Source organism: Chenopodium album, chromosome 3 (assembly GCF_948465745.1).
Source record: "Chenopodium album chromosome 3, dcCheAlbu1.1, whole genome shotgun sequence".
NCBI classification, from domain to species: domain Eukaryota; kingdom Viridiplantae; phylum Streptophyta; class Magnoliopsida; order Caryophyllales; family Amaranthaceae; genus Chenopodium; species Chenopodium album.
Window position 1 is genome coordinate 63,280,217 of NC_137836.1, and position 72,089 is coordinate 63,352,305.

The window sequence follows — 72,089 nt, forward strand, 5'->3', positions numbered from 1 at the left end:
GTGTCACGGTACCCAAAAAAAAAAAACAAGCAGATTCCCGTGACACAACAGGTTTTTCCGTGTCACGGCAGACACCCACCGTGACACGGTTCCTGTTTTGTGTCACGGGGGCTACTCAGAGCGTATTTTTACCTCCAGTAGTACCAGAGAGCCCTTCCTGATTGGCTTTCCGGTCAGCTTTTGCCTCGTCAAGACCACGAAATGTTTCTCCAAGGCACGTCGGCATAGGAGATCTTCCGGATTCAACATGCTCAAGCACGGACGCTAGACAAGCATGTCCTACCCTACCGTTTGCAAATAGTAGCTTGCTAAACATGCAAAAAATATTTTCCCTTCTACGATATACATGATAAGACTCAGAGATAGGGCGATTAAAATATAAATTAGCAAGTTTTTCTAAGTCTACTTCATTACCACAAACAATCCTTTTTAAATCTGGATCTGTTAGATTCAGATGGCGTTCAAAATCTTGGTAATAATATTCACGTAGGGTAGGCATGGCAATAAGATTTCTAGCAGGAAATCCAAAGATTGCACCAAATTCCTCCGGCAGAGGACATATTTCATCATAATCAAATTTAAAACAGTGTGTTTCTGGACTCCAATAATCTAATGCTGCCCTAAGAAAATCATGTTCAATAGCTACGTGTCGCAGGGCTAACAAACCCCTGACATGAAATAATTCTAACTCTCTTTTTTCAGCATTGGCCAAAGAATAAGACCAGTCGCACAATGTATTGTCAAAATTCTGAGACATGATTATTGAAATATGAAATTCTAAATTATTTTGTGTTTCGTAATTATGCATATCATGGATAATCTGGTCTTATTTTATAGCAAAAGCGCTCGAAACTGCCGAGAATTTATCTTTTCATACGCGTAAAACACACCGCTGAATAATACGCGTCCCGTGACACGGGAAGTTCCACCGTGTCACGGCAAGCCCTGCCGTGACACGGTACACAGTGTCGTGTCACGGCACTTCACGCGTTCTCTTTTTTTTCATCTTTTCCCGTATCTATCCGGATTTTTTATAATTTTTTATCTTCACCGTCTATTTTTCAGTTTTTCTGAGAGTTTTATTTCTAATAAAATTCTCACTTTTTTTTTTATCTATATTCTTGTTATTATTATTATCTTTATTTTATTTATTTATTTATTTTAAGATTTTATTATCACTTTATTTATTTTTTTGTCTTTTTATTTTGGGGAAGGTAATTTCACTTATTTTATTTCTTTATCATTTTATTTTTGGGAAGGTAATTTCATTTATTTTAGGCAAAATTGGCCTCAACACTTTGAACTTTGGCTTGGGTGCACTCAGCACCTTGAACTAAGAAAAATAGCCAAAACACCCTGAAGTATTGGCATGGGTGCATTTAGCACCATACAAGAAATTTTCCGGCCAAAAGTGGCCGGATTCCGGCGACTTTTTCTTTTTTTAATAAAAATATGTTATTATTATTATTATTATTATTATTATTATTATTATTATTATTATTATTATCATCATCATCATCATCATCATCATCATCATCATCATCATCATCATCATCATTATTATTATTTAATATTTTTATTGTTATTATTATTATTATTACAAAAATACCTCGATTTGCGTGTTGTTATTTATTTTTTTACGAAAATTGTTCGGGTAAGGTTTCGGGGGTCATTTTTACCCTTTATGGATCCAAATTAAGCTCGGAATTTACAAAAAAGTAATGGAAATACCTCGTTTTGCGTGTTGAGGAATATCTTGATTTGCGTATTGTTATTTTTTGTGACGGAAATTGTCCGGGTAAGGTTTCGGGGGTCATTTTTATCCTTAATGGATCCAAATTAAGCTCTGAATTCGCAAAAAATAATGGAAATACCTCGTTTTACGTGTAAAAAAATATCTCGATTTGCGTGTCTTAGCTACTTAGATATTTCTCGACACGCAAAACGAGGTATTTTCTTTTTTTTTGCAAAATCTGAGCTAAATTTGGACCCATTAAGGGTAAAAATGACCCCGAAACTTTACCTGCACAATTTCCGTCAAAAAAATAACAACACGCAAATTGAGGTATTTTCGTAAAAAATAATAATAATAATAATAATAATAATAATAATAATAATAATAATAATAATAATAATAATAATAATAATAATAATAATAATAATAAGAAAAAACATTTTTTATAAAAAAAACATTTTTTATTAAAAAAAACATTTTTTATTAAAAAAAAAAAGTCGCCGGAATCCGGCCACTTTTGGCCGGAAAATTTCTTGTATGGTGCTAAGTGCACCCATGCTAATACTTCATGTTGTTTTGGCTATTTTTCTTAGTTCAGGGTGCTGAGTGCACCCAAGCCAATGTTCAGAGTGTTGAGGCCAATTTTGCATTTATTTTATTTCTTTATCATTTTATTTTTATTTCTTTTGGGGAAGGTCGGTACCCTCCATTACTCCACTTATGTTTTTTTTTTCGTCGTGTCGTTAATAAATACACAATCACACACAAGGAGTCTCAAACACACACTAACACATAATAATAAATATATAAACCGTAAATAATGTACAAAGAGTCGTAATACATAAATATGTCAAGTGTCATAATAGTATGTACAAACAAAAACCCTCGGTCAAAAGTCCCTAGAGCCAGAATCAGTCTCATCTCCACCCTGTGCATGTGGTCCATCCTGTGCATATGGGAATGGCGAACGAAGAGTCCCTCGACCATCCGAGTACGGGGAGTAGCGCCCCTACTAGTCCCCGTAGCCCCAGCAGTAGCCAAGCTCAAGGCAGGACCCGTCCAACCGGAAAACGGAGTAGACTGGCCCAGAGACACTGGAATCGTCGGTGAAGGCATCGTCCCGTACATCGGAACCGAGAACAAGCCCGACAGCGGTGGAGGAATCCCGGATAACGGAGCTGAAAATGTACCAGGATCCAAAGGAGTCAGAACAGACCCAAACTCAGGCTGTGGAGGCTGTGAAAACGACTGTCGCTGCCCCTGACTCTGGCCCGGAAAGCGCTGGGAAGATTGACCATACTGCCACTGAGCCTCCTGAAATGGCTGAGTAGTCTGAGGCTCTCGCTGAAAATGAGAACGTCAGGAGCCTTAGGAGATCGTCTACCACGACCAAGCTCCTCCTCGTCCGAGCCTCTGGGCCGCAAACGCGAGCGGGACCTCCGTCGCTCCTGAAAGATACAAAATCAAAAGGTGTCAACAATGCAAAATAAAACAAATGGTAGAAATGAAAAAAATAAGTGATACCTCAAGAACGTCGCTAGAGCTCCGACAACTCGCACCACGCCGAAGCTTGATGATGCAATACTTCAGGGCGTCAACCAGCTGCATGAATCCCATCATCTCCGGGCGGTTAGGCTGAGGATAAAACAAAGAAAAGTCAGTAACAAGTGGCGTTAAAAAGATGAATAATGCATCAAAGAAAACTCACCGGCTCAAAGACCTCGGGCAGAGACTCCTCCGCCTGTCTGTAACCCTCTGGCGCGTCAGCAATGTGATCCTCGGTGAAACCAATCGGCCCTGGATAGCGGACAGACTGAGGAGGAATCTCGATCCTCCCCACAGGGCGGATGGTCGTCTGAAAATATGATCGAATAATCAAGTTATTCGACTATTTAAAACAGAGACTAGTAAAGAAGATTCTCAAAAGAAATCATACCTCAGAAAGGCAGGGTGGAGGAGCTAGAGAGGGAATCAAGTCCCGCGCATAGTCACTCTCCATGTGAACCAGCTCCTGCCATGGAAGAGTATAGCGCTCTCCCCTGTTGATCAGCTCTCTGATCAAGCGGGAGTCCATCATCGACTCTGGTGGGGATGAGGGCACCACAAAGCGATCGCCGCTATGCTGACGGACGACTCGCTCCCCCAAATACCAGACAAAGCGTCCGGTACCAACCAAAATGGTACGGTACGTTGAAAGACGCAGGGCCTCAGGTAGATCAGTCATCCCGGCCCAAGGACGATACTGGACATCGATGGGAACCTGGAAACCATAGAAAAAAAGTTAGGCGTGAAACAACGGAAACAACATCAGAAGGAAAGAACGCAACAAAACTAATCCTTACGCCAACGGAAGAGGTGCCTCGGCGTAGTAGCCCACGAAGTGCCGGAACGGACTCCACCCGCGACTCTCCTCGGTCACGCCAGCTGGCCCCAACAGGTAAATCATGGACCGCTCCGCGACGCCGGCGAGGAGCCAAGCCTGGGAAGTACTCGTAGAACCATAGCTGCGATAAAAGTAATCTTTAGCACATGAGTCGAACAAGCTAAAGTGAAACAAAAAGGGAAAAGATCATCACCTCTACGACTCTCCACAGGCCATAAACGGTGATAGGGGACTCGTCATCCAGCTGCCGGCAGCCATGACGTAGAGATAAAAGAAGATCCGCGTACCCAAGACTGGCCTAGCTATAGGATCCTATCTCGGGGATCCTGGCCAAAGAGGGGAGGTAGCAAAGGAGCACGCGTGAACTCCTGTCGGGAGAGAGGGTCATAGAAATCAGGATCAAGATGAAGATCCGCACCCGCTGCTCAGCCGTCGTATCCTCCATCTCGAAGCCGCGAGCTAGAACTGAAGCCAGCTCCGATCGTCCACTCCTAGGACGACCTCGAGATACTGGTCGGGTCCTGATGTGCTGAACAATCGGACCCAACAAATCAGCTACCTCAGCCGATCCCCAAGATAGATCGGACATCTCACCTACAACCCAGTCGGTGAAGCGCAGCCCGCTGATCATGCTGAAGTCTAGAGGGGTCACCGTCATCTCCCCCCAAGCAAAATGAAAGGTGTTGGTAGTATCCCAGAAATACTCCAACAATGCGCGAACGACTGTTGCGCCGCAACCCCGGGGGCTGCGAAACCTTACAACCGCCGCGTAGAAATCGACCAAGCCAGCCGATTCCCATAAGGCGCTCGTAGCAGGATCCCTCGTAATGACCTGGTGAAGTCGAGGGATCAAATCGCCGGCTCCGGAACCATGTTGGCGAAGCGTGCCATCGACTATGCCGGAGAGTGCGCGATGAGAGACGTGGTTTTCAAGGTAGAAAACCAACTGGTCCGGAGTCCACGGAGGTGGAACCCACCTACCCCTACTCGTAGAAGTCCGAGGCTCGGATTCTAAGACGTCGTCGTCCATGCCCTCAGGGACAGTGGGAGTGTCCTCCCGGAAAGCCCGACGCCGGCCGCGGGTAGAAAGATCGCAATTTCGTCGTCTAGGCATGCTATTATCAAAATCTAAATGTTTAGCATCATTTCCTAAACATTTAATTCAAGTTGCAAAAATAAAAATACTTAGCATCATTTCCTATGTTATTTAATTATATGCTAAATTTTTACCTCAAGGCTAAAAATTGGCAAAATTATGGTATTTAGTTTCTCCATGACAAACTAATACTACAGTTCTCCTAGCCGCATGATACTATGTTCTCCATGACAATATAGTACATATGCAAAATATGGATCAACAAATCATTTCACAAGATTCACCACCATTTCAAGAGCAAAACATGAACATTATTTCACAAAGTAGCACCCAAAAATGATGATTTGCTCAATTCTCCATCAAATCATGCAATTTTTGTCTCAAATCTCTCACAAACACACATGTATACATATACAAGTAAAATCATGGCAAGAATTTCAACATAAAACTTCAAAATGAAAAACCCCCAAATTGATTTTTTAGGGTTTGTCATGAAATTATTTATGTGAAGCAAATTCAAAGCAAAAATCAAAGGAAACTTACATGGATGCTTGTAGAGGGTCGAAAATGAGGAAAATAGCAAGAAATTACAACAAATTCGTGAAAATTCGAGCTTCAAAAGCACGAAAAAACTTCCGGCCACCAGCAGGACCGCCGCAACACGGTCAACAAAATCCGTGACACGGCGAGGCTGTCCCGTGTCACGGCGAGCTTCACAGGCGACGGAGCTCTGGCGGTTCAGACGGCAGCTCCGGCGGAGACAGCAACAGCAGAAGCGAACAACAGCAGCAACAAATTGCAGCAAAAATAAAAAAAAAGGAAAAAAAAAAGATCTGCAAAACCGCCGTGTCACGGTTGTCGATTACCGTGTCACGGTGAGCTTCGACGGCCGGCGGTTTACCTTAGACGTGGCACGACAATTTTTGTAAGCAAGAAGTGAAAATGGAGAAATATAGAGGAGATGAGAAATGGCGAAGATGTGAAGCAAAAATGTGATTTTAAAGCAAAAAGTAACCGTGCAACGGACCCCGTTAACCGTGCCACGGTTACCGTTATTTTGTAACGGCACAATTTGACGTGGCGCGTTGACCAATTCAAACAGCAAAATAAAAAAAAAAGAGGAAAAAAGTTCCCGTGACACGGGATTCTGTCCCGTCTGACGGGAGTCATTCCCGTGTCACGGGAAGTATTTGACGTGGCGCGGCAATTCTGCACTTGGTCAGGGAATATTCCTGGCCTTTTTGACTAGTTTGACTGATTTTTCGAGATTATTGAGCGGTTATTTTTCGCTAGAATTACGTGGAAAATTCCAACTGATATTTAAGGGGGACTAAAATTGCGGAAAATTCCAACTGATATTTAAGGGGGACTAAAATTACCATTTTACCCCTGGCAAGCGTCAAAGTCTATTTTTCGGCATTTTAAGCATTTAATATGGTCAGATAATCGGCTTAAAATTGTGAATCATCTGCGGCCCACGTTCGGGGATAATCGAACCATCATACACTTACCAATTTCAGCAATCGTCGGCTTTCCTCAAGCTTGGAAAGCATTATCGGTGGATTTTTCTTCAAGTATAGAAAACCGCCAAGTCGGCTTTCCTCAAGCATGGAAAGCATTATCGGTGGATTTTTCTCCAAGTATAGGAAACCGCCAAGTCGGCTTTCCTCAAGCTTGGAAAGCGTTATCGGTGGATTTTTCTTCAAGTATAGAAAACCGCCAAATTCTTTTGTCGGCTTTCCTCAAGCATGGAAGGCATTATCGGTGGAATTCTTCAAGCATAGAATGACACCAAATTCGTTTGTCGACTTTCCTCAGGCATGGAAAGTATTATCCGGTAGCTTTCTTTAGGCTTAGAAAACTACCAAACTCTTCAGTCGGCTTTCCTCAAGCATGGAAAGCGTTTCAACAAATGTCACTCGGTGGATTCCTTCAAGCTTAGGAAGTTGCCAAATTCATTTGTCACTGATACACTGGTGCCAGATGCGTATTCTATCCCTTTACTCTTTTATCTGTGGAATTAAAATTTTTCTGCAGGTATCGGCGTATGCAGAGTGATTTAGGATCGCAGAACGTCTTAAATCATTCTCCGTCCCTATCGGCTACTTTGACTATCGTTTTCGAAACTGACATTTCTACAAACTCAGTCAAAGTGGGGGCTTCTGTAGACACCTAAAAATGTCTCCCCAAAACCAAACCCGATGATAAATAACCTTTCACCGCTACTATTGGTCGGATTTAGTATTTAATCCCGAGAGTGCTTAAAAAATCGTATTTTATTAAATTCATACTTTTGAGCGGTCCATGGATTAGTCTTGATGTTTGGTAAAAGCATAGTTTTAATTTCAGCCCAAACTTATTAATTAATTTTTAGCCCAAACCTTTTTTATTTTGTTGTTTTATTATTTATTTTTGGCCCAAACCTTTTATTTTTTTTATTTAATTATTTTCTTATTTTAGCCCGAATAATAAAAAGTCAGAAAAAGCCCGAAATTATCAATCGGCACTTTAAAAGCCGAAAGAAATTAGGGTTAAAAATGAATTTAGACGGAAAATGGACTGAAAAATTCCCGCGCCACGGCAGACTGCCACCGTGTCACGGGAATGCTTCCCGTCTGACGGTAGGACTTCCCGTGACACGGGAGGTCTACCGTGACACGGGACGTTCCGTGTCCTTTCCGCGTAAACCCTTAACGCGTTTTTCATCCCGTTTTCTGAAAATTTCTCGAGTCACTCCAAAACTGTACCGTGTCACGGGAAAGTGTACCGTCTGACGGTACAGTCTGACCGTGTCACGGTACAGTCTGACCGTGTCACGGGATACTTTTTTAGGGTTTTTATCATTTTAGGGTTCCGTGTGCTCCCTCAGCACATTTTCCCTATAAATACCCCCTCATTTCTGATGTACGGGGCACCGAGAATTTTTATTATTATTATTTTCTCTCTTCTATGCTATTAGCCTAAACACTAGCCTACCTGTAGGGAATAATTTCAAGCCTTTAAAATCCCACAAGCTTGAACCCCGCTGTGATCATACACTAAAGTACGGTGGCGTCCAAAAGGGAAGAAGATAGAGCAAAAGAGTCGCCAACAAGTTTTTAAGGAACTTGTAAACCATCACGAGGTGAAGGTTACACCCCTTAACGATCCAAGAGATCGTCAACTCCATAAGGTCATGAACCAAATAAGGGTTCGGGGATGATGGTACAAATCCAACCTAAAAGAGATTGAACCTGCCCTAATAATAGGCCTCTACTTTATTCTGCTCGTATTCATGTGTGCTTTTTGACTAACATGCAATCAATAGGATTACCCTAAACCTGTTTAATCTATGTTGGTTGAATTTAATGCACAAATAAACTATTATTGGCGATCACTTGAATTATAATCATAATTAACCCTAACAAGATTATTAATTATCTTATTAAGCATGATTACAAGTACCAAATTCCCTTTAACATGCATAAAAAGGCGTGATCAAACAATAAAGAATAAATATAATATGTATCAAGCAACATAATAATAAACATGAATAATAATCATAAATAATCATTATCAAAATAATAATAATAATATTCATAATCATCATAAATTATAACAATTATAATCATAATCATATTCATGTTAATATTAAAGCATAATAATAATAGCAAGATCCTAGGCATGATACTAACAAGATTAATAACAAACCCTAGCATGTCACTAAGCAATAAAAATCAAATCTTTAGCCCTAACATGATACTAACAATCATAAATATTAGGAAGAGTATAGGAAGCATCGTACTTTTAATCATACTTAATATTAAAGTTACTCTAGACATGATACTAGGAATTTATTGTTGTCACCCTAAACATCAAATTAAGGAAAGCATCCTAACATGATACTAGGACTCAAAACAATCTAAGCATGATTTCTACATCATAATATCAATTAAACCATTAAAGTACTTACTTGGATGCCTCGTACCTTTTTCTAATAACAAAATACACACGTTAGTAACTTCAAGGAAAATAATAAACAAACAATTAAATTAAATAATTGAAAGAGAGATTTGGGACCAAACCCTCAGAAATTAAAACCTTTCACGTCTAGGGCGAAGGAAACTTCGAATATGGCTAGGTGTTTCTAGATCTAATGAATGCGGAATTTTGTATTTGAGAAAAGGCTAGTTTAGAAAAAGAGAGAGAAAAAGAATAATCAAGAAAATCTTGATGAGAGTTGGTTAAAACTTAAGAATAAAGAGAATTGGTGAATCTTGGTGATTGAAACCGGAGTTTTTGATATGATATTTATAGAGAAAATCATCCAAAAAAAGATAATTTATCAAAACAGAGTCTGAAGACCACAAAACCACCTTGGCGCCAGACCTGGCTCATTGGCGCCAGGACCAGTGGCTAGCGCCAGGCGCCAATGCTGGCTTCTGGCGCCTATCCCAATTCCAGGCGCCAAGGCCTGGGGTTGGACGCCAAATCGGCTTTTAACGCGTTTTCGAAAATCTGATAATTTTACCGTACTGGAAGATAAAATAATATAATTTCAATCTAAAATGCTATTTGATCTAATTAAAACTCTGAAGAGTCCTAATTGAATTAAGAATGAAAAGACCTTCTAGAATGTTCTAGAAGACTAAAACCATTCCTAATTACATTAGGAATGATAAATTATATTAGGCCCTCCCCTAGATCATAGGGCCGTACTTAAAACTCAAACCAGGCCCAGTTTAGTAAATTGGCCATAAATTCCTCAATATTCATCAGAATTGGGCTTATAATATATCGTTGGAAAAGTCTTTGCAAGCCCCATCCAACTACACCATTATTGGACCCATATCATGGACCAACCAAACTGGATTGGCTGTTTTCTTAAAATAAAGTTTTCAAAAACAGGGAGAAGAGAAAAGAAATTAAACTTTCCGCAACACTAGACCTTTCCACACTTTCGTTTCATTCGATTATGATTCGACGTGAAAGGTACTCATCACCGGGTTTGGTTTTGGGGAGACACAAATGGGTGTCTACACTACCCTTTTAACTTCAAAATTCCTTCTTCAAGCACTCAAAGGAGTCCATATTTTACTCGAGGTTCTGTCCTTAAGCCAAGGTGTGAAAGGTAGAACTGTTTGAGGGTTTGGCCCCAAAATCAACTTTATTTAATTTAATTTAATTTAAATATTGTTTATTTTATTTTCTTGAAGTTACTAACTCGTTTATTATTTTGTAGTTGCAAACAAACAGATTCAAAGTATGGATCATGCTCTTTTATTATTATTATTTTTCTAACGATTTTATGTTGTTGGAATTGTGATTAAATTGCTTCCAATATTAATGTTTATTCTATTATTTTTATGATCACCATGTTGCATGTTCAAAGGGAATATGTAATTGAAAATCACGCCTAATAAGATAATTTGGACAACCGGTTTAGGATCCTTTTAATCTTGTTATTTAATCAAGTGATCACAAATATTTTAGAATTATGTGTTGCATTAATATTCAACCAATTTAGCTTAATAATAGTTTGGAGCAAATTGAATATTTTGTTTGTATGCCTTTGAGATCGCAGGAATCACTTTTCACTATAAGAATCGAGTAGAGGCCAATACGGGCGAATGTGACTCCATGACTCACTTCGTACCATCATCCCCGATCCTCCTTTCGTGGTTCCGAACCATATGGAGTTAGTAATCTCATGGATTATGAATGGGGTGTAACCTTCACGGGTCAATCCTTGTTGCCTATCGTTGTCCCTTATCGTGGTTGCCTTTTTATGATCCGTGAACGGTTTACAAGTTCCTTAAAAACTTGTTGGCGGCTCCCTACTTTATTTGTCCCTAATTGTAATGTCAATTCCCACTTCCTATGAGTGCCAAGCATATTCACACATGCTTTTAATGTAGGCACACTTCAAACGATGCCTACAGCAGTGAAGCCTTCATTTTCTTTCTGTTTGAGAATGGAGAGTTCACATTCAGAAGTTTTAGTTTGAATGTTACATTTGTAACAATTCATGAAACTCTCGGTGACATCTTGCCAAGTCGCAGTATGCTTGACATCTAAAGAATAAAACCATTGTTGGCAAGCATGTTCTAAGGAGAGAGGGAACACCGTAGGGAAGAGTGTTACGTCCAATCCCTTAAGAGCCATGGTTGCAGAGAATGCCTTCAAATGGAATTTTGGATTGTCAGTAGGCTTGAACTTTGGAATATCAGCAGTGGAGAACTTTTCAGGGAGTCTATCCTTCACATCCAAAGGAGTAGGAGGCCGTTCCACATAAGTGAAATCCTCAGAGATCTTACTCATTTGTTCCTTCAGTTTGTCAAGGGTGGAAACAGTGACCTTGTTTTGTTCCATGGTAGTGACCCTAGTGGTAAGGGTTTGCATCATGGAAGACAGTGCCTCAATAGATTTGTTGATGTTCTCAATGTCTTCTTTAGTGGCCATTGAAAGGTGATGAGTAACGGAGATGACAAAGTTCTCTTTGAACGCCTATTAGATCTGAGAGATTGTTGCGGTAATGGCTCGAACCGTATTGATCTATCCCTGTTCCTTGACCAAGTACTGTGAAATAAAATAATTCACTTAATTGTTTGACTCATTGCTCAAGATAGGAAAGGAAGGAAAAAAATAGACATTTGAAAACAGGTGAGAAAACTCCACTCATTTTTTATTTTGACGAAAAAAAGGGTGCATGAACCTAATATACAATCATAAACGACCTGGTGCATGACTCGAGTCGGAACATAAAGAAAGTGTGTGGACTATACTTGACTCGTGAGTGACTAAGTGATGTCATAAGACTCGGGGTATGATCGTATGGCTAGACATGTGGACAATAACCAAAATGACTGACGCGAGGACCAAATCAACACGGAAGACTTGACTGACGCGGTTTTTTTTTTTTCCGTGCCATGGTGGACATTCCCGTGCCACAGTACGGCACACCGTCAGACGGTGCACTGTACCGTGACACGACAATTTTTTTTTTTTTTTTTGGAAAATCCACCGTGTCACGGTGGAAATTGCCGTGACACGGTGAACTTTCCCGTGCCACGGTAAACATTCCCGTGCCACGGTACGACACACCGTCAGACGGTGCACTGTACCGTGACACAACTTTTTTTTTTTTTTTTTTTTTTGCTAAAATCCACCGTGTCACGGTGGAAATTGCCGTGACACGGTGAACTTTCCCGTGCCACGGTAAAAATTCCCGTGCCATGGTACGGCACACCGTCAGACGGTGCACTGTACCGTGACACGACAATTTTTTTTTTTTTTTTTTGCTAAAATCCACCGAGTCACGGTGGAAATTGCCGTGACACGGTGAACTTTCCCGTGCCACGGTAAACATTCCCGTGCCACGGTACGGCACACCGTCAGACGGTGCACTGTACCGTGACACGACAATTTTTTTTTTTTTTTTGGAAAATCCACCGTGTCACGGTGGAAATTGCCGTGACACGGTGAACTTTCCCGTGCCACGGTAAACATTCCCGTGCCACGGTACGGCACACCGTCAGACGGTGCACTGTACTGTGACACGACAATTTTTTTTGTTTTTTTTTGTTTTTTTTTTTGCTAATTACTAAGTGAGTACGGTCCATTGGCAATCGTTAGTCATAAAATAATCCACCATAGACAAAGAAAGATCGTTAAGGTTAGGATCAAAACGACCAAACATAAAACATGTAGGCACAATGATGCAAAGAATAGTCCGCAACCTAAGGTCAAGTTCTATGTTCAACTATTGGTCAAGCTTTGGGTGTCAAAAGGGTACCATGGTTAAGAGTTTGGACGCGTTAGCAAGGCAGCCTCCCTTGAGGGTGTATGCCAACGGGCGGCTCCGCGAGTTCGTGATGAAATCAAACTCGACTCCATGGTTTGGGTGGATTTAATAACTCGGATGAACCCTTATTGCCATGAGCGTTTTTGGGTCGATAGAGCTTAAATCCCCCGGGGCTAAGACGCATGTAGAACACATACGTTTTTTCAGAAAAATCGAAGGAAGTCGACTGTGAGGAAAGAAAATAAGCCACCGGACTGATTTTAGGACTGCCGTGACATGACAAAAATTCCCGTGTCACGGTACTATGCACCGTCAAACGGTGCACTGTACCGTGACACGGCAGATTCTGCCGTGGCACGGCAGTCAGAAGATCTGAATGGTGCCCTGTTTTCCTTCGCGCGCAACCAAGTTATCCAATTTTTCCTACGGGACAGACCTGAATGCGACGTTAAAACGTCTATGCAGATGCAAAAATGCCAAATTAATCACATGAATATTTTTTTCAAGAATCTTTCAAGTCTCATCCACTCATCTTAATTAAATACCGATCACTCAAATCGATAAATAATTAAGAATCCTCCCCAGTGGAGTCGCCAAATTGTAGGCGTCGCTCGAAGTGCGCCTACGTAAAAAGCATGTGGTGAATATGCTTGGCACTCATAGGAAGTAGGAATTGACATAATACGATTAGGGACAAGGAAAGTAGGGAGCCGCCAACAAGTTTTTAAGGAACTTGTAAACCGTTCACGGATCATAAAAAGGCAACCACAAATAAGGGAAAACGAAGGCAACAACGATTGACCCGTGAAGGTTACACCCCCATCATAATCCATGAGATTACTAACTCCATATGGTTCGGAACCACGAAAGGAGGATCGGGGATGATGGTACGAAGTGAGTCATGGAGTCACATTCGCCCGTATTGGCCTCTACTCGATTCTTATAGTGAAAAGCATTCCTGTGATCTCAAAGGCATACAAACAATAATTCAATTCGCTCCAAACTATTATTTAACTAAATTGGTTTAATATTAATGCACACATAATTCTAAAATATTGTGATCACTTCAATTAATAATAAGATTAAAAGGATCCTAAACCGGTTGTCCAAATTATCTTATTAGTCGTGATTTTCAATTACACATTTCCTTTAACATGCAATATGGTGATCATAAATAGAATAACATTAATATTAAAACCAAATTAATCACAATTCCAACAACATAAAATCGTTAGAAAAATAATAGAAATAAAAGGAGCATGATCCTTACCTTGATTCTGTTTGTTTGCAACTACAAAATAATAAACGAGTTAGTAACTTCAAGGAAATAAATAAAACGATGATTAAATTAAATTAAATTAAGTAAAGTTGATTTTGGGGCCAAACCCTCAAACAGTTCTACCTTTCACGCCTTGGCTTAAGGACAGAACCTCGAGTAAAATATGGACTCCTTTGAGTGCTTGAAGAAGGAATTTTGAAGTGAAAAGGGTAGGCTAGTGTTTAGGCTAAAGCATAGAAGAGAGAAAATAAAATAATCGAATTACTCGGTGCCCCGTACATCAGAAATGAGGGGGTATTTATAGGGAAAATGTGCTGAGGGAGCACACGGAACCCTAAAATGATAAAAACCCTAAAAAAGTATCCTGTGACACGGTACACTTTTGGAGTGACGCGGAAAATTTTCAGAAAACGGGATGAAAAACGCGTTAAGGGTTTACGCGGAAAGGACACAGAATGTCCCGTGTCACGGCAGATCTCTCGTGTCACGGGAAGTCCCACCGTCAGACGGGAAGGATTCCCGTGACACGGTGGCAGTCTGCCGTGGCGCGGGAACTTCCAGTCCATTTTTCCGTCTAAATTCATTTTAAACCCTAATTTCTTTCGGCTTTTTAAGTGCCGATTGATAATTTCGGGCTTTTTCTGGCTTTTATTATTCGGGCTAAAATAAGAAAATAATTAAATAAAAATAAATAAAGGGTTTGGGCCAAAAATAAATAATAAAACAAAAGGTTTGGACTTAAAATAAGTTGGGCTGAAATTAAAACTATGCTTTTACCAAACATCAAGACTAATCCATGGACCGTTCAAAAGTATGAATTTAATAAAATTCGATTTTTTAAGCACTCTTGGGATTAAATACTAAACCCGACCAATAGTGGCGGTGAAAGGTTATTTATCATCGGGTTTGGTTTTGGGGAGACATTTTTAGGTGTCTACAACATCGAAAATCCAGAAAGCAGACCTCTACAACCTCAAGACGGACAAGAAACCAAAGCAGCCTCCCTATTCCTCAAAGAAGGATATTTTGCAAACAGCAGACGAGAAACCAGCAACCGAGGGGACTGAATAAGACGCCAGCTTTGCTTAGCTAGAAAAGCAGAGTTGAAAGGAGCAACACTACGAATTCCCAAACCTCCCAATCCCTTTGGGAGATGAAGCAAAGCAGAAGATTTGATAGCCATCACTCGACTTGAAGAAGAAGATTTCCACCAAAACCTAGCTAACAAGTTATATATCTTGGAGCAAATAGTCTCAGGAACTTTAAAAACCGATAAAATGTGATTAAACGAAGCTACTAACACCGAGTTAATTACAATTAATTTTACAGCGGAAGAGAGATGCAAAGATGCAAAACCCTAAAGTCGTTTAACCACTTTATCTAAAAGAAAATTAAACTTTGAGCATTTACTTCGCCCCAGATCAACCGGGAGCCCCAAATAAGATACAAGTCGGGATTTAGCGCGCAATCTCAAACAATTAAAAGATAGTCCTGATAATCCTCTGGCGTATTAGGACTAAATTTAACAAACGATTTCTGCATAATAAGCATTTGACCAAAAATATCGTAGAAATCAGAAAGAACATGCATCACTTGATCACAAGCAGAGGGCGACACCTGAAAAAACATCAAGGATTCATCTGCGAAAAATAAATGAGAGATGGCCGGAGCTCCTATTGCAACTTTAACTCCCTAAAAGAGACCCTCTGATTCTTCCTTACGCAACATAGCAGAAAGAATGTCCATATAAAGGACAAACAGATAAGGCAAAAAAGGATCCCACTGACGTAATCCACAACGAGGCCTGAAACTCTCAGTCGGAGCGCCATCAACTAACACTAGTAGAAAATACGTAATGGCAAGCGGTTCAAACCCCCTAATGGGAAGCGGTTCAGAACCGCATGCCTTTAGGGGGCTTGCCAATTGGTCTTTTAAATGGAAAGCGGTTCAGAACCACTTGCCAATTGTAGTGAAAGGGCAGCGGTTTTGGCGCCAAACCGCTGCCCATTAGGGGTATTAAAAATTTAAAAAAAAATGGTTTTTTTCAATTAAATTGATACATAATCAAACCATGTGTAAAAATATTAATATTTTTATTAATTAATTGTTATAATATTACAATTTCTGATTTTCAATCACAAAAAAAATAAATTAACAAAAAAATTTATAATAATTACAATTTCTGATTTTCAACCACCAAACACCATCAGCCACCACCCCACACCACCAGCCACCACCACACACCACTAGCCACCACCACACACCACCAGCCACCAGCCACTACCCCACACCACCAGCACCACGACCCCCCAACCAAATTACGACCCCCACCCACCAAAAAAAACCCCTCACCGAAACCACAACCCCCAGCCACCCATCCACCACGACCCCCACCCACCAAAAAACTCCTCACCGAAACCACAACCCCCAGCCACCCACCTACCACGACCCCCACCCAAAACCAGATCCCTACCCACCAAAAAACCCCTCACCGAAACCACGCACAACCCCACCCACCAAACCAGATCCCCACCCAAACCACGACCCAAACCCAAACCACGACCCCCTCCAAAAATCAAATTAAAATAAAAAATAAAAATAAAATCGAAATAAAAATTAAAAAAACCATCGATCTAACCCACCACGACCATCTATCCCACCGATTTTGGCTTCAAATTATGGTTTTAAAGGTCAAATTCGACCATAAAAATTCTAGATCTAGAGTTTTCATGGTCAAATTTGACCTAAAAAACTTAAACACCCACACGCATGCACGAATTTGCTCGAAATTGTTCAAAATTTGGTTGAAATTATCCTCAAAATTTGCTCGAAATTACTCGGTTATGGTTCGAATTTGATGAGATAAGAAAGAACAAAGAAAAAGGGAAAATAAAATAAGAAAGGGGTGAATTAGAGGGAAGAGAAGAGGAGAGAGAGGAAAAACGGGAGTAGAAAGAGGAGAGAGAGAGAGAGCAGCCAAAATGAAAGAGAAGAGAGAGAGAGTTGATCAGTAAAGAAAGAGGAGAGAGAGAAATAAAAGAAGGGGGGCGCGCGGATTTAATGTTTTTTTAAATGGCAAGCGGTTTGGGGTTGAACCGCTTGCCAATATATCTAATGGCAAGCGGTTCAACCCCAAACCTCTTGTCATTATATATATTGGCAAGCGGTTCGCGCCAAAACCTCTTGCCATTTAATATTACAGGTTTTTTTAAAAAAAATAGGTGGATGACAAGCGGATATTTAAAACCGCTTGCCATTTGGGGCTTCCCATCACTTATTTTCTACTAGTGTAAGACTTGGTACGAGACTATCGAGACACACTGCATAATCAACTGAATCCAATACTGAGGGAAACCAAACACCTGAAGAACATGAGCCAAAAAATCCCAGGCCACCCTGTCATGAGCCTTGTTCATATCCAGCTTCAAAGCAGCATAAAAGCGTTTCCTAGCTTTAGAAGCATTCATAAACGATATCAACTCATGAATCATCAAAAAATTATCAGACATAAGTCGACCAGGAACAAAAGCATTTTGGAATTCCGAAATTAAGCTCAGAAGCACCCCTCGCAACCGATGAGACAAACATTTCGCAATGAATTTGTAAACAACATTACATATACCAATAGGGCGAAATTGCAAAATGAGTTTAGGATGATCAATTTTCGGGAGTAAAACAAAAAGGTACGGTTCCAGTCTTTAAGAAAATACCCATGACCAAAGAAAAACTTAAGAGCCTTTATGACCTGATCACCCACCCTATCCCAATGAGTTTTGAAAAAAGCCGAAGGAAACCCATCCGGACCTGGAGATTTCTCGTCTCCAATACTAAACATAGCATGTTTTATGTCCTCATCAGAATAAGGGACCAGCAACGTCTGACGTAGAGTCTCAGATAACAAAGGCAAGTGAAGAGAATCGCAAGGAAACTGAGAAACCGAGGATCGGATCTCAGAAGGAGACTTTGACTGCCCTAATAAAGATATTTGAAAAAATCCAAAGCTAAGGTACAAATACTCCCAACATCCGTTACCCAAGTTCCAGCATTATCCTGAAGGCCAATTATAGTGTTGCGTCGCTTTCTAGCTTGGACAGCAGAAAACAGTAAACGGGTATGTTAATCCCTAAACGCATCCCACTTCACTTTAGCTCTTTGTTTCAAGAATAGAAAAGTAGCTTGAGCCTCGACAGTTTTCTCCATCCTCAAGGAATTAAAATGACACTGACTGTAACAAGAATCCAAAACAGCCGCCGCTTGAGACACCTCAGCCACCAACACTTTCCAATCAATACCCCACAACTTCTTATGAGAAACACACCAAGCTAGTAAACGATGTCTCAGAAGACATAGTTTCTTAGACAAAGAGAGCATATGAGAACCCGAAATATATGTCATAAAAATATACTGGACTATGTCTGCCACCTCTGAAGCATGAAGACACCAATTCTCGATCCTGTAAGGCCTTTTACATATACCAATGTAGGCGTCTACGATAAGCATGTTGTGAATATGCTTGACACTCATAGGAAGTGGGAATTGACATTATACGATTAGGGACAAACAAAGTAGGGAGCCGCCAACAAGTTTGTAAGAAACTTGTAAACCGTTCACGGATCATAAAAGACAACCACGATTAAGGGACAACGAAGGCAACAACGATTGACCCGTGAAGGTTACACCCCATTCATAATCCATGAGATTACTAACTACATATGGTTCGGAACCACGAAAGGAGGATCGGGGATGATGGTACGAAGTGAGTCATGGATTACTAACTACATATGGTTCGGAAACATGTAATATGGTGATCATAAAATATAATAAAATAAACATTAATATTGGAAGCAATTCAACAATAAATTGTTAGTCAAATCAAATATAAAATGACCTAATCATGATACTAGCAATATTAAAATAAAATAAGTAATTAAATTAATTAATTACTCACATTCAGCGCGTTCCTTAAGATTGTTACATCATGAATAAATTGTTAGTAACTTCAATAAAAAAATATAAAGCAAATGAAAATTAAATTAAATAAATATAGATTTGATTTGGTCCAAACCCTCAGTTATTTATACCTTTCACGCCTTGGTTTAAGGACGGAACCTCGGGTTTAGTATAGACTCCTTGGAGTGCTTAAGGGAAAAATGGTGTAATTAGGAATATAGGTTTAAGGCTTAGAATATGAGAGAAAGAGAAGAGAATGATTTTTGATGTAAAAGAGAGAAAGAGAGAAGGATTTGATGCCCCAAACTGTAGAAATGAGAATCTTATTGATGTGTCTATTTTATATAGTATTTTACCCCGTCCCTTAGTCATAATTAGTAGTGTTTTTGGCTCTTTAGAGCCACTTTTATTACTAATTGGTGTTTTCTAGTGTTTTCGTAGATATGGTTGACTTTTGCAGGGATACTTTTGGAGTATTTTCCCGAGATATTTTGGAGCAATCACAAACATTGGAGAAGCACGACCAGATTTTATAGCCCAGGGCCGGTTAGAGCCATCGAACCGGTGATTAAGGGCTCGGTATAGGTGATACCGGGGCATTTGGACAGAGTATTCAAGACCGGAAGAGGAAACCCAGATTGGCCCGAAGAATTGGAGCCCAATCGTAGTCCAAATAGTGGCCCAAGAGAGCCGCCCGGCCAAAGAAGCTGGCGCCCGGAGGCGCGCCCGGCCGGGCGGGAGAAGCTAAGACTGGCGCCCGGTGACGCGCCCGGTCGGGCTCGAGATTAGTACTGACGAGCAAAAAGGCGCGCTCGATCGGGCGGTGCCTCGCCCGATCGGGCGCGTGTATTTATTAGGAGACGATTAACGTCGTTTTAGTTTGTTTTAATTTAGGATTTGTACGGAGTATAAATACTCCTCCGTAATACGATTTTGCTCTCTCTTCTTCTGTTCCTTTTTACTCTTTATTTACTCTCTTAATTGTTTCCTTAGATTCTCTCCCTATAAAACCTTTGTTCTTAATCCTTTCTTAATTCCAGATTTGTTTGGTAACTATTTCTCTTCTCTTAATCTTAGTTGTTTATTCTATTCCTTTAATTATGTCTTATTTTATTGCTTTGATTTGTTTAGTTTCTATTATGTGTGAGTAGTTTTATTTCTAGGGTTTATGGGGATCCTTAAATAATATGAAGGGGTAATTTATTGTTGTTAATTATCAATGCTAGATTAATCTCCTATTGATTGACTAGATTAGGCCTGATCTTTTATGCATGAGTTTGACAATATTGATTCGAGATTCGACAGATGAGAATTGATGTTTAGGTCTAGTTTCAATAGGCAGATTAATTTATAAATGGTTAAGTCAAGATTCGAGAGATGAGATTTAATATCGGTAGATTAATTCTGTGATTGTAATACGTAGCAAAAACCCTTTACAATCTAGTTAATTGATGCATTGATGATTGACTATTATTGATTTTTGATATTGCATGATAATTTCTTATTGAATTGTTTTAACGCTTTACAATTATGGCTTGTAAAAGTATAGAAATATTGAATTGATGAATCGAGCAGATGTTAATTTGATATTAAAGGCTATTTTCAATAGGAACTCAGATCTAGTAAATTGCGAGAGCCTGTTAGAACTATGTTGATTAATAAATTGCGAGAGCCTGTTAATCATGTTATTTATGCAATGTCAATGATTGATTATTATGTTTTACCCTGGAGTATTATTTATTGGTGAACCTATGCCCTAGATCCTTTTATATATTGTTTTCTCCCTATTCTCAAACTTCGTAGTTTAGTTTATTATTCAAATATTAATATTGGTTACTTCATAATCTAGATTATATTAGTTAATTAGGAATAAAAGGACTTGTTTCCCTGTGGAGTTCGACCTTACTTCCTTAGTTAGAGGACTTAGGTAATTACTTTTGATTAGGGGATACGACTTTACCCTGTCACTTATTTATAGGGAAAATGAGCAGAGGGGACACACAGAACCCTAAAAAGATAAAAACCCTAAAAATTAACACCGTGACACGGTAGAGAACACCGTGACACAGTGTCATGCACCGTCAGACAGGGGAAAATCCCGTGACGCGGGAAAAATTAGAGTGACGCGGGACATATTTGATCTACAGGAAGTGAAAACGCGTGAAGGGTTTACGCGGAAAAGACACGAGAAAATTCCGCGACACGGAACACGTACCGTGACACGGTAGTGTCCACGGTATAGTACATTGTGTCACAGTGTAGGAAAACGCGGAAATTACACGGAAAAAGCACCATGACACGGTAGAAATACCGTGTCACGGCATCAGGTACCGTGCCACGGTGGATTTTGACGCGAAAAAACTTCGAAAATAGCCCCGTGACACAATGTAAACTACCGTGTCACAGCACCAGGCACCGTGCCATGTCATCAGGCGCCGTAACACGGTGCTTTTATATTGTGCGCGGTAATTCCAGTTTTTTTACCCGTTTTTAAAATCATCATAACTTTTGATCCGTAACTTGGAATAAGGCATATAATATATAATTGGAAATCTTATCAAGTCTAATTTCTAACCCAATTGGAATCATGTCAAAATAGTTTGTAGATTTTAAGAATGGCCGTTTTAGTATAAGGGTGTCGGTTTTGGACCGAGTTTAGTGTTTGGCTCATATCTTCTTCATTTTAAATCGGTATTGGGCTTATGATATATGTTTGGAAAGATTATTTCAATGCCTATTCAACCAAATAATAATTGGATCAAAATTATTAGGACAAAAGTTCAGTTTCTCTCAGTTTTGCGATGTGGACACGAAAAGAGGAAAAAAAGTTATGATTTAGGGAAATGAGCTAGGAAATGAATTGGTTTATGAAATGTATTGAATAGAACATGGATTTAAGCACTCCAAAGATTAAATACTCAACTTGACCAATAATGGCAGTGAAAGATTGTTCATAATCGGGTTTGGTTTCGGGGAGACATTTTCAGGTGTCTTCAACCAGTAGGCAAAGTGTCACAAAGAACAATTGCAGCATGGTCAGAAAATAGAATAGGTTGGTGCTGAACCGAAGTTGCAGGTCTGTCATTGTAGGCGTCGTTTGAAGTGCGTCTATGTTAAATCATGTGTGAATATGCTTGTCACTCATAGGAAGTGGGAATTGACATTACGATTAGGGACAACGAAAGTAGGGAGTCGCCAACAAGTTTTTAAGGAACTTGTAAACCGTTCACGGATCATAAAAAGGCAACCACGATAAGGGACAACGATAGGCAACAACGATTGACCCGTGAGGCCGTGAAGGTTACACCCCATTCATAATTCATGAGATTACTAACTCCATATGGTTCAGAACCACGAAAGGAGGATCGGGGATGATGGTACGAAGTGAGTCATGGAGTCGCATTCGCCCGTATTGGCCTCTACTCGATTCTTATTGTGATAAGTGATTCCTGCGATCTCAAAGGCATACAAACAAAATATTCAATTTGCTCCGAACTATAATTATGCTAAATTGGTTGAATATTAATGCAACACATAATTCTAATATATTCGTGACCACTTGAATTAACAACAAGATTAAAAAGAAACCTAAACCGGTCGTCCAAATTATCTTATTAGGCGTGATTTTCAATTACATATTCCCTTTAAACATGCAATATGGTGATCAATAATAACAATAATAGAATTAACATTAATATTGGAAGCAATTTAACAATAATAGCGTTAGTCAAATCAAATAATAAAATGACCTAATCATGATATTAGCAATATTAAAATAAAATAAGAGTAATTAAATTAATTAATTACTCACATTCTGCGCGTTCCTTTAAATTGCTACATCATGAATAAACTGTTAGTAACTTCAATAAAAATATAAAGAAAATGAAAATTAAATTAAATAAAATAAAAGTAGAGTTAGTTTGGTCCAAACCCTCAGTTATTTGTACCTTTCACGCCTTGGTTTAAGGACGGAACCTCGGGTTAAGTATAGACTCCTTGAAGTGCTTAGGGGAAGAATAATATAATTAGGAATATAAGTTTAAGGCTTAGAATAAGAGAGAGAGAGAGAGAGAGAGAGAGAGAGAGAGAGAGAGAGAGAGAAGAGAAGAGAATATTTTTGGTGTAAAAGAGACAAGGATTTGATGCCCGAATTGCAGAAAGGGGGGTCCTATTTATAGGGAAAATGAGCAGAGGGAACACACGGAACCCTAAAAAGATAAAAACCCTAAAAAATAACACCGCGACACGGTGCCAGGCACCATCAGACGGGGCACACTCCCGTGACACGGTGGAAAATAGTGCGACGCGGGAAATAATTAAGGTACGGGAGAGAAAACGCGTGAAGGGTTTACGCGGAAAGGACACGGAGATGCCCCGTGTCACAGCACAGACACCGTGACACGACATTTTCTACCGTGGCACGGTGCAATATGTCGTGTCATGGTGTAAAAAAGTACGCGGAAATTACACGGAATATCCCCGTGTCACGGAATGGGCACCGTGACACGGGAAATTGCACAGTGACACGGTGCAAAATCCCGTGACACGGTGGATTAAATGTGCAGAATTACACAAAAAGGGCACCGTGTCACGGCAATAAGCCCCGTGACACGTCAGATTTTGCCGCGTCGCGGCGTTTTAGCTAGTGCGCGGTAATTTCAGTTTTTAACGCGTTTTTAAAATAATCATAACTTTTAATCCGTAACTTGGAATAAAGCATATAATATATCATTGGAAATATTATCAAGTCTACTTTCCAACCCAATTAAAATCAGGTCAAAATGATTTGTAGATTTTAAGATATGGACGTTTTAGTGGAAGGGTGTCGGTTTTAGGCCGAGTTTAGTGTTTTACTCATATCTTTATTGTTATAGCTTGGAATTGGGCTTGTGAAATATGGTTGGAAAGATTATTTCAAGGCCTATCCATCCTAATAATAATTGGACCAAAATTATATAGCCATAAAATCAGTTCAGCTCGGTTTTGCGATGTGGATATGAAAAGAGGAAAACAAGTTATGGTTTAGGGAAATGAGCTAGGAAATGGGTTGGTTTATGAAATGTATTGGATAGAACATGGATTTATGCACTCCAAAAATTAAATACTCAACCCGACCAATAATGTCGGTGAAAGGTGTTCATCACCGGGTTTGGTTTTGGAGAGACATTTTTAGGTGTCTACAGTCATGTAACCAAAGTGATGTAGCATATTCCTTATCTAGTATTTCAAAAGTAGGATCGGTCATTGTTCTTCCATTAGTCCAAGTGAAAGCGGGTCCGAAAACGGTATAACAATCAAACCCACATCCAATTTCCATTGGATTAAATCATAACGACCTTGAATATCTGGGTTACCCCCACCTTATCTGAAACAGAGTCCACCTGATTAAAATCTCCAATTAACAATACATTCGGATACGAAGCAACAATATCAGAAATGTCCCTCCAAACTGTTAACTGATCCGCAACTTGCGGCGCACCATACATAAATAGGACATGCTTTACTACTTGATTCTCCAGTATCCTACATAATATTACATGTGGAGAAATCAAAAGAGGTTCGACCAGAATAGGAGAAAACCAAAACATAAAGAGGCCTCCACTAAGGCCCACCGAATCCACACTTACAAACCCGAAACAAGACAAGGAAGCTAATTTATTTGCTACAAAATGAACAGAAACCATAGTTTCCGCTAAGAACACAATATCCACATAATTAGAGCGGACTAGAGAAGCAATGTAAGGAACTTTAGAGGAGTCCGCTTGACCCAAACCCCTACAGTTCCATGCCGTAACCTTCATCTTGCACCAGGTGACCCAATCTGGGTCACCAAACCCTCGGCAAACGTACCATAACTAAAATCCTTAACCAGAGAACCAACACCAGACCACTTGCGCTTTTTGAAAGGCGGACATGGAACACACCCTGCTGATACTGCCTCCTGGAAAGGACCCACTAAACTTGGCCCCATTTACTCAGCCGAACCAGAACCCCCCCTTTTAATTATTTCCAGCACACCACCCGGGCGCTTCACAGAGCATTTGTTGGGAACCCATTTCCGCATTTTTTCCCGACCTTGTGAATATAATAAGTGGACCTACTTCGACCCCTTGATCTCATGGTGGCAATAGGTGACTTTACCTCTCGATTTTTATTCTCATCCATCAAAATATCAAGGGTTGATGGTGATTGAGGCGGTGTGTAGTCCATAGGAACAACCTCGTCTTTTTTAACAGGGGAAACAATTGGAAAATCATCTTTGTAATTGTTTGTTAATTTTGGAGTCACAACGGGAGTGTGAGCATCATACGGTGGCGAGAATTCAAATGCTTGTAACGACGAGTCTCGGTCAACATGCTGACTGATAATAGGAACACCATTATGTCGGCCCAATCTAGTGGTTAGGGATGAACCACACTGATTAAACGGAACATGGGTTGGAGAATTGATCTGAGAAGAATTAGTACTAGAGTGTAAAACACAAGTTCTTGAGTTTTGGCCCAAAAGATTATGGCCCTTTGGATTAAAAGAGCATGACTTAGCATTTGGATGGTGATCACGTGGTGGGCCATCAGAATAATCCAAAGGACGCCGCCAAAACTCACTACCCCTCCCAACATTATCACATGAAGGCTAACCACATGTGACATCATTAGACCACCTACCAAAATTTTGGCAGTGGTTATCATTATCTATAGCATGAGATATACATGGGGCATGTCCATCATCTTTTGCATGAACTTTTGAGTATGGACCCTCATTATCATGGGAGCTGCACCAGAGTTCTGTAGTCCAAACTTGAGGTGAAGGAAGTATACCATGAATAGCACCCAGTGGCGGATCTATGTGTGTGCACGATGAGTCACGTGACTCAGCAGTGAGGACAAAAATTATTAAGTTTAATTAAAAAAACAAAAAGTGAAAAACGCGTGAAAAGCGATGAATTTTCACCGACTTACTACTGACTTTAGAGTTTAGACTACTGACTTTCCTTAAAAAAAGACTACTTACTTTCCTCTTTCCTGACTTTTTTTTTTATTTTTTATTTTTTATTTTGAAAAATTCCTGACTTTCCTTCTTTCTCTCTTTTTCCTTCTTCTTTCTCTCTCCTCCTTTTTTATTCTTTCTCTTTCCTTCTCTTTCTGCTCCAAAAGTTCAATTACTTCTCTAATGGCTTTTCTTGGCTCTTCTTGATCGCCCATTTGAAGTCAAAATAGTAAGAATTTGATGTTGCTATTTTTGGATTTTCTCACTTCAAATAATCAAATTAACCCCAACTTCAAACTAATGGAAAAAATTCAATCTTTTTCTCTACCAAGCTCTGGAGAAATCAATTCGTTATTTTTCAGGTTTCATTATATTTGTTCTTTCAAAATTCCATGAATTTCACTTTTAATTTGTTAAATTAGATTGTGGAAATTACAATTGGTTGTCGATTTTTTTTTTTTTTTTGAGTTTTGTTGTTTTGAAACTCAATTAGTTGGTTTTTTTTTTTTTTTTTTTTTGTTTTTTTTAATGTTTATATTTTTTAATTGTCTTTATATTCTGGAGTTTTCTTGATTGGTCGTAATTTGATCTTTTTTGGGTCTTGAATCTTGATTGATGAAAATAATTAGGGTTTGTATCGAATTTTTGTTTTCACGTGAATTGGTAGCAGATTTGAGATGCTATGTTGTTGAAATTGAGATTTTTTATTGAATTTTGGGTACAATTATGGAGTTAGAATAGGGTTTATAATTTTTCCCAATTGGTGTTTGTTTGAGAAATGATGGTTGATCAAACAAAATATTTGATGAATTTGGACTTAATTTAGGGCCTAGGTCTCCCCGTCACCCATGTTAGGCCCGGAAACAAGGCCGTCATCAGGCGCGATGGGTGGGACGTGGGAATCACCTTATTATGTTAGGGAGGCTCTTAGGAAGAGAATTAGGCATTGGTGGAGTTGGTCGTTGGAACAATAATTCAGGGTGACTCACAAGCTCGGATATCCTGGATACGCCACTGATAGCACCCGTATAAAGAGATGAATCAATAGGTCCAAATAGCACCCATGCTCCAGTCTCGTGTAGCTTACGAAAACGAGTTGCAAAATGAAACTTAACATAGTCATCGGAATTTGGACAAGTCTCACGACCGTGTCCGACAAAACCACATTTTTTGCAAAATCTAATAATACCTTTGTATTTAAAACGCACCCATGTAACACGATTATTCGTCGTGAGAAAATAACAACCTGTAATCAAAGGTAATGACAAATTAACTAATAATTTGACACAAGGATATGGACTAGGAAACTGACCATTCTCATTGTCTACCATAGTGATTTTTCCAACTCGAGCGAGAATCGTCGCTGCTACCGCCGGAGTTGAATATCTAATAGGAAGACCTTCTACACAAACCCACATATCCGCAAGATGTAAATTCATATGTAAAGGAACCGAGCAGCCTTTGAGCCTTTAAATAACACTGAATCTTCCTTTGAAGTGTACCCAACCCCTGGAATCTAGCTCCTCCACGTCCTCAGAAGTTCTATAGCAAAAAATAAAGTACTTTCCATAAGGCATGACCCGAACTGGAGCTCGAAGGTGCCAAAACTGTACAACCAAACGCTGAACCAAAGAAATTGAGAAATCACGCTCATCCCAAAACTGTCCTATGACACAGCAATCCCAATCAATATTCTCCTCATCTAGAAGAGGAGTAGTTGTTTCCTCACCCATAAAATAAGGATAGACAAGAGTATTGAAGTTTAGATGATCAGACATATAAGAACTTATAAAGCACTAGTTGCAAATAGGGGAGCGAAAAGCGAAAAGGTTTAAGAAAATTGTAGGGAATAATTTCAAGCTTTAATCCCACTAGCTTGAACCCCACTGTAATCATACACTAAAGTACGGTGGCATCCAAAAGGGAAGAAAATAGAGCAAAAGAGTCGCCAACAAGTTTTAGGAACTTGTAAACCGTTCACGAGGTGAAGGTTACACCCCGTAACGAACCAAGAGATCGTCAACTCCATAAGGTCTAGAACCAAATAAGAGTTCGGGGATGAAGGTACAAATCCAACCTAAAAGAGATTGAACCTGCCCTAATAATAGGCCTCTACTTTATTCAGATCGTATTCATGTGCGCTTTTTAATTAACATGTAATCAATGGGATTAACCCTAAACCTGTTTATCTATGTTGGTTGAATTTAATGCACAAATAAACCTATTATTGGCGATTACTTGAATTATAATCATATTAACCCTAACAAGATTATTAATATCTTATTAAGCGTGATTACAAGTACCAATTCCCTGTAAACATGCATAAAGGCGTGATCAAGCAATAACAAAATAAATATCAAGCAACATAATAAATAATAAATATCAAGAATAAAATAAATTATAATTGAAATAATAATAATCATAACAATAATAATAATCATCATTAAAAAATTATAGTCATAATCAAGACAATAATAATCATAAATAAAATGATCATCATCAAAATAATAATAATAATAATAATAATAATAATATTCATAATCATCATAAATTATAACAATTATAATCATAATCATGTTCATGTTAATATTAAAGCATAATAATAGCAAGATCCTAGGCATGATACTAACAAGATTAATAACAAACCCTAGCATGTCACTAAGCAATAAAAATCAAGGCTTTAGCCCTAACATGATACTAACAATCACAAATATTAGGAAGAACATAGGAAGCATCATAGCAATCATATTTAATATTAAAGTTACCCTAGACATGATACTAGGAATATCATAATAACAATGTAAACATGATTTCTACATCATAACATTAATAAATCAATTAAAGCACTTACTTTGATGCCTCGTACCTCTTTCTAATAACAAAATACACACGTTAGTAACTTCAAGAAAAATAATAAATCAAACAATTAAATTAAATAATTGAAATAGAGATTTGGGACCAAACCCTCAGAAATTAAAACCTTTCACGTCTAGGGCGAAGGCAACTTCGAATATGGCTAGGTGTTTCTAGATCTTGCGAATGTGGAATTTTGTATTTGAAAACAAGTTTAGAAAAAGAGAAAGATGAATGAATTAAAAGAGAATTAGAGAATTAATGATTGCGAATGAAAGCTGATTGTTGATGAGAATTCGTGAGAATTGGTTAATGAAAACAGAGTTTTTAATACGTTATTTATAGAGAAATCAGCCAAAAAGATAAAATATCAAAACAGAGCACTTGGCGCACGCAAAACGAGATTGGCGCACGTAAAACAGAGCTGGCGCCAGCACCAGCTAATTGGCGCCAGGCGCCAATGGCTAGCACCAGGCGCCAATGGTTGGCGCCAGGCACCAGGCCTGGTTCCAGGCGCTTATTTCAGAAATTCACGCGTTTTTGTTTTTATCATATCTTTTGATACGGAAGTCCAAATAAGGCATATAATATTTCTTTGGAAATATCTTAAAGTCTACTTTCTAACCCAATTAGAATCAGATTAAAATATTTTGTAGATAAAAAGATATGGCCAAAATAGTGGAAGGGTGTCAGTTTTGGATAAAGTTTCATGTCTCATTCATATCTTTTTCGTTATAACTCAGATTTAATATTATAATATATCATTGGAAAGATAATTTCAAGATCTATCCAACCATATAAACATTGGATAAATATTATGAGGCAAGAAAATAAAATCTGAATATATTCCGCTTCGTACAAAACAAGGATTCTTAAAAGGAGTAGTTTTATTCAATTTCAAACTCTTTAAAACATAATTATCAATCCTAACTCCATTAGGATTTAAAAGAACCTCCTAGAGTATTCTAAAAGACTATAATCAATCCTAATAGCTTTAGTAATGATAATTAATAATAGGCCCTCCTCTAGATCATTGGGCCGCATATAAAAACCAAATCGGGCCCAGTTTAGTATTTTGGCCATAACTTCCTCGATATTCATCGGAATTGGGCTTATAATATATCGTTGGAAAGGTCTTTGCAAGCCCCATCCAACTACACTATTATTGGACCCATATCATGGACCAACCAAACTGGATTGGCTGTTTTCTTAAAATAAGTTTTCAAAAACAAAGAGAAGAGAAAAGAATTAAAACTATCCGCAACACTATACTTTCCACACTTTCGCATCATTCGATTATGATTCGACGCGAAAGGTACTCATCACTGGGTTTGGTTTTGGGGAGACACAAATGGGTGTCTACAGAAGCCCCCACTTTGACTGAGTTTGGAGAAACGCAAGTTTTGAAAACAAAAGTCAAAGTATCGATAGGGACGGAGAATGATTCAGAATGTTCTGCGATCTTAAATCAATCATGTAACGCCGATACCTGCAAAACTAGCGTTAGTTAAACAGATAAAAGAGTTAAGAAACGCGTATCTTGCACCGTCGAGCACACGTCTCTTAAAGTTACCAATTGTTTTGCCGCTTTTGTTTTTTTTTATGACCTCCTGCAAGCTAGAGAATGCCATCCCGCTTGAAAACCTCTACGCCTGTAACTGCTTCCAGATTAGAAGATTGCTTCGCCTGAAACGATCCTCCTCTGCATTGATAATATTCCACATCCAAGGGAATACTACCGAAGATTGCTTCTCTTGAAACAATCCCCATCCGCATTGATAATACTCCACATCCAAGGGAATACTACCGAAGATTGCTTCTCTTGAAACAATCCTCATCCGCATTGATAATACTCCACATCCAAGGGAATACTATCGAAGATTGCTTCTCTTGAAACAATCCCCATCCGCATTGATAATACTCCACATCCAAGGGAATACTATCGAAGATTGCTTCTCTTGAAACAATCCCCATCCGCATTGATAATACTCCACATCCAAGGGAATATTACCGAAGATTGCTTCTCTTGAAACAATCCCCATCCGCATTGATAATACTCCACATCCAAGGGAATACTATCGAAGATTGCTTCTCTTGAAACAATCCTCAGTTGTTTGTGACAACTCTCCACAATCTAGGGGACGCCATCTTGCTGCTTGTTTTGACGATCTTCCGCAATCTAGGGAACGCCGTCGATCAACGTTGCTATATCTCGAGCCTTTTATTGAATCATAGTGACAACCTTTCTAATCATAGCAAAAGTCGTTGAAGACCGCCTCATCATGAACCACTCTTCCCATATCTTGGTGACAACCTCCACAATCTTAGCGAACGCCGTCGAAGACCACCCATCCCGTGCTATCTTCTCAAATCTTGGGTGACAACCTCCACAATCTTAGCGAATGTCGTCGAAGACCGCCCATCTCGTGCTATCTTCTCAAATCTTGGGTGACAACCTCCACAATCTTAGCGAATGCCGTCGAAGACCGCCTATCTCGTGCTATCTTCTCAAATCTTTAGTGACAACCTCCACAATCTTAGCGAATGCCGTCGAAGACCGCCCATCTCGTGCTATCTTCTCAAATCTTTAGTGACAACCTCAACAATCTTAGCGAATGCTGTCGAAAATAACTTTACTTGAAGTCATCCTCAGTTGTTGCGATAATATTCCGAAGAAAGTTACCGAAGACCAACACTTGTCGATCTTTAAAGCTCGCTCAAACTTTGCTTCCGCTATGCCTGTACGTCGGCGCTTTCGTTGCTTTGAACCTATACGTCGGTGCCTTTTCTGCTTTTGAGCCAATGCTTAGGCGCTTTAAACTAAGTGAGACGATATTTCAACAGGTCGATCACTTATTTGCTGTTGTAATCAAACCGACTACTTAATCATGTCAAATTGCTCATAGGGGCTAACTGGCGTACCAAGGAACCCGAAATCGCTGTATGAAGTTGAAATCACCTTTTGTAGAGGCTTCGAGCTCTGTCGCTGCTGAAATATCTCTGGTGCCAAGAATTGACTCTGTCGCCGAACGCTGTGATAAGGTCTTCCCTGTTCTGCTGCACCTGCATTTATTTTTTACTATAGAACTTTGCTAATCTCTTTTAATCATCTCAGGGTTGACCTAAGGCTTAACGTCGCTTGACTCATCGACTTGACACGACTGAAGTTATAAACTTGACTCGCTATGATTGACTGACTCGAGGTTGACTCGACTCAAAGTGAAATGACACGTGTGACTCGTGACCCGTGTGTGCATAGTGTTGACTCAATGTGACTAAAAAATGCAAAAAGCAAAAATTTTCCGTCATTTTTGTGGAGGGTACCGACTTTCTCCCGAAAAAGAAAGACGTGAAAAAGAATCAAAGTTTGGAGATGCATGTTGAATGAGCTTAGTCAAATGTCGTTTGATTGATACTATCTCTCAAGGTGCAAGGATTAATCCATCCTAGGCTATCTCAACTGTTGACTCCATGATGAAAGTATTTGGGTAGCTTAGGCACGGAAGCTAAGTACTTCATACTTCGATGCAATGATGATTATGATTGATGAGTGATGTTGATATGACAAGGCATGCTTCAATGTTATGTTAAGATTTCATGACAAAAGGGTTCCTAAGGGAAGTATATTTGGTCATGTATCTGTGCGGTGTGTGAAAGTGACACTAAAGTTAGGCTGCAAGAGCTAAGTGTGTGGAGAAAATATTTTAAAAGAGTCAAATGGTAGTGACTCTTAGGCTAGGTAAGCTAATAATGTAGGGATCAAGCCCCCAAGTTTAGCTCTAAGTGAATAGGGATGAGCACAGGGAATCCCTTGATATGATCATGGTGTAAGTGTGCAAATGTGAATATGAATGCATTTTTATTACGGCCGCACCTCGATGTGAGGTTGCCTACGTATCCGTTAGGAATCAGGCCGAACGTAGCTCTAGCCGAACCTTGCACAAGTGTGTATACCTTTAAAAGGTCTTTTTAAGGGTTGTAACATGGTTAGGCTAAAGGCTAAAGAAGAAGGGGATAAAAGGCTCAAAACCCTAGATAAGCCCCCCAAGGTGTGCAACCTTGCTTCTGAATCTTTGTATTTTCATGCTTGAGTTTCTACTCTTTTTTAGCTCTCTTTTTTTTTGTTTTAGCATCTATTTTATTTTTATAAGTGTGGGCAATCCCGATCATGCGGTCTATCACTCACTTGGCATTCATGTTTCTCAGGCACGGTACCGAGCACTCGATAAGAGACGCAATCTGAGACGTGTTCTTATCGAAGATATTTTCATATCAAAGACATTGGAACACTTGCCCTTTTGTACACTTTTATTATTATTATTTTTTATTTTGATCTTCTGAAATCACTCAAGCTTTGTTCTTTGAAAAATGCATAAGTTGCACACCATCCCATCCCAAGGTTAGGTAGATGTAGGTTGAAGAAGAAAGGTCTATCGTTAGACGAGGCTCAAAGTGGTTTATGAAGAAAGGATCGCATATTTGAAGGGTGAAAGGTGATATGATGTGGCTACAAGGGGTGCCTCAAATCATTGGTATACCTTATGCTTAATTCGACATGGATTTTTTTTATTTTATTTATTTTATTTATTTAATGCAATATAATGAAATGATCATATATAAGGAAATAAATGCTCATTTTATTAAAAAGGGAAAAAGGAAAAATCTACAAAATTAATCTAAAAGAAAAGAAAAGGTGCCTATGCTAGACTTATTGGGGAAAGGAAAAAATGAAAAAGAAATAGAAAAAGAGGTCATGAAATCTTGTCGTTGAAGCACGCCTCTGCCTTGTGTTGTTTGCTCCGACATCATCCAGTCTTCTCGCTAGCTAGAGGAAATGGGATCTTATTTGCTTCTATGAGATCTTGAATGAGATTTTGAAACCTGTAGCATTCATCAGTAGTATGACCGTTTCCTCGATGGTACTTGCAATAGGAGTTTGGATTCCATCTAGAAGATCCATTTTCTGGTGTTGGATCCTCGGTAGGGCCGATAGGTTTGATTAATCCTCGATCATAGAGACGATCGAAAGCAGCATTGTAGGTCATTCCAATGGGTGTGAACTCTCGCCTGGGTTTCCTTTTAGATCCTTGATTGTCCATGGCTAAGACACCATTATGGTCAAAGGTACTAACATTATTACTAGAATGGGCGTTTTCGGAAGAAGAAGGATTGTCGTTCTTCTTTCCTTTCCAGCCACCGTGGTTACTATTGTTAGTAGCTTTTTGCTTTGCGAGGTCGTCTTCGATCTCGATACCTATGTCATAGACGGCCTTGAAAGTATTCAAGTTGTGTTGATATTTTAAGTGCTTTGAATACTTTTCTTGGAGATTCTTGATAAACATTCTCACGGATTCTTTTTCAGTGGGGACCTCAATAATCTTGGCGGAAGTTTCCCTCCACTTATTAAAGAAAGAAGTAAAACCTTCATTCACCTTTTGTCTTAGCATCTCAAGTTGTCTATGGTCGGTTTCAACTTGGATATTGCACTTGTACCTACCAACGAAAGCGTTTACTATCGATTCCCAGGTAGAGGTTTTCTCCTTGTCAAGGGAGAAGAACCATTGTTGGCAAACGGTTTCGAGAGATAGTGAGAACAGAGAGGGGAAAACTTTCTTATCAATACCCTTAATACTCATTATGGTTTCTAAAGCTCTTAAATGGAAGTAAGGGTTATCTGTTGCCTTGAATTTAGAGATGTCAGTGACGTTGAACTTATGTAGAAGAAGTTCCTTGTCCAGCGAGACCCCTTGTGAACTCATGCCCTGAAATTTATAGTCGCTAGATAGCTTCCTCAAACTTTCTTGCATGAGGTTTATTTGTTGTTGCTTCACGGGATCATCGACCTTGAGGGTGAGGAGCTTTAATGTTTCAGTCATGGTAACTAGTTGAATCCTAAGCTCATTGACTTCTTCTTGAGTTGCCATTATCCTTTTAGCCTTCCTCTTTTGACGAATCGGTTTATCGAAAAGTGAAACTTGAATAAAGAGGTTGTCCTTGATTAATCGCCCTTCTCTCCTCGACCATGTACTGTGGAAAAGGAATTTGGGGATATTCATTGTTAATTACTTGACTAAAACTTTATTCAACATATAATGGATGGAAGAAGTGAAGAAGGATCGGAATAGAGTGTGAAGAAAAGTGATGTAGATGGAGGGATATGAAGAATTAGGAATAAAATGTACCCCCAACTTAAACGACGGAAAAGACCGACTCATGCATGAACCTAAGACATGGCCATGGTGACATATACTCAAAGTGTGTGCTAATACTAGTGAGTGTCGGTGATGTGTTAAGACTCGTGTCATAACCATGTGGCTAGACTATGTGACTAGACTCAAGCAAAGACTAAGTTAAGACTTCACGTATATGCATTAAACTGGACCGACTGTGGTATTTTAGTCATACCTTTTTATCTGTCACTCTGATTTGGATGAAACCAACGCCAAATTAAAGATAAAACTTGGGGCTACAGATACATAGGCTATAAGACTTTTAATTCTTCCTAGAACTCCGGCTATGACCAAAACAAGTTGACGCTTGTGCAGTATACGGGAATAAAAATCCGGGTTGACTTAAAGGAACTATGACTCAATTTTATGTTTATTTATTAGCTCAAATTAATTAATTAATTAAACAAATTCCTTAAGTCATTAATCAGTTTATTTAGTCTTAACACAAGTCAAACAAACGGTAAGGAAAAATCACATAGAGTATGCACAACAAATAATGCACAATTAGTCAAGTAGGCACAATATGATGCAATGAGTTTGCAACCTAACCATGGCTCTAGTTCTCTAAAGTTCGGGATATGGTTTAGTCAATAGAGGGCACATGGTTAATTGTCCGGATGCACCGCGCGGAAGCCTAACCGTGAAGGGTTGGCGCGAGTGGATGGGTGATGGAGCATGAATTCCCAGAGTGGATGGGTGATGGAGCATGAATTCCATGGTTTAGTGAATTCAACATCTCAGATGTACCCTTTGTTGCACGGAGCGATCAATCGGGTAAATGGAGCATGAATTCCCAGAGGGTTATGTCCATATGTAGAACACATATGGGTTTCAGAAAAGTGAGAAAAAATTCAATCAGGAAGTAGGATCGAGCAAACAATACGAAAAACTGGTCGAAATTAGAACGCATATTTCTGGCTCGGTATTGGGGGAAATTGGCGCCAGCAATCAGAGACTGGCGCAAGCTTTTAACTGTAGCGCCTAGCGCCAATGCTGGCGTCTGGCGCTACGACTAAAATGCTGGCGCCAAGCTCTGGCCCCTAACGCTACTTCCCACATGCCTCAGCAGCTTTCTGTGATAGATAAAATATTCCAGTTTCGCGCGGTGTTATTTCAGTCCTAGTTGTGAAAGATATTTCTCAAATTTCCTACATGTAAAATCCTATGTTTTTAACTCATTACGGATTGTCTTTCCAATGAGATCTTTTTTATGCATATGACAATAATGTTAATCAAAATTAGGCACATGAAATACTTAGAACGTTTCGAGTCTCATCCACTCATTCTAAATCATTGGCGAAACAAATTCAGGAATTAAAATAGAAATCCTCCCCAGCGGAGTCGCCAAAAACTGTAGGGAATAATTTCAAGCTTTAATCCCACTAGCTTGAACCCCACTGTGATCACACACTAAAGTACGGTGGCGTCCAAAAGGGAAGAAGATAGAGCAAAAGAGTCGCCAACAAGTTTTAGGAACTTATAAACCGTTCACGAGGTGAAGGTTACACCCCTTAACGATCCAAGAGATCGTCAACTCCATAAGGTCTAGAACCAAATAAGGGTTCGGGGATTAAGGTACAAATCCAACCTAAAAGAGATTAAACCTGCCCTAATAATAGGCCTCTACTTTATTAAGATCGTATTCATGTGCGCTTTTTAATTAACATGTAATCAATTGGATTAACCCTAAACCTATTTATCTACGTTGGTTGAATTTAATGCACAAATAAACCTATTATTGGCGATCACTTGAATTATAATCATATTAACCCTAACAAGATTATTAATATCTTATTAAGCGTGATTACAAGTACCAATTCCCTTTAAATATGCATAAAGGCGTGATCAAGCAATAACAAAATAAATATCAGGCAACATAATAAATAATAAATAATAAATATCATGAATAAAATAAATTATAATTGAAATAATAATAATAATCATCACAATAATAATAATCATCATTAAAAAATTATAGTCATAATCAAGACAATAATAATCATAAATAAAATAATCATCATCAAAATAATAATAATAATAATAATAATAATATTCATAATCATCATAAAGTATAACAATTATAATCATAATCATGTTCATGTTAATATTAAAGCATAATAATAGCAAGATCCTAGGCATGATACTAACAAGATTAATAACAAACCCTAGCATGTCACTAAGCAATAAAAATCAAGGCTTTAGCCCTAACATGATACTAACAATCACAAATATTAGGAAGAACATAGGAAGCATCATAGCAATCATATTTAATATTAAAGTTACCCTAGACATGATACTAGGAATATCATAATAACAATGTAAACATGATTTCTACATCATAACATCAATAAATCAATTAAAGCACTTACTTTGATGCCTCGTACCTCTTTTTAATAACAAAATACACACATTAGTAACTTCAAGGAAAATAATAAATCAAAAAATTAAATTAAATAATTGAAATAGAGATTTGGGACCAAACCCTCAGAAATTAAAACCTTTCACGTCTAGGGCGAAGGCAACTTCGAATATGGCTAGGTGTTTCTAGATGAAACCTGAGAATTAATGATTGCGAATGAAAACTGAGAATTAATGATTGCGAATTAATGATTGCGAATGAAAGCTGATTGTTGATGAGAATTCTTGAGAATTGGTTAATGAAAACGGAGTTTTTAATACGTTATTTATAGAGAAATCAGCCAAAAAGATAAAATATCAAAACAGAGCAGTTGGCGCACGCAAAACGAGATTCGCGCACGTAAAACAAAGCTGGCGCCAGCACCAGCTAATTGGCGCCAGGCGCCAATGGCTAGCACCAGGCGCCAATGGTTGGCGCCAGGCACCAGGCCTGGTTCCAGGCGCTTATTTCAGATATTCACGCGTTTTTGTTTTTATCATATCTTTTGATACAAAAGTCCAAATAAGGCATATAATATGTCGTTGGAAATATCTTAAAGTCTAATTTCTAACCCAATTAGAATCAGATTAAAATATTTTGTAGATAAAAAGATATGGTCAAAATAGTGGAAGGGTGTCAGTTTTGGATAAAGTTTCATGTCTCATTCATATCTTTTTCGTTATAACTCGGATTTAATATTATAATATATCATTGGAAAGATAATTTCAAGATCTATCCAACCATATAAAATTTGGATAAATATTATGAGGCACGAAAATAAAATCTGAATATATTCCGCTTCGTACAAAATAAGGATTCTTAAAAGGAGTAGTTTTATTCAATTTCAAACTCTTTAAAACATAATTATCAATCCTAACTCCATTAGGATTTAAAAGAACCTCCTAGAGTATTCTAAAAGAATATAATCAATCCTAATAGCTTTAGGAATGATAATTAATAATAGGCCATCCTCTAGATCATTGAGCCGCATATAAAAACCAAATCGGGCCCAATTTAGTATTTTGGCCATAACTTCCTCGATATTCATCGGAATTGGGCTTATAATATATCGTTGGAAAGGTCTTTGCAAGCCCCATCCAACTACACTATTATTGGATCCATATCATGGACCAACCAAACTGGATTGGCTGTTTTCTTAAAATAAGTTTTCAAAAACAGAGAGAAGAGAAAAGAATTAAAACTATCCACAACACTATACTTTCCACACTTTCGCATCATTCGATTATGATTTGACGCGAAAGGTACTCATCACTGGGTTTGGTTTTGGGGAGACACAAATGGGTGTCTACAAAAATATTTGAGACTTTATCTCACTAAAGACTTTCTCTCTCTAAGAGTTTCTTATATATTTATTTGTTGAATATAAGTTTTGATTTGTATAAATATGATGTGTGGTAGAACATTGGCGGGCCAACAATATTACTTATGAGATTACTATATTAGAATAGTAATCCCGAGCAAAGCCATTAGTTGCCTAAGTCAATGGTGATCAACAACTTTTGTTATTAGTATCTTTCTCTTCCACTTTATCAATGCCAAGTTATGCCCATATACACTCATTGGTTGCCTTCTAATTTTTTATGATCGATCATAAATATTCATCAAAAAATAAGGAAAAAAATGACAGCCCACTCATACAATGACAAGTGGCACATGCATATTGTTTGCTCATCCTTGATCAATGAGTCATGAACTGGTATTTAGATTTTTTTCTCCTAAAGTATCATATTTTGATTTTTTTTAACTACCGAGTAGCCTAGGCGTTGCCCTGAATTGTTACTTTTGTAATCATACAATTGGGGATTTTGTTAAGGATTTTGAAATCGACATTATTGGATCTGTTTTTTTTTTTTTTAATAATTAAGTCATTTTTTACACGGTAAGGTACCGGGGGGGTGCGGTGTAGATCGAACCCAGGTCTCTCTTGGGGGTATGGAGGGATGACAAGATAAAGTCATATCACCTAATCAAAAGTATTACCTAAGTCCTCTAACTAATATAGATAGGGAAGTAGGGTCGAATCCATAGGAAAACAAGTCTTTCTATTCCAAACTAATTAATATAATCTAGATTGTCAAGTAACCAAAATTGTTGTAATTAAAAGGAACTAAACTAAGAAGAATAAGAGGGAGAAATCAATAATAAAAGGCATAGGGCCACAGATTCACCAATAATTAATATTCCGGGATAAAACATAACAACCAATAATTAACATTGCACAAATAACATGATTAACATGCTCTCGCAATTTATTAATCAACATAGATCTAACAGGCTCTTGCAATTTACTAGATCTAAATTCCTATTGAAAATTGCCTTTAATATCAAATTAACATCTGCTCGATTCATCAATTCAATATTGCTATACTTTTACAAGTAAATCACATCTACACGATTCATAATATGGTTGTAAAGCGTTATAACAATTCAATAAGAAATTATCATGCAATATCAATAATCAACGATAATAAATTATCCCCTCATATTAATTATGGATTCCTCAAAACCCTATAATTAAACTACTCACACATAATTAAATCTAATTTAAACAAATCAATAAAAGAAGTCATGATAGAATAAAGAATAAAATTGCTGAAATTTATAAAGAAGAAATTGTTGCCAAAACTAACGGAAATAATGAGTTGAGTCAAGAACAAGAGTAAAGTTGTAGAGAGAAATTAAGAGCGAGAAAATAACTAAGTAGAGAGAGAAATTCTAAGAGAAGAGGTAATCAAAACTAAAAACGCTAAAACGTATTTATACAAAACTTGTAATTACTCCTAATTAAAACTAAGTAAATTGCCGCAAATAGCTCCTCAAAAACACGCGCCCGATTGGGCGCCACACCGCCCTATCGGGCCCGCCTTTTTTCCACTAAGGGCATCTCTCGCGCCTAGCCGAGCGCGAACTCGAGCGAAGGGCTACTTCATTCTTCTTTCGCCCCGCCAAGGGCATCTCTCGAGTACATCTTTTACTCTCATTTATGTGGAGAGTAAAAGATGTACTCGATCGCTCTCCATCCCAACCCCTTTAATGTGAACAATGCCCTCCCAAACTCACAAAACTCGTGTGTTTAAAAAGACAAGCACTCAACCTAAATAGTCAACTCGAAATATATCAAATCTTTCTTTGCATTGATAAACAACTAATTTCATATTCACACAACTCTATGCAGAAAGGTCGAAAGGTCTTTAAAGCTAGTAATGTAAGGCTATGGTAAAGGGTAGGATAAATTTGGGAAAATGCGAGAGTAAAGCCATGCTTAAGGGGGCCAAATCCCAATAAAACCAAGGTTTAAAAGAAGTAATGACCAATCATCTCCAACATAACTCAATTCCACCAAAAATTCACCAAATAAATCCAATCATATCAAACAAATCCCAACACTTACAATATCACTCACAAAAATATAATAATATAGAACTTGAGTGAATAAACAAACTTTATTTTCCAAACTTTGAATTTTTCATTGAAACTCATCATTTTTTTCTTTCTTTTGATCAACCTCAAACTAGAACATTTGAACATTGAAACAATTTTTTTCCTTTTGCTCTTTTTTTTTCCCTTAAACTTCTCTTTTTTTTTCTTAACATCATACTTTATTTTTCAAGAAAATTAAACTTTCAAAATCATCAAAAATAAACCACGATAAAGAACAAAATAAATTCTCAAAACCCACCCAAAATGTGCAAATAACAATCACACTACAAACTCCCTCACCTCACTCACTAATAGCTCCCCCAAGCCAAGCTTGGGACTAGTAACCAATGGGGCCAAATAAGCTTGTAATGTGGCTAATAAACAATAAATAGTCAAGGCAACAACATGGGTAGTGTAGACACCCATTTGTGTCTCCCCAAAACCAAACCCAGTGATGAGAAACTTTCACGTCGATCGTAATCGAATGAAACGAAAGTGTGGAAAGTCTAGTGTTGCGGAAAGTTTTTATTTATTTTCTCTTCTCCCAGTTTTTGAAAACTTATTTTAAGAAAACAGCCAATCCAGTTTGGTTGGTCCATGATATGGGTCCAATAGTAGTGTAGTTGGATGGGGCTTGCAAAGACCTTTCCAACGATATATTATAAGCCCAATTCCGATGAATATTGAGGAAGTTATGGCCAATTTACTAAACTGGGCCCGGTGTGAGCTTTATGTACGGCCCAATGATCTAGGGGAGGGCCTAAAATGATTTATCATTCCTAATGCAATTAGGAATGGTTTTAGTCTTCTAGATTCTTCTAGAAGGTTCTTTTCATTCATAATTCAATTAGCATTGATAAATTGACTTTTGTTGACTTTTCAGAGTTTTAATCAAAATCAAATAACATTTTCGAAGGAATTATATTATTTTATCCTCCAGTACGGTAAACTTATCGGATTTTCGAAAACGCGTTGGTATCAGGCTTGGCGCCTAACCCCAGGCCTTGGCGCCTGGAACCAGGCTGGCGCCTGGCGCCAACCTCGTTTTGCGTGCGCCAGACTCTGTTTTGTTAATTTTATCTTTTTGGCTAATTTTCTCTATAAATAACGTATTAAAACTCCATTTTCATTCACCAACTCTCATCAAGATTTTCTTGATTATTCTCTCTCTCTCTCTTTTTCTAAACTAGCCTTTTCTCAAATACAAAATTCCGCATTCACAAGATCTAGAAACACCTAGCCATATTCGAAGTTGCCTTCGCCCTAAACGTGAAAGGTTTTAATTTCTGAGGGTTTGGTCCCAAATCTCTCTTTCAATTATTTAATTTAATTGTTTTGATTATTATTTTCCTTGAAGTTACTAACGTGTGTATTTTGTTATTAGAAAGAGGTACGAAGCATCAAAGTAAGTGCTTTAATGGTTTTTATTGATGTTATGATGTAGATATCATGTTTATATTGTTATTATGATATTCCTAGTATCATGTCTAGGGTAATTTTAATATTAAATATGATTGTTACGATGCTTCCTATGTTCTTCCTAATATTTATGATTGTTAGTATCATGTTAGGGTTAAAGATTTGATTTTTATTGCTTAGTGACATGCTAGGGTTTGTTATTAATCTTGTTAGTATCATGCCTAGGATCTTGCTATTTTTAATATGTTTTAATATTAACATGAACATGATTATGATTATAATTGTTATAATTTATGATTATTATTATTTTGATGATGATTATTTTATTTATGATTATTGATTATTATTATGTTCCTTGATATTTATTGTTTATTGCTTGATCACGCCTTTTATACATGTTTAAAGGGAATTAGTACTTGTAATCACGCTTAATAAGATAATTAATAATCTTGTTAGGTTTAATGTGATTATAATTCAAGTGATCGCCAATAATAGTATATTTGTGCATTAATATTCAACCAACATAGATAAAACAGGTTTAGGGTTAATCCTATTGATTGCATGTTAATCAGAAAGCGCACATGAATACAATCAGAATAAAGTAGAGGCCTATTATAAGGGAAGGTTCAATCTCTTTTAGGTTGGATTTGTACCTTCATCCCCGAACCCTTATTTGGTTCTATACCTTATGGAGTTGATGATCTCTTGGATCGTTAAGGGGTGTAACCTTCACCTCGTGAACGGTTTACAAGTTCCTAAAACTTGTTGGCGACTCTTTTGCTCTATTTTCTTCCCTTTTGGACGCCACCGTACTTTAGTGTATGATCACAGTGGGGTTCAAGCTAGTGGGATTTTAAAGGCTTGAAATTATTCCCTACAGTTTTTGGCGACTCCACTGGGGAGGATTTCTATTTTAATTCCTGAATTTGTTTCAGCAATGATTTAGAATGAGTGGATGAGACTCGAAAAGTTCTAAGTATTTCATGTGCGTAATTTTGATTAACATTATTGTCATATGCATAAAAAAGATCTCATTGGAAAGACCATCCGTAATGAGTTAAAAACATAGGATTTTACACGTAGGTAATTTGAGGAAAGTCTTTCACAACTAGGACTGAAATAACACCGCGCGAAACTGGAAAATTTTATCGAGCACAGAAAGTTGCTGAGGCATGTGGGAAGTAGTGTCAGGGGCCAGAGCTTGGCGCCAGACTTTTAGCCGTAGCGCCAGACGCCAGCATTGGCGCCAGACGCTACAGTTAAAAGCTGGCGCCAGTCTCTGTTTGCTGGCGCCAATTTCCCCCAATACCGAGCCAGAAATATGCGTTCTAATTTCGACTGGTTTTTCGTATTGTTTGCTCGATCCTACTTCCTGATTGAATTTTTTCTCACTTTTCTGAAACCCATATATGTTCTACATATGGACATAACCCTCTGGGAATTCATGCTCCATCTACCCGATTGAACGCTCCGTGCAACAAAGGGTACATCCGAGATGTTGAATTCACCAAACCATGGAAGCGAGTTTTTTCTAAAACTCGCGGTGTCCCATCCACTCGCGCCAACCCTTCACGGTTAGGCTTCCGCGCGGTGCATCCGGACAATTAACCATGGACCCTCTTTTGACTAAACCATATCCCGAACTTTAGAGAACTAGAGCCATGGTTAGGTTGCGAACGCATTGCATCATGTTGTGCCTACTTGACTAATTGTGCATTATTGGTTGTGCATATATATTCTATGTTTCTCTTAACCGTTTTTTGACTTGTGTTGAGACTAAATCAATTAATGACTTAAAGAACTTTGCCTAATTAATTAATTAATTTGAGTCAATAAAGTCTTATATTTTAATCGGAATTGACCTAGTACAACTTTAGGCATACCCCAGTTGACTAATAACACCGAAAACAGTCCCAGACCGAAGCTCCAATATTGGCGCCAAGGTCTGAGCTGTAGCGCCACACTATGGAGTGTAGCGCCTGACGGCAGCTATGTTGTCTGGCGCCAAGCTCCATGGTGCGACGCCAGTCCTGTCGCTTGGCCGACAGTTCGGATTATTGGTCGAGTCATCACCTAGTGTCTAATTAACCAGTTTGCTAATCAATTCGGTTAATTTTCGCTGTCAATAACACCTTGTCGAGTCATTAATCGAGTCTTAGTCACATAGTCTAGCCACATGATCATGACACGAGTCTTAACGCACCATCTAAACTTACTAGTCTTAGCACACACTTTGAGTATATGTCACCATGACCATGTCTTAGATTCATGCATGAGTCGGTCTTTTCTGTCATTTGAGTTGGGGGGTACATTCTATTCCTAATTCTTCATATCCCTCCACCTAAATCTTCTTCACATTCTTCCAATCTTTTTTCACTTCCTCCATCCATTGCATGTTGAATAAAGTTTGAGTCAAATAATTAACAACAAGTATCCCCAAATTCCTTTTCCACAGTACTTGGTCGAGAAGAGAAGGGCGATTAATCAAGGACAACCTCTTTATTCAAGTCTCACTTTTTGATAAACCGATTCGTCAAAAGAGGAAGGCTAAGAAGATAATGGCAACTCAAGAAGAAGTCAATGATCTTAAGAACCGACTGGCTACCGTGACTGAGACACTGAAGCTTCTCGCACTTAGGATCAATGATCCCGTGAAGCAACAACAAATGAACCTCATGCAAGAGAGTTTAAGCTTGTTGTCTAGCGACTACAAGTTTCAAGAGCTTACATCACAAGGGGTCTCGGTGGACAAAGATCTTCTTCCGCAGAAGTTCAACGCCAACGACATCCCAAAATTCAGAGCAATTAACAACCCTTACTTTCATTTAAGAGCGTTTGAAACAATAATGAGTATCAAGGGTATCGATAAGAAGGTCTTCCCTTCTTTGTTCTCACTATCTCTTGAAACCGTTTTCCAACAATGGTACTTCTCCCTTGACAAAGAGAAAACCTCTACCTGGGAATTGATAGTGAACGCTTTCATTGATAGATACAAGTGCAATATTTAAGTTGAAACCGACAATAGACAACTTGAGATGCTAAGACAAAAAGAGAATTGATTGAGGTCCCCACCGAAAAGGAGTCTGTGAGGATGTTTATCAAGAATCTTCAAGAGAAGTATTCGAAGCATTTGAAATATCAACACTATTTGAATACTTTCAAGGCCGTTTATGACATCGGAATTGAAATCGAAGATGACCTCGCAAAGCAAAAAGCTACTAACAATAGTAACCATGGTGGCTGGAAAGGAAAGAAGAACGACAATCCTTCTCCTTCCGAAAACGCCCACTCTAGTAACAATGTTAGTACCTTTGATCTCAGTGAAGTTTTAGCCATAGATAACCAAGGATCTAAGAAGCAACTAAGGAAAGAATTCACCCCCATTGGGATGAGCTACGATACTGCCTTCGATCGACTCCATGCCAAAGGACTCATTACTCCCATTGGACCTATTCAAGATCCCGCACCTGAAAAGAGATTGCCTAGTTGGAATCCAGACGAACACTGCAAGTACCATCAAGGTAGGGGTCATGCTACTGAGAGCTGTTGGAAGCTAAAGGAGGCTGTCCAACATTTGATTGATAACAACAAGCTTCCCATGCCTCCAGTTAACAAGAAGAGCGAGTGATGATAAAGGAAACAACACAAGACAAGAGGCGAGCTTCAACGACAAGATTTCGCGACCTCTTTTTTTCTATTTCTTTTTTATTTACTCTTTCCCCAATAAGTATAGCATAGGCACCTTTTCTTTTCCCTTAGATTAATTTTGTAGATTCTTTCTTTTCTTCTTTAATAAAATGAGCATTTATTTCCTTATATATGATCATTTAATTATACTGCATTTAAAAAAAAAAAAAAAATTAAAATGTCGAATTAATACAAGGTATACCAATGATTTAAGGCACCCCTTGTAGCCATATCATATTACCTCTCACCTTTCAAATATACAATCCTTTCTTCATAAGCCACTTTGAGCCTCGTCTAACGATAGACCTTTCTTTTTTCAATCTACATCTACCTAACCTTGGGATGGGATGGTGTGCAGCTTTTTCAATTCTAAAGAAAGCTTGAGCAAATTCCAAAGATTAAAAATAAATAAATAAAGTGTACAAAAGGGCAAGTGTTCCAATGTCTTTGATATGAAAATATCTTTGATAAGAACACGTCTCAGATTGCGTCTCTTATCGAGTGCTCGGTACCGTGCCTGAGAAACATGAATGCCAAGTGAGTGATAGACCGCATGATCGGGATTGCCCACACTTGCAAAAATAAAATAAATGCTAAAGCAAAAAGAGCTAAAAAAGAGTAGAAAGTCAAGCATAAAAATACAAAGATTCAATAGCAAGGTTGCACACCTTGGGGGCTTATCTAGGGTCTTGAGCCTTTTATCCCCTTCTTCTTCAGCCTTTAGCCTAACCACGTTACAACCCTTAAAAGAACTTTTTGAGGTATACACACTTGTGCGAGGTTCGGCTAGAGCTACGTTCGGCCTGATTCCTAACGGATACGTAGACAACCTCACATCGAGGTGCGGCCGTGATAAAAATGCATTCATATTCACATTCACACACTTACACCATGATCATATCAAAGGATTCCCTGTGCTCATCCCTATCCACTTAGAGCTAGACTTGGGGGCTTGATCCCTACATCATTAGCTTACCTAGCCTAAGAGTCACCACCATTTGACTCTTTTAATAAATAACATCTTCCCACACACTTAGCTCTTGCGGCCTAACTTTAGTATCACTTTCACACACCGCACAGATACATGACCAAATATATTTCCCTTAGGAACCCTTTGTCATGAAATCTTAACATAACACTGAAGCATGCCTTGTCATATCACTCATCAATCATAATTGTCATTACATAGAAGTATGAAGTGCTTAGCCTCCGTGCCTAAGTTACCCAAATACTTTCATCATTGAGTCAACCATTGAGATAGCCTAGGATGGATTAATCCTTGCTTCTTGAGAGACAGTATCAAACAACATCTGACTAAGCTCATTCAACATGCATCTTCAAACTTCGCTTCTTCTTTTTCACGTCTTTCTTTTTCGGGAGAAAGTCGGTACCCTCCACAAAAATGACGGAAAATTTTTGCTTTTTTGCATTTTCGAATCGCATAATCAACACTATGCACACACGGGTCATGAGTCACACGTGTCATTTCACTTCGAGTCGAGTCAACCTCGAGTCAGTCGATCACATCGAGTCAAGTTTATACTTTGAGTCGTGTCAAGTTATTGAGTCAAGCAACGCTAAACCTTAGGTCAACCCTAAGATGGCTAAAGAGATTGGCAAAGTTCTATAGTCAAAAATAAATACAGGTGCAGCAGAATAGGGAGGACCCTACTCCAATTCTTGGCGCCGGAGATATTTCAGTAGCGACAGAGCTCGAAGCCTCTAAGGAAGGTGATTTCGACCTCATACAGCAATTTTGGGTTCCTTGATACGCCAGTTAGCCCCTATAAGCAATTTGACATGATTAAGTAGTAAGTTTGATTACAATTGCAATAAGTGATCGACCTGATGAAAGATCGTCTCACTTAGCTTAAGCGCCTAAACCACTGGCTCATTACAATCGGTTCAAAAGCAAGCACTTAAACGACAATATTTCCAAATATGGATTGTCGCGCATTCTTATTAAACGACAAAGTTTTCCAAAAATTGGATTGTCATCCCCAACTGACAATATTTCCAAATATGGATTGTCGTGCATCTTCTTCAACAACAATTTTTCCAAGATTGGATTGTCATCTCTGGCAAAGTTTCCAAGGGTGGATTGTCGTGCTCCTTCTTTGTTTGGCAAGTTCGGATTGTCATACATTCATAGATTGCTGGCAAGTTTTCCAAGATTGGATTGTCATACACCCAGTTCCCTACGGCAAAATTTCCCAAAGGATTGTTATAGGTCTCTATTCATCATAAATTTTGGCAAAAGTTCCTCAACGTGGATTGTCATTCATTTCAGTAAGTGGCAAATTTTCCCGAAGTGGATTGTCGGTCAACTCTTTTTGCAAATGTTCCAAGACGCGGATTGTCAATAGTGACAATATTTTCCCAAAAGGATTGTCGCATAGCGTTGGCAAATTTCCAAGGTGGATTGCTTCCAAGAGTTATATTCCAATATGTGGATTGTCGATCGTAGAAAAGTTCTTATGAAAGATTGTTACGAAGCATTGGCAACTTTTCCAAAGATTGGATTTTTGGCAAATTTTCCGAGATACGGATTGTCGCTTGATCGTAGCAACATTTCCAAGGATGGATTGTTACGTGGCATTGACAACTTTCCCTAAATCGGATTTTCATACATCATACAAGAGTTGTGTTGGCAACTATTCCCAAAGAAAAGAGGATTGTCATCACAGCAAAAGCACCGACATACTGGTTCACAAACAACAGAGGATTGTTTCAAGAGAAGCAATCTTCGATAGTATTCCCTTGGATGTGGAGTATTATCAATGCGGATGGGGATTGTTTCAAGAGAAGAAATCTTCGGTAGTTTTCCCTTGGATGTGGAGTATTATCAATGCGGATGAGGATTTGTTTCAAGAGAAGCAATCTTCGATGGTATTCCCTAGGACGTGGAATATTATCATAGCGGAGGAGGATCGTTTCAGGCGAAGCAATCTTCTAACTTGGAAGCAGTTACAGGCGTAGCGGTTTTCAAGCGGGATGGCATTCTCTAGCTTGTAGAGGTCATCAAAACAGCAAATCGGTTATCTTTCAGAGACGTGTGCTCGACGGTGCAAGATACGCGTTTCTTAAATCTTTTATCTGTTTAACTAATGCTAGTTTTGCAGGTATCAGCGTTGCAAGATTGATTTAGGATCGCAGAACGTTCTGAATCATTCTCCGTCCCTATCGATACTTTGACTTTTGTTTTCGAAACTCGCGTTTCTCCAAACTCAGTCAAAGTGGGGGCTTCTGTAGACACCCATTTGTGTCTCCCCAAAACCAAACCCAGTGATGAGTACCTTTCACGTCGAATCATAATCGAATGAAACGAAAGTGTGGAAAGTCTAGTGTTGCGGAAAGTTTTTATTTCTTTTCTCTTCTCCCTGTTTTTGAAAACTTATTTTAAGAAAACAGCCAATCCAGTTTGGTTGGTCCATGATATGGGTCCAATAGTAGTGTAGTTGGATGGGGCTTTCAAAGACCTTTCCAACGATATATTATAAGCTCAATTCCGATGAATATTGAGGAAGTTATGGCCAATTTACTAAACTGGGTCCGGTTTGAGCTTTATGTACAGCCCAATGATCTAGGGGAGGGCCTAATATGATTTATCATTCCAAATGCAATTAGGAATGGTTTTAGTCTTCTAGATTCTTTTAGAAGGTTCTTTTCATTCCTAATTCAATTAGCATTGATAGATTGACTTTTCAGAGTTTTAATCAAAATCAAATAGCATTTTCGAAGGAATTATATTATTTTATCCTCCAGTACGGTAAACTTATCGGATTTTCGAAAACGCGTTGGTATCAGGCTTGGCGCCTTACCCCAAGCCTTGGCGCCTGGAACCAGGCCAGGCGCCAGCCATTGGCGCCTGGTGCCAATGGCCAATGCCTGGCGCCAACCTCGTTTTGCGTGCGCCAGACTCTGTTTTGTTAATTTAATCTTTTTGGCTGATTTTCTCTATAAATAACGTATTAAAACTCCATTTTCATTCACCTACTCTCATCAAGATTTTCTTGATTATTCTCTCTCTCTCTCTCTTTTTCTAAACTAGCCTTTTCTCAAATACAAAATTCCGCATTCACAAGATCTAGAAACACCTAGCCATATTCGAAGTTGCCTTCGCCCTAGACGTGAAAGGTTTTAATTTCTGAGGGTTTGGTCCCAAATCTCTCTTTCAATTATTTAATTTAATTGTTTTGATTATTATTTTCCTTGAAGTTACTAACGTGTGTATTTTGTTATTAGAAAGAGGTACGAAGCATCAAAGTAAGTGCTTTAATGGTTTTTATTGATGTTATGATGTAGATATCATGTTTATATTGTTATTATGATATTCCTAGTATCATGTCTAGGGTAATTTTAATATTAAATATGATTGTTACGATGCTTCCTATGTTCTTCCTAATATTTATGATTGTTAGTATCATGTTAGGGTTAAAGATTTTATTTTTATTGCTTAGTGACATGCTAGGGTTTGTTATTAATCTTGTTAGTATCATGCCTAGGATCTTGCTATTTTTAATATGTTTTAATATTAACATGAACATGATTATGATTATAATTGTTATAATTTATGATTATTATTATTTTGATTATGATTATTTTATTTATGATTATTATTGTTATTATTATGATTATAATTATTATTCATGATTATTGATTATTGTTATGTTGCTTGATATTTATTGTTTATTGCTTGATCACACCTTTTATACATGTTTAAAGGGAATTAGTACTTGTAATCACGCTTAATAAGATAATTAATAATATTGTTAGGTTTAATGTGATTATAATTCAAGTGATCGCCAATAATAGTATATTTGTGCATTAATATTCAACCAACATAGATAAACAGGTTTAGGGTTAATCCTATTGATTGCATGTTAATCAGAAAGCGCACATGAATACGATCAGAATAAAGTAGAGGCCTATTATTAGGGCAGGTTCAATGTCTTTTAGGTTGGATTTGTACCTTTATCCCCGAACCCTTATTTGGTTCTAGACCTTATGGAGTTGACGATCTCTTGGATCGTTAAGGGGTGTAACCTTCACCTCGTGAACGGTTTACAAGTTCCTAAAACTTGTTGGCGACTCTTTTGCTCTATCTTCTTCCCTTATGGACGCCACCGTACTTTAGTGTATGATCACAGTGGGGTTCAAGCTAGTGGGATTTTAAAGGCTTGAAATTATTCCCTACAGGTAGCAAGAAGGGAACAAATGTATCTACAATCATCTAAAGGTCACCTAAAAGAACAAATGCCTTCGTCCTCCACAATGTGCATAATAATGAGTCATATAAACATTACTTAAAGCTGCAAACCAATACTCAAATTCATTGACATACTAGGAACTAACGCACATTCCTTACCAAATCAACTAGTCAAGCACTATATTCACAAGTAGTTGGACAAAATTGACGCATGTTAAGGCATCCAAGCAATCAAACTTCAAATCATGGCTAACCTGTCCACAATGCTCATCATCATATACCAAAAATAAATAAAAAAAATTCAAGGGGCACAGGGAAGCATGATTTACAATTCATTGGAACATATTTTTGGATTTTTTATTTTTCAATTTTTTTTGTAATTTTCATTTTTATAAAAGCAATAAAACTAAACTAAAAGGCAATAAACCTATACTAAAACACACCAAAAATAAAAGAAAGAGAAGAAGAAAGATACCAAATCCAAAAATCTCCCCCAAACCAAGATCAGACAATGTCCTCATTGGCTCGAGAGCTAGCCCAACATGGATAATCCTCATCATCCTCATCCATGGAGCCGAATCCTCCACTACTGCCACCTGCACCATCTGCACCAGAAAAGCTACCACCAAAATAGTTAGGCTGTAACCCCCGCCCCCCAGCCGGTCCCCCAAAAGGTATGTCCTGGCCATACCCGTGGAAAGATGAATAGTTAGTATAAATACCACGGGCGGTGGGATCTATATCGTATCCCTGGGGTGGGGGCTGAAACCAATCAGGGTAAATAGCATCATCGAGAATATTACCCCGACGAGCATAATCATCGTACATGGGGTACAGGGCTCTACCCTAGTTCCTCTCAAGGTACCCTAATCGCTGGTCGAGGGAGCCTACCATCCTCCTAAGGTCACCTTGTGAATGCTCCATACGTTTTAAGGCCTGACCTATACTTTGTAAGTCCCAAACTGGCTCAGAGTTAGTCCTAGGAGAAGGTGGGGGCATGTGAGGCATACGTGGTGGTGATGGTGCTATCACGGGCTCAGGTTGGGGTGGTGGTACCAGCTGTGCTTACCCCCGAGCATGGACAACTAGCATGTCATAAGTGTAAGAGTCTTGCCCGGGAGGAAAAGCAGTCAAGTCAAGGTTAGGAAGCGAAAAGATAGGCAAGGGTTGCTCGGCTGCTAACCTAACACACTAGTGGGGGATTTGCTGGGCATCCAATCTCACCTAACCCAAGTCCTCAAGGTGCCTAAGGTTCATATAGGTGTCCGGCTCATAGTTGGTGACACCGTGGGGCCTACTCTCAACAAACCCGGCCTTCTTTACGGCTGTGGGGAATATTTCAAGCATTACCCCAAACTTGAACCCCACTGTAATCATACACTAAAGCATGGTGGCGTCCAAAGGGAAGGAATCTAGAGCAAAAGAGTCGCCAATAAGTTTTAGGAACTTGTAAACCGTTCACGAGGTGAAAATTACACCCCTTAACGATCCAGGAGATCGTCAACTCCAATAGGTCTGGAACCATGACTGGTAGTTCGGGGATGAAGGTACAAATCCAACCTAAAAGAGATTGAACCTGCCCTAATAATAGGCCTCTACTTTATTCTGATCATATTCATGTGCGCTTTCTGACTAACATGCAATCATTAGGATTACCCTAAACCTGTTTAATCTATGTTGGTTGAATTTAATGCACAAAACTATTATTGGCGATCACTTGAGTTATAATCAAATTAACCCTAAACAAGATTATTAATTATCTTATTAAGCGTGATTACAAGTACAAATTCCCTTTAAACATATATAAAAGGCGTGATCAATCAATAACAATAAATATAATCAAGCAACATGATAATCATAATAACAATTATTATAACAATTATAATCATAAATCACAAAAATAATCATAATCATGTTAAAGCATAATAATAGCAAGATCCTAAGCATGATACTAACAAGATTAATAACAAACCCTAGCATGTCAATAAGCAATAAAAATCAAAGCTTTAACCCTAACATGATACTAACATGAATATTAGGAAGAGAATAGGAAACATTGCAGGAATCACAATTGGCATATTTGATATTAGAAATTATAGTTGTTACCCTAAACATGATACAAGGAAAATCAAAACGCCCTAACATGATACTAAGAATCATAATAACAACCTAGACATGATTTTTATATCATAATATCAATAAATCAATTAAAGCACTTACTTGGATGCCTCGTACCTCTTTCTAATAACAAAATACATGCGTTAGTAACTTCAAGGAAAATAATAATCAAACAATTAAATTAATAATTGAAAGAGAGATTGGGGACCAAACCCTTAGAAATTAAACCTTTCACGTCTAGGGCGAGGGCAACTTCGAACTTGGCTAGGTGTTTCTTGGTCTTGTGAATGCGGAATTTTGTATACAAAAGCTAGTTTAGAAAAGAGAGAGAGAAAGTAATCAAGAGATTCTTGAGAGTTGGAGAGAGAGAGAATTGAGAATTAATTGTTGTTGATGGAAATTGATGATGGAAAACAAAGGTTTTAGGAGGCAATTTATAGAGAAAATCAGCCGGACATGATAAAAAAATGAACCAGAGTTTCGAAAAGAATAAAACACAATCGCAGCGTCAAACACGCTCGTGGCGCCAAACGCTAAGTCTGGCGCCAGGCGCCAGGTCTGGCGCCAGATGCTAGGCTTGGCGTCCGGCGCTGCAAAACAATTTTTGCGGATTTTGTTTTTATCATATCTTTTGATCCAAAAGTCCAAATAAGTCATATAATATGTATTTGGAAATCACTTGAAGTCTACTTTCCAAAACAATTAGAATCAAATGAAAATATTTTGTAGATAAAAAGATATGGCCGAAATAGTGGAAGGGTGTCAGTTTTGGATAGAGTTTCATATTTCATTCATATCTTTTTCGTTATAGCTCGGATTTAATATTATAATATATCATTAGAAAGATAATTTCAAGATCTATCCAACAATATAAAATTTGGATAAATATTATGAGGCACAAAAATAATATCTGAATATATTCCACTTCGTACAAAACAAGGATTCTAAAAAAGAGTATTTTTATTCAATTTCAAACTCTTTGAAACATAATTATCAATCCTAACTCCATTAGAATTTAAAAGAACCTTCTAGAATATTCTAGAAGACTATAATCAATACTAATAGCTTTAGGAATGATAATTAACAATAGACCCTCCTCTAGATCATTGGGCCGCATACAAAAACCAAATCGGGCCCAGTTTAGTATTTTGGCCATAACTTCCTCATTATTCATCGGAATTGGGCTTATAATATATCGTTGGAAAGGTCTTTTCAAGCCCTAACCAACTACACTATTATTGGACCCTTATCATGGATCAAAATAAACTGGAATGCACGTTTTTCATAAATAAGGTAAGAAAAGAAATATTTTCAAAAACAGAAAAAGAAAAAGATATTTTAATAAAAATATCCTCATCACTAGACTTTTCACACTTTCGTTTTGTTCGATAATCAAATGACGTGAAAGATATTCATCACTGGGTTTGGTTTTGGGGAGACACATTTGGGTGTCTACAACGGCTATCCTAGTAATTAGGCCTCCTAACCTAATAGGGGTACTAGCCAAGTTACTAGCCGTGGCATGTCTACCAAGGTGGTGGATAATATATCTACCCATGTTTAGTTTACCAAATCCAAACACATAATGTCCAATTACATCAAGTTCATTGGTTTGGGCATTATGTGGTTCGTTCCTACCTAAAAAGCAAACACCCGAAAATCTTTGCCATAATTTAGGAACGGGGTGATGGATAGGTCTAGCACTAGCATGTTGGGCGTTAGCGGCCGACAAACCAGTCAAAACACGATAAACTTCATCCATTTTATAATCAGCATGCCAATGGTGAGGTAATTCAGATTCCAAATCAAATAATTTACAGAATTCAACATAAGCTAAACTAATATTCCTATTGTGCAACCTAAAAATCAAATTCGGCCCATTTTTACTATTTACAACAGTTAAAGAGGAAAGAAATTCACATTTTAATTCACGATTCGTAGGATAGTGCATATCAAAAAAATTTCTCATTCCTATATCGTTCATGAATCATCTAACATAATCAAATAAACCTAAAGACTCGAGAGTAGGGCGGTGTAACCACCGTGAAGGGATTACCTTGCGCTCATAGAGCTTTTCGAGCCGCTTCTTTTGCAATTGAGTGGTTATCCGGATAGGTTGCCACTGTGGAAGCTGCAAATCCGGGTCATATTGTTGGCACAAGCTCGAACTTCCCCCGATAAATGATCTTGCCCTCTTTGCTGCCATTTGGTAAAAATGGGTATAAAATTTTTTTTATTTGAATTGGGAAATTTGGGTATAGAATTGAAGAGGATGAAGAGAGGAGTAAGAATATGTATTTATTTTTGAATTTGGGTGAGAAATGGAGGAGAAATCTTAGAGAGAAGGTAGAGGAAATTTGAGTTTTTAGAGAGAGAAATAATGGAGGAAGGAGGAAAAAAATGAGAAAAGAAAAAAGAAGGGAAAGAAGAAAGAAGAAAGGGAAGCCGGGTAGGGCTCGCGCGTGGTCGGGTGCCACACCGCCCGGTCGGGCGATCTGAAGATAAAATTGATCCACTTCTCGCGCCCGGTCGGGCACCCTTTCGCCCGATCGGGCGATTCAACCTGTTCAAAAATCATCACTCTCGCTCCCGGTCAGGCGGAGCTTCGCTCGATCGGGCAAAATAAACCTAAATTTTTCTTCAGATCTCGCGCCCGATCGGGCGTCCCTCGCCTGATCGGGTGAGAAAAAGGTTCAGTACTCGTCCAATTTCGTGCCCGATCCTAAGTCCTATCACCTAATCAAAAGTATTACCTAATTCCTCTAACTAATATAGATAGGGAAGTAAGGTCGAATCCACAAAGAAACAAGTCTTTCTATTCTTAACTAATTAATATAATCTAGATTATCAAGTAACCAAAATTGTTATAATTAAAAGGAACTAAACTAAGAAGATTAAGTGTAGGGAGAAATCAATAATAAAAGGCCTAGGGTCACATGTTCACCAATAATTAATATTCCGGGATAAAATATAACAACCAATAATTAACATTGCATGAATAACATGATTAACAGGCTCTCACAATTTATTAATCAGCATAGATCTAACAGGCTCTCGCACCCGGTCAGGCGTCGCGCCCGGTCGGGCGCGCCTCGCCTGATCGGGCGAAATATGATCATTTTTTTTGCGAAGCCCTCGCGCCCGGTCGGGCGGAGCTTTGCCTAGTCACGCATGCTACATCACTAATAATACAAGTATCTACTTCTCTTTTCTCCGAAATTAACTAACTATTCTCCTTTAAACCTGTACAAAACTCAATAAATTCATTAAAATCTCTTCTCTCTCCTCTCACAAGAAAATGACAGAAGGCTAGACTAAAAAGCAAGAAAATACGGGTTGCCTCCCGTAAAGCGCTGGTTTATCTAGGCCCCGCACGATCCTCTTACCACATGATGAGAAGTTAATACCCTTGGCCTACCGCTTGATCTGGTGGTTTCTCATCCGGTTGAGCAGTGTTTAGACCATGACGCGGCTTCTTGACATGCCTTGTGGGACGCCAATTTACCTTCTCGAGAAGATCCTCTTTGGCGTGAACTGGTGGTTTTTTACTACTACTCACAAGAGACCCCTTTTTTACCGATGGTTTCCTCAAGTTGTCACTGGATTGAGCAATTGCAACTCGATCTGGTGGAACACTCACTATAGGCTCAGTTTTCGCAGCTTGTTTGTTTGTTTCCACTTTCTCATCTTCAAAGCCAAGACCGACACAGTAAAGGGCACTTTCTATTGCATCAACTTCCTTTTTCCATTTGTCTATTTCATCTGTAGAAGATGCAACACAAGATACCGCCTCCAAGGGATCTTTTACACGAGCTTGGGGCTTATTAGAACAATTATCAAGTTATCAACCACATTAACACTAAAACACTTCTCGTATGTCATGGGGCTTTTAGGGGTATTATTCAAATTGAAAGTAATTTTATCATCCCCTACTAATAGTGTCAGTTTGCCATATTTCACATCTATAATTGCTCCTGCAGTGTTAAGGAATGGTCTAATAATTGGAGTTTGCAAATCCTCAGCCACATCAAGAACAACAAAGTCAACAGGTATATAAAATTTACCTACTCTAACAGGAACATCCTCTAAAACACCTAAAGGGTATTTAAAATAACGGTCGTCCCTTTGTAGAATAATATTAGTAGTTTTCAATTTACCCATATTTAGCTTGGAACACAAAGACAATGGCATGACACTTACGCTAGTACCCAAATCACATAATGCATTATCAATCATTAGATTTCCAATATGACAACGGATAGAAAAACTACCCAGATCTTTCAGTTTAGATGGAGATTTATTTTGTAGTAGACACTATATTCTGCAGTAAAAGCAACTGTCTCTGCCTCACTAATAGACCTTTTTCTACTCAATATTTCCTTCATGAATTTAGCATATGCAGGAATTTGTGTAATTAGTTCTGTAAATGGAACCGTTACCTGCAAATATTTAACCATCTCAAGAAACTTACCAAACTGCAAACAAATTTGTTTTTGAATGACGATTGAGGAATGGAAGTTTGATATCTGGCTTTGGAGTATTACTGCTCTTATCTAGAGCTGCTACCTTCCCTGGAATTGTACCTCGCAATGTATTATCAAAAATATTAATACTACTCTTTAGCCCTATAGGGCTATTAGCAGCATTATTTGGTTTAATGGAATCAAGATTAGTATTATTCATTAAAATATGTTCATCATCTCTGGGCATAGGGTGCCCATCATAGTGTGAACCACTCCTTAGAGTAATTGCAAAAGCTTGATCCGTAGGCCTGGTTGGCTGCGCTGGTAGAGCTCCCTGTTAATGGGCTTGTAGAGTAGAGGAAATCTGCGCAATTTGATTATCTATAATTTTACTATGTGCTATGATCGAATCAATTTGAGCATCTCTACTCTCCATATGATTCTACATACTAGCCAGCATCGCTCTAATTTCTGCAAAAGCAAGGTCGGAAGATGAGGAGGGTTGTTTTGGTTGGTTCTTCTAACCAGCATTGGGATAGTAATATTTCTGCTGTGCTTGTTGGGGCGCCTGTGATTGTTGTGGAGGTGGCGGATTTTGAACATTAGTGCCCCGGTAAGAAAGGTATGGATGATTCCGGCACCCAGGATTGTAGGTGTTGGAGTATGGGTCATTCTGCCTATAAGCTTGAAAGGCATTGACTTGCTCCACGGAACTCATGCAATCTTGTTCCCAATAAACTACAATTCCACAATTTTCATAGAAAGCCTCATTAGAATTATTATTAATTGCAGAAACATTAGCTATATTTGCAGTACTAAGATTATCTAAAATCTGACAAATAGAGGTTAATTGAGCTTGTAAAAAGGATACAGAGTTGAAACTATGTTTCCCTTTGTTAGCAAAGCCTCTAGGATTCCCATATTGGGAATTGTGGATTGCTATATCTTCGATAACTTGACCTGCATCATCAACATAAAGGTTCATAAACCTCCCCCTAGCTGCAGAATCTAATACTGTTCTAGATGAATTTCCAATCCCATTATAAAAGGCTTGGATCAACTGCCACTGTGCTAAATTATGGTGGGGACACTCCCTCTGCAGATCCTTGAATCTTTCCCAAGCCTCATATAAAGTTTCATTTGGCTCTTGGGCAAAGTTCTGAATTGCGCTTCTTAGCAAAGTTGTCCTCTCTACAGGATAGTATTTATTATAGAAATTTAAAACAAGAGTCTCCCAGTTAGTTATACCAAGTGCAGTTCTGTTTAATCCATTGTACCATAATTTAGCTTTTTCACATAAACAAAAAGGAAAGAGAATCTCCCTGATTTGGTCTTGTGTGACCCCAGCTTGCCTGATGGTATTACAATATTGACAGTAGTCTGCAATATGAAGATTTGGGTCTTCACCCTTAGCTCCACTGAATTGCTTCTTTTCTATCATCGTGATAAATTGGGGTTTAATCTCGAATTGCACTCCATCAAGAGCCAGAGTGGGAGTAAGATATGGAAAATCTGTCAGCATCGGCTGCGAATAATCGCTGAGCTTTTTAGGTGCCGTCATATCTAATTCTCAATCTGAAGGAACTTCTGAATTACTAGATACACTTGGAGGGTCTCTCCGATTATTGTTACTTTTGATTTTTCTCTCCTAAAGTATCATATTTTGATTTTTCTTTTTAACTATCGAGTAGCCTAGACGTTGCCCTGAATTGTTACTTTTGTAATCGTACAATTGGGGTATTTTTTAAGGATTTTGAAATCGACATTTTTATTGGATGTGTTTTTTTTTTGTAATAATTAAATCATTTTTTACGCGGTAAGATACGAGGGGGGTGCAGTGTAGATCGAACCCAGGTCACTCCTGAGGGATATAAAGGGATGACAGGATAAAGATGTATCACCTAATCAAAAGTATTACCTAAGTCCTCTAACTAATATAGATAGGGAAGTAGGGTCGAATCCACAGGGAAACAAGTCTTTCTATTCCTAACTAATTAATATAATCTAGATTATCAAGTAACCAAAATTGTTGTAATTAAAAGGAACTAAACTAAGAAGATTAAGAGTAGGGAGAAATCAATAATAAAAGGCCTTGGGTCACAGGTTCACCAATAATTAATATTCCGGGATAAAACATAACAACCGATAATTAACATTGCACAAATAACATGATTAACAGGCTCTTGCAATTTATTAATCAACATAAATCTAACAGGCTCTCGCAATTTACTAGATCTAAGTTCCTATTGAAATTGCCTTTAATATCACATTAACATCTGCTCGATTCATCAATTCTATATTGCTATACTATTACAAGCAAATCACATCTACTCGATTCATAATCTAGTTGTAAAGCGTTAAAACAATTCAATAAGAAATTATCATGCAATATCAATAATCAACGATAATAAATTATCCCTTCATATTAATTATGGATTCCCCAAAACCCTATAATTAAACTACTCACACATAATTAAATCTAATTTAAACAAATCAATAAAAGAAGTCATGATAGAATAATGAAATAAAATTGCTGAAATTAATAGAGAAGAAATTGTTACCAAAACTAACGGAAATAATGAGTTGAGTCAAGAACAAGAGTAAAGTTGTAGAGAGAAACTAAGAGAGAGAAAATAACTAAGTAGAGAGAGAAATTCTAAGAGAAGAGGTAATAAAAACTAAAAACACTAAAATTTATTTATACAAAACTTGTAATTACTCCTAATTAAAACTAAGTAAATTGCCGCAAACAGCTCCTCAAAAACACGCGCCCGGTCGGGCACCACACCGCCCAATCGGACCCGCCTTTTTTCCACTAAAGGCATCTCTCGCGCCTGGCCGGGCGCGAGCTCGGGCGAAGGGCTACTTCATTCTTCTTTCGCCCCGCCCGGCCGAGCGCGCCTTGGAGCGGAGCCATATTAGGCCGAGCGAAGCTCTTAGGCTATCTTGGACTTCTTGATTGGGCTCCGATCCGTCGGCCCAATCCAGATTTCCTCTTTTAGGTCTTGAATACTCGGTCCAAATGCCTTGGTATCACAATGTTGAGCTCTTAATCACCGGTTTGATAACTCTAACCGGCCCTGGGCTACGAAAACTGGTCGTGCTCCTCCAATGCTCGTAGTTGTTCCATAAAAATCCTAGGAAAATGCTCCAAAGGCGCAAATCCCTACAAAACTCAACCAAAACTACGAAAACACTAGAAAACACCAATTAGTAATAAAAGTGGCTCTAAAGAGCCAAAAACACTACCAATTATGACCAAGGGACGGGGGTAAAATACTATACAAAATGGACATATCAAGGGACAAACCGTCCCTCAACTTCATTAAATCATGTGGTTTACACTTATGTATTTTTTTTCATATTTATAACATGCTTGATTATGGGATAAGATGGTTAAATAGCCAACTTGTTAGAAGTGGTTGGATGTTCGAATCCCCTTAACTTTACATTTTTCTATGAAGTAATTTGGGTTGCTTCAGTGATGATGTAGCATACAAAGATGTTTTTCGGTGATGTGGCGTCATGAAGTGTTTATGAAGCGATGTGATGTAATTTAAAAGGAATTACGTGACACAACATGGTCGTTTTTATAAATGCATTTTAATATATAAACTAGTGTGTGGCCCCAGCGATGCCTCGAGTTTCTAGTTTATTTGCACTTCTTTAATTTGATAATTATTATATTTCCTATTGTTTATATGGTTAATGTGTGGTTCGGGCGTTGTCTCAAGTGTTATTGATTTCTTTTTTATTATTTATTTTTTACCTCATATGTATTTATTTTCTAATCTTGTGAAATATAAATTAAAAATATAACCTCTGATTTACTTAATATATTAGAGGAATATATAATGTTAATTATGTTAAATTTAAGACGTTAATCAAAGTTGGTTGAGATAACAAATGTATTAACTTTGTAGTTTGGAGGTTACAGGTTTGATTCTCGCTCAAAGCATAATTTATTTTGTTAAATGAAGTGCCGATCTTATGTGGCACATAAACCTTTGAATAGTGACATGGCATTGTGCAAATACTTTGAAGAGTGCCAAGTGACACTGTTCCTTTTACTTTAATATATTGTATAGACTAATTTTTATCATTGAATGCGTCTTTTTAAAAATAAAATCGTGTGGTTTACACTTATGTACATTTCTTTTTCATATTTATAACATGCTTGATAATGGGCTAAGATGGTTAAATATCCAACTTTGTTATAAGTGGTTGGATGTTCGAATCCCCATAACCTTATATTTTTCTATGGAGTAATGTGGGTTGCTTAGGTGACATGGCGTCGTAACTACTAAGGTTAATTCGTTGATGATGTGACATAAAGAGATGTTGGATAGGTGACGTGGCGTAACTTAAAAGGAATTACATAACACATGGACGTTTTTAAAAACGCATTTTAATATATAAACTAGTTTTTGAGCCCGGGCGATACATCGGGTTATAACATGTATTACAATAATTGTGAATGTATTAATGATTCAAATCTTGTATTATAATGATAATGATTATGTATATTATGTTGTTATATATTATTTTCTTTTTGCTATTAAGGACACATATTAATATATAGCTCAATGGTTAGTTCTTATCAAATCACCTTGAGATCAAGAGTTCGAATCTTATACGAATCATGTTTCTAGATTTTTAAATGTGTAATGACATGGAATTATAGCAATATAAATAACCGAGGGAGTGCCATGTGGCATGTGCACTCGATTCGAAACACTGGGAGAGTACCATGTGACATGTGGACTTGATTCTAAACGCCTTTTAATCTATAGTGTAGATAGATACTTGTCATTTTTCTCTATAATAGTATAGATAGAAACAGTTTTTGTTATTTTTCTCTCTCTTGATCCCACCTTAAATGGACAACTAATGGGGTTGCTCTACAATAGTATACAAATTATTTGTTTAGAGGGATAAAAGACGAGTTGGGATAAAATAGGATCTGTTAAAGTATTCTTTTGTTTATGTAGAGGGATGGGGATAATAATAAAGGGGTAGGGATAAGGATACAAAAAGTTAGTGATCCCTCTCAAATACTTAGTGGTATAAGGGATGAGGATAAATACAAGGGATAAATAGACTTTTTTACCCTTAATGAAAGGGATGGAGGTTGGGGGGAAGGAATCGGAGGCCGGAGAAGAGTTACTTTGGGTAATGAAGTAGTTTTCTTACTAGATTAGTCCCGTGCGATGCACGTTTTAACATAATTAAATATGAAAATAAAATTCCTAAAATCCATCATTTTCATATTAAATTAGGAAAAATCAATCAAAATATATTATTAGCTATTTTTTAACAACTACTCTCAAAAATCATAATATGCATAGATAACCAAATATTTAAAATTCAATTAAAAATCCTATTTTAGAAAAGGGGAAAAACAAATAAATTCCCATAAAATTAAGCAATCAATAGAAAATCAAATTACATAAAAAAAACTTTTCTAAAAAATACATAAAAACACATTAAAATCATCATTCCATACTCGATCGACGATCGTACAGTGAAATAAAAAAGGTTGTGTAAAATTTTTCAAATAGTATAAGAAGAAAAAATAGATCTAGAAGAAGAAACCATCTTTCAACAACAACAAAAAAAAAAGACAAAACCAATAAAAATGAAAAAAAAAAAGAGAAATGAAATAAAATCAAATTTAAACACACATTTGATTAAAGGGGAAAATATCAACAAATTTCACACACAAAACCCTTTATTATTCTAAAATGACAGCACAATAAATAGTCCAAGAATAATTATAAAGAAGATAAAGAAAGTAGAATATACCACAAGAGAAATATTAAACAATTTAAAACTTAAATTATAAAATCAAAATTAAAATAAAGTACGTAAAAGAAAATTGGAAAAACAAAATTATGGCTAAGAATTGAGTGAATGGAGTAGATTTGAAATTTGGAGTAAAATTAAGGAGATGATAGGATGAAATCTTTTTTATCCAAAGGAAGATGAAACAATAGTAGGAAAGATCGGAGTAGGAGGTCTTTTATTATTGTAACAGTCAAAATTGTTTCAATTTCCTAAGATAAAAATATAAGATGATACTCAGGTATACTTGTATTCTTACTATAGAAGCTAGGAATATATATAATTTTCAAAGCAATGATAAATAGGGTAGCTCGAAAATGAAAAAAAAAACAAAAAAACATTATCTTTGCATTTAGGGTGGAAAAAAATTAATAAAAAAGTGACACATAGATAGTGATGACATCAGCGGTTGTTACTCAAGTACTCCATCCATTTTTAATACTTGCTCCATTTCTCTTGGGCACGTATGCCGATGCAAATATTTGATCAAGTACATATATAATTATTAATATATAAATTCTAACAAATAAAAATAAATAATCTATTCAATAAGACAGTTTAAACAAGTACCTACAAGACTAAATTTTTTCTTATGTATAATAACAAACATTAGTCAAAATAAGAAAAATAAATAGTGCAAAAAATATAAATGGAGCAAGCATTTAAAAACGGAGGGAGTATTATTTAAAGATAGATTTATTCAATCTATTTTCCAACTCATACCAAAGGGATAACATCATGTCTATCCATAATCCCACTTATTAATTCTCTATCCTTAGCTCACCTTCTTATCCTTGTTATCCCTAACGTCTTGTTAAGTTATGGAACAAACTTAGTGGAATAATTCATAATAAAAAGTGGGGCATATAAAAAAGGGATAAAGGGGAAATAACAAATTCTATCATTAAAAAATATTAGATGAAACATGTGCGATGCACGATTTGTTTTTATTTTTTAACACAAATATTTTTTCGTATTTATCTGATAAAATTTGTTATTTCATTCATTGGACGTACATTAAATATTTCTATTTTAAAATAAGTAGTGAATTTCCTCTCATTCATTATACATTTAGATAAAATTCATAAACTCACAAGATAATATATTATATTTGATTAATTTAAACTATAAAATACATTCACCCATTTTTCTTAGGTGGCATTTGAATTATTTAATTCTAAAAGAATTTACAAATATTATATTTGATTGGCTATAACGCCTATAAATAAAATTTATAATCCTACCTGGCGCGTTAAGAAAATTATATCCTACGTGGCTCTATAAAAACTTGGGAATAAACTTCCCTTCATATATATACTACTTTTTTGCTCGGGCAATGCCCGAATTGTTCATAAAATTTTAATTAGGATAAAATTAAAATTTTGGCTTGAATGTTCATTAGTAAGGTCATGTAATCCCTTTTGATAATGCATGATACTAAAACATTCCTATCACTTATTTATGTAATAGTGTATTTTTTGTAGTTTTGTTTGTAAATAGATATCTATGTTATTATTGATTCGAAATTATTGTTATTGAACTTACTCAAAATATATTTACCAAACCAAAATTATTTTAACTGTTTATTATTTATTAACTAAATTAAATATATTATAAATGGATCTTATTTTAATACATATTTGTCGCCTACGTGGCCCAACACTCGGTGAGAAACTAGAATGCAAAGGGTCGAGTCTTGTGGCGTGGCTATATATATATATGGTAGGGATTTGTGGTGTTATATTTTTTATTGATATTTTTATGTTTCTATCTATCTAACAATCTAATATATATATATATATATATATATATATATATATATATATATATATATATATATATATATATATATATATATAAATAAAAATATCAATAAAAAAATAAAAAATATAACACCACAAAATCCCTACCCTTTTAAAAATATGACTAAGTGCATGTTTTGATTGACTGGACTTAGCTGAACTGAACTAAATTGAACTGAACTGAATTTATTGGAGCTAAACTTAACTGAATCGAACTGAACTGAATATTTTTGAGAGAAGGAAATCAAGAACTGAATTGAATTGAACCGAACAGGACCGAACAGAACTGAAGTTATTAGAGCTAAACTGAACTGAACTAAACTAAAAATAATCTGAAGAGAACAAGCCCTAAGAGCACTATTAGCAGAGAAAAAAAAATCCCTCTACTTTTCCCTCTCCTCCACATCACATTTTTAAAGAAAGAATTTTTTTCATCCTACCAACAACAAACCAAAAAATTCCCTCACCACTCATTTTCTTACTTTTCACTATACCCCGCTATATTCTCTCTCTTACTTATTTTCAATTTTTATAACAATTACTATCCATAATATTTCCTACCCATATACTTGACGATAATTATATTGTACTTAATTAAAATTGTGACCTTAATTAATTACAAATGAACTAAATAATAATGATTATTAGAAGACACAAGTAATAAAATTAGAATTGCATTACATTAATATAAAGTGAAATATGATTACAATACATGATGATTAAAGCGTCATTAGATTTTAAGGATTATTGTCACCAAACTTTTCCCAAATGTGCTCTACAAGTCATCTTTCAAGGATTAATGAGTTCGTCTATTACACGTAGCGTCCCTTATCTCCAAGTATTTATTAATGTCGATAGGACGTCCTATTTGAAACTGAAATGTCTCATCATTATTTATGGTAGAACTTGTAATGGCTTCACCTCCTAGACGCGACATTGGGCGATATGTTTCGTAATATCTTCTTGTTACTTTAGCATTCTTATAAGTATCTCGTTCATCCTCTACTATCATGTTATGAATTATTATACAAGCCTTCATAATGTCAGCTAGCACATCTTCATCGTAAGCAAGAGCTGGTTGTTGTACAATTGCAAATCTCACTTGTAGGACACCAAATGCACATTCAACATCGTTACGTGCAGCAGCTTGTCGTTCAGCAAAAAGCATATGCTTGCATTGTGAGTTTGAGGATTGGTAAATATCCTTACACAAAATTAGCCCAACTCAGATAAATACCATCAGCTAGGTAGTAAGCCATGTTGTATTCATGGCCATTGACATTAAACTTCACTCGAGGTGCTCGACCTTGCAACACATCAGTAAAAACCGGTGAATGGTAAAGTACATTAAGGTCATTACAAGAACCTGAAATACCGAAAAAAGAATGTCTTATCCATAGATTTTCATCTGCAGCTGCTTCTAAAATGAGGGTTGCGTTCTTATTTTGTCCGCAATATTGACATTTCCATGCACTTGGGAATTCGTCCACTCCCAATGCATACAATCAATACTGTCAATCTTCCCTTGAAAACCTCATTGGTCATTTCGTTCTATACTGGATCTTTTGTAGGTCTTCGTCCGTCAGGCTTCGTAAATATTCAGCTTTAAATTCCTTGATTACCCCTTCACATAATTTTTTTAGACATTTTCGTACAGTTGTTTGACTCATACGTAGATACTCGTCAACTGCGTCAGGAGGCATCCCATACGCTAACATTCTCATTGCTGTCGTGCATTTTAGGAGTCCAGTCAACCCCAACTTCCTAGATGCATTTCACCTTTGCTGGAAAAACTCATCATTTTCCACAATCTTATTCACAATCTTACAAAACAGAGGTCATTTCATCCGAAACCTCCGGCAAAATTAACTTTCATTATTGCAAGAGGATCCGCAAAGTAGTCGTTGAATAGTTGGTTATGCCCTTGTTTATGATTTCTATCCATTTGAACCCGAACATGAGCATTTGTATTATTACGGTGATTTTGAGGTGTAGGTGTTGGGTACAATTTAGATGGTAAGTGATTGTTGACAAGGTCGTCAATAACTTGGTGAAATTCTTCATTACTATCAGACGAAGAACTTGAGCTTGAAGAGATTTTTTGAAACAACATTTGTGTTAATTTTAGTAAATTCATGTGGCTAATGTTTTGAACGTGTATTGCAAGTCATTCACATAGTCTTTATATAGAATTAATGAGACACATTTGTTCATATAATATGATGCAGAAAGCTGGTATAGAAATTTTCAATGTTATTAAGGTGATAACGACTACACAATCACAACAAATGACATAGATGTGACTATTCGGAGGCTCACATTTCATTGTGAAAATGACTTTACATTTTTCATAAAGACTAGACAATGCTATAAAACATGCATAATAGATTTACAGAGTACCATAAAGATTACACAATGTTATAAATAAAACTACACAATGTCATAAACAAGACTACACAATGCAATAAATAAGTCTACACAATGTCATAATTAAGACTACATAATGTTAGAAACAACACAACACAATGCCATAGATAAAATTATACGGTACCATAAAAAAACAACACTACACAATGCCAAGAAAAAATACTAAGGAAAAAAGATTACACAATACCATAAAAAACATCACTACACAATGACAAGCCAAAATACTAAGTGTTCATTTTTACTCGTACAGTTCCTAAAGTAATTTTGCATAAACTTCTCTTTCATTTCGTTAAGCGATGTCTTAGACAACCACACTTGCAATGTATCGAATTTTCGATTCGGTTTATCTACTTCAATCTTCTCTTATTGCATTTTGAGATTTTCCTCCTCCAACTCTAGTTGTCTTTGCTTCCTCATTTCCTTTTGTATATCAAAATCAAGTTTCTATTGTTTAAGGGTAACCTGAACATCGCGTTTATCATTATAAACTTTCATTTGTTCACCAATAACAATCAAATATTCTAATGCTACCTGTTTTGGGTGTTTTTGTCCCTTGGGAGAGTTACGTCACGAAGTCTGATCCGGCTGGGTTGTACCTGCAAAACAACGGAGACCCCGGGTGGTTGGAGCTCCGCCTCCGACGATCAAGTCAGTAACTGGAAACGGAATAAAGAGAACGGAAATTTAGGTGGGGATCTGCTCGGATTCCAAGCTCAGGTCTTTCTCTGATGTGAGAGAATAAAAGTGTAATAAATGATTCAAATGTCCCCCCAAAGTGGGGAAATATCTCCCTATTTATAGGGTCGTTGGGAAAAGTGCCCCTACCTAGGTCACTTGACCTAGATTTTAGTGGGAAGCGCCGTTTTACGGCGCTCCTAGAAGTTTGGGCCTTTGAAAGCCGCCATTCCAAAAACACATCTGAGGACGCCAAGTGTCAAGAGGACATTGAGCCTCGTGGGCCATCCTGAGCTCGACACGTGGCAACCTCTCATCGGCCCACGTGTCAAGAGGATGTTGGGCCACATGGGCCATCCTGAGCTCGACACGTGGCCTTCTCTTATTGGGACACCTGTCTAGGGTAATTTTTACCCTAAACATTTGCCCCTCACAGGTCGCACGTGCATATCACGTGGGACCTGTGACACGTGTCCACCTTTCATAGGTGAACAGTAATGGGTAAATTTTTGAATTTCAAATCAAAAATTTCCCCCCACTTTCACTTTCTATAAATAGAAAGTTACCCCCCTCCTTTTCACACCTTACGTTCATATTGACTTTTTAGAGAGAGAAAAAGAGAGATTCTAGAGAGACTTTTCTCTGCTCCCGCCTGCATAATCAGCGAGTTTCAAGCTTCCGAGTGCTAGCAGTTCATCACCCGGTTCACCGGCTGTAGCGGTTTTCAGATTTTTCAAAGTCAAAGCAAGGTAACCGCCTGTACCATTTTAGCTTTCCTCCCTTTTGATTTACATACCATTTTTTCCGCCTGTATGCCCGGCTTTCTTTAGAAAATAAAAAATATAAATGAGTTCCAAATCCACCCACTCGGCACTGCCTAGGACACTCAGTCGATCCCCCGGAACGGCTGAGTCTAGAACAGGGGGTGCCTCTTCTGGACTGTCGGAACCAATATGCTCATCTCTGAATTCCTCCCTCTCTGTGTCTGTGCAGGACACAATGGCCAGAACGAAACAAACGGCCAGGCGGTCTAAGAGCCGGTGCACCATGAGAGTGTCAGCCGATGAGGTTTTCCCGGATGGGAATCAGAGGGACTGGGGGGAGAGTGGTTCCGACGAAGAGGCTCCCTCTACATCCGGGAGCTCTGGAGTAAGAGAGGTAGACGGCGAGGGAGCCGCCTCCTCCAATGAAGCCGGCGACGCTGAGGCCGGCCAGGGATCAAGAGCAGAGTCTTCCGGCTCTAACCAGGGGGATTTTGCGGCTGACTATTAGCAGTCGCCCAAAGTAGCTGACAATCCCAACCCTAAAAGAATCCGGATGCTGCCGAGCAACATTGCCCTTCTTAACAGCGGGTTCAGAGCCTTCAAAGAGAAACATCCCTTTGGAAGGGGATGGGAAGTTATTGTCCCTCCGGCTGATGCTGTGATGGCCTGGAGGGACGACATAGATCATGCAGATGACTACTTCATCTGCTATGAGGCGGTAATAGAAGCCGGCCTCCGGTTCCCCCTCCACCCCAGGATTAGGAAAATCCTTAAGGGGTACGATCTGGGGGTTTGGCAGCTCACCCCAAACTCGTGGGTGAACATTTTAAGTTATATTGCCGCCTGCGAGTTCCAAAATTTGAACCCCAGCTTCTCTGCCTTCGCTCACATGCACTATTTGAGCAAGGCTCCAGGCGGCCATGGGGCATGGTATACTCTGACTACCTTGCCCCAATACTTAATGACGTTGGACAAAGTGTCCAAATGGTCCGGGTGGAAGGACAAGTTTTATTTGATTTCCTCCCCCACCCTAAGACACAACCGGACACTGCGCCGGTACAACACCGAGCCGGCTCTCCTTGGACGCAAATGCCCTCTCCCGGAACTATCTACTAAAGCCCGGGAGCAGATCATGGAGCCGGGATTTTTTGAAACTACAACTGAGCCCATGGGGGATGGGACTCACATTATTGTTCCTAAGAACTGGATCCCCCACCCGGACTTCTTCAAAGACGAATGCTTCTTGTCCGCCTGTGGACTGAGCACAATGTTTCCCAGGGGTAGAATACTTCTCACCCGGAACAATTGTTGTTTTCTTTTTATTGCAAACTTGCTTTAATTCTTTCTAACTTGAAATTCTTGTTTTTGCAGAAGAAGCCCTGAAGATGGTTGACCAGAACAAGACTCTTGCTAAGTCAGCGGCGCTACTGCGCAAGGAGGCGGCACTTGCCAAAAAGGCAGCCGTCGAGGCTAAGGATAACAAGAAAGGCGGGGTAAGACCGCCTGTCTTAATGTTTGCATATATATATTTTTTATATACCGGTTTCGTATACTTACATTTGCTTTTTTCTCAGGAGTCCGCCAAGAGAATCCCTCGATCATTCTCCAAACTTCTCAAAAGGCAAGAAGATGATCTTGAAAAGGCTCCGGCTGCAAAAGCCGCAAGGAAGGACCCCCCCCCCCCCAAAAAAACAGAGTTCTGCCCAATCCGGCCGTCCAACGACTGGGGGCAAATCCCCTGTTGTTCAGAAAAAGCTAAGTGAAAGCTCAGAACAGCAGAAGACGCCGGATGCCTCTATGGCATCGAAGGGTGGCGAGCCATCTAAGGTTGCAGACGGCGCGGCAACCACCGGGGAGGGGAACCAGCCGGAGACCCATCCGGAAGCTCAAGGTAAGGAAGGAACTGAAATACCTTGGCCACTTGATTTCATGAGAATCAAGACCAAGGTTGATTCTTCAAAAGGGACCTTCCAAGCTTCGCAAAACGGATGGTGAGGACCCTCACCCGGTCCGAGAAGGCCCATACCTGATCTGCAGGCTGTGGACATTGACCGGATAATGGGCTCTCTGGCTGAGGTACATGAATTTTCTATCTTGATGTCTGTCATCTTTAATTTGACTAAGTAACTCTTTAACCGACTGTTATTGACTCAGGCTATGGTGAGGGTGGACAATCTCCGGGGCCCCTTCAGGCGGAAGCAAGAAGAGGTAAATGACGCCAAACGAAGGGCCCTAGAAAACCTCAACTTTGCTGAACATTCTGATTATATGTGTAATTTAAAGATTAAAGCAGTAGAGTTGAAACAGGAGGAGCTGATCCGGAGTTTAACGGCTGCAAACGATGAAGCTAACAGCCGGGCTGATGACCTTGACAAGCAGCTGAAAGATGCCAAGTCTGATCTCAAGGCATTAGAAGATGCTGACAAACAGAATGCCCAACTCCGGATTGACAATGACCGCCTGAAGCTCGAGCTCATGACCCTACGCAACAAGCAGGCGGATGAGCTGGCCCAGGAGCAGACCCGGCTGACCGAGGAGAACGAGCG

General features: G+C 38.1%; 1 protein-coding gene across 1 annotated transcript; it reads right to left on the bottom strand.

Moving 5' to 3' along the window:
• Positions 1-15,249: 15,249 nt before the first annotated feature.
• On the bottom strand, positions 15,250-25,197 carry LOC145625192 (uncharacterized). The gene is made up of 5 exons (XM_081678266.1): positions 25,077-25,197; positions 18,071-18,248; positions 17,639-17,972; positions 15,753-15,893; positions 15,250-15,633 (listed from the first exon to the last, which is right to left on the bottom strand). The coding sequence occupies exons 1-5, from the start codon at positions 25,195-25,197 to the stop codon at positions 15,250-15,252; spliced, it is 1,158 nt and encodes a 385-aa protein (XP_081534392.1).
• Between the last annotated feature and the right edge of the window lie 46,892 nt (positions 25,198-72,089).

Bases quoted from the DNA above. Each gene is read 5' to 3' on its own strand.
- LOC145625192 (XM_081678266.1), bottom strand. From the start codon at position 25,197: ATGGGGCCAAGTTTAGTGGGTCCTTTCCAGGAGGCAGTATCAGCAGGG. The intron at 18,249-25,076 runs GTACGTTTGCCG...TATCTTTATTAG, and splicing joins GGTTAAGGATTTTAGTTATG to GGCAGTCAAAGTCTCCTTCT. The intron at 17,973-18,070 runs GTTTCCTTCGGC...ATTTTCTTAAAG, and splicing joins AAATCTCCAGGTCCGGATGG to ACTGGAACCGTACCTTTTTG.